This window comes from Sparus aurata, chromosome 9 (assembly GCF_900880675.1).
Source record: "Sparus aurata chromosome 9, fSpaAur1.1, whole genome shotgun sequence".
Taxonomy (NCBI): Eukaryota; Metazoa; Chordata; class Actinopteri; order Spariformes; family Sparidae; genus Sparus; species Sparus aurata.
The window spans coordinates 6,097,915-6,149,847 of NC_044195.1; the positions used below are offsets into that span (position 1 = coordinate 6,097,915).

General features: G+C 41.0%; 2 protein-coding genes and 1 long non-coding RNA gene across 5 annotated transcripts; 2 read left to right on the plus strand and 1 right to left on the minus strand.

Moving 5' to 3' along the window:
* The first annotated feature begins 7,901 nt into the window (after positions 1-7,901).
* tnfaip6 (tumor necrosis factor, alpha-induced protein 6) lies at positions 7,902-20,292 on the plus strand. The gene is made up of 6 exons (XM_030427556.1): positions 7,902-8,093; positions 11,166-11,303; positions 12,155-12,316; positions 18,595-18,823; positions 19,874-19,914; positions 20,052-20,292. The coding sequence occupies exons 1-6, from the start codon at positions 7,994-7,996 to the stop codon at positions 20,171-20,173; spliced, it is 792 nt and encodes a 263-aa protein (XP_030283416.1). The 5' UTR covers positions 7,902-7,993; the 3' UTR covers positions 20,174-20,292.
* Positions 20,293-25,467: 5,175 nt separating this feature from the next.
* On the minus strand, positions 25,468-27,895 carry LOC115587589 (uncharacterized). Its single transcript, XR_003985084.1, has 3 exons — positions 27,809-27,895; positions 25,650-25,760; positions 25,468-25,512 (listed from the first exon to the last, which is right to left on the minus strand). It is a non-coding gene; the product is annotated as an uncharacterized LOC115587589 (long non-coding RNA).
* Positions 27,896-27,961: 66 nt separating this feature from the next.
* On the plus strand, positions 27,962-51,050 carry rif1 (replication timing regulatory factor 1). Of its 3 annotated transcripts, none has more exons than XR_003985287.1 (37): positions 27,962-28,153; positions 28,749-28,797; positions 29,459-29,595; positions 29,677-29,755; positions 29,879-29,975; positions 30,089-30,219; positions 30,332-30,426; positions 30,859-31,048; positions 31,291-31,383; positions 34,208-34,346; positions 34,472-34,623; positions 34,766-34,880; positions 35,022-35,201; positions 35,790-35,900; positions 36,014-36,076; positions 37,027-37,127; positions 37,447-37,533; positions 37,641-37,714; positions 39,155-39,335; positions 39,847-39,954; positions 40,090-40,239; positions 40,594-40,693; positions 40,778-41,067; positions 41,159-41,361; positions 41,609-41,702; positions 41,804-41,935; positions 42,420-42,562; positions 42,655-42,744; positions 42,851-42,905; positions 43,855-47,331; positions 47,457-47,585; positions 47,685-47,771; positions 48,995-49,110; positions 49,206-49,356; positions 49,484-49,610; positions 50,033-50,406; positions 50,440-51,050. XR_003985287.1 is itself a non-coding variant. In XM_030428613.1 (37 exons), the coding sequence occupies exons 3-37, from the start codon at positions 29,480-29,482 to the stop codon at positions 50,314-50,316; spliced, it is 7,644 nt and encodes a 2,547-aa protein (XP_030284473.1). In that variant the 5' UTR covers positions 27,962-28,153; positions 28,749-28,797; positions 29,459-29,479; the 3' UTR covers positions 50,317-51,050. The 3 variants fall into 3 exon arrangements, 2 of the variants coding, with proteins under 2 accessions (XP_030284473.1, XP_030284472.1); XM_030428613.1 differs by having other exon boundaries at positions 43,855-45,477; positions 45,574-47,331; positions 50,033-51,050; XM_030428612.1 differs by having other exon boundaries at positions 50,033-51,050.
* Positions 51,051-51,933: the final 883 nt, after the last annotated feature.

A 51,933-nucleotide genomic window follows, 5' to 3' on the forward strand; every position in this document is an offset into this window, starting at 1 on the left:
AGACAGAAAACAGAAAGATTTCCATTACAGGCTCTTATGAATCAGCTTCTTACTATGAGTGATAATTGTCTTAAATGAGCATGAAATAATCTTTCAAAGTCAGAACAGTTTTTGGCAACATTTGAATCAGAAACTGATGATGGTTGTGTGGTTGTTTACTTGTGTTACCAGCGTTGTCAATCAAATCTCATCAAACCAAACCCACCCAGTTCCAAGGTTATGAGAACATACAGAGAGAAACCTGACCTAAAACAAAGTTTCAAATGGCTTTAACTGGAACTAAGGGACCTCGCCCAAATCATAAAGACCAGCCCTAAAGGGTTGATTCCTAATGACCTCAGTGATCCTTTAACTTTTCATTTCACCATCAGCTGACTAAAGTTTCATTCCAAGCGGATGAACAGAATACATATAACAGGGTTATCTAAAAAGGATCCAAACAAAGGTAAATGTATTCCAGTAAAGTTACAAACCAAAAGATGTAACTAGATTAGACACATTGGTAAAAAAATAAAGTGTGATTACCAACAGGATTACAATTTTAAAGTAAAGAATGATATACTAGTCTGTAACCATGCACATGTGATGAAGTGTCTATTACCTAAGAAGACACACATCTTTTATCAAGATTAAGTAAAAGTCACCTCCTGATATTTCTTTTTTTCTTGTATTTGTTTAAGTTTGGTGTTGAGGTGTCAGCCCTGTGATGAACTGGCAACTTCTCCAGGGTCTACCTCGCCATCATCCAATGTCAGCTGGGATCGGCTTAGCCCCCCGGGACCCTGAAAAGGATAAGTGGATTCAGATAATAGATGAATGGATGGATGGTATCGAGGTTATCCAAAAGTAACGTTCATGAGGAAGTTTTAAAGATTGATATTCACACTATGTTGAGTCGTGTTCCCAGACTCTCCAGCATATTATCTAGTGTTTCCTATGTTTACCCACAACTAAAAGCAACAGGCAACCAAATAAAATGCACCATAACCTTGTGGAAACTTTTGGATTTCTCTGGTTTGAACATTGCTGCCAACATTTGGGTTAATGTGAGCACACAACTCATGGAACTATTGAATGTGGAAATGCTATGTATGACACATATGATATCTTTTAAAAGGTTTCAACAACTATTGGATGGCTGGCCATGAACACTTGACACATTCATGTTAATCACAGGTTGAACTGTGGCTGTGGACTCTTCTTATTCTTATTACTAATCTTAAATTAGAGATTTTCCTCTGCAGTGGTTAAATTTAAATTTAATATTGAGACTTTGAGTAGAAGAGTGATTAGTAGAACCAAAGGCACATGTTCTAACTTTTATGCATATGGATGGATAAAAAAGGTAAATAAGAAACCAATATAAACAAGAGATTATATTCTTCTTCTGAGGAGGAGAGACATTTAAAGAAATTGTAAAGGGGGTGGGTTAGCATGAGTGTGCATGGATGAGAGCGCGTGTGTGTGTGTCATAGACCACCAGAGTGAGGAACACCACCTCCACCAGCTCTGGTTTGACACATCCCAGTGCCAAGATGTTAAGTCATGGAAGTCAGTCAGTTCAGCTGTGAGACCTCAAGGTGGAAAACAGTCCAGAAACAAAGACACTATTCTGCTCTGCATCTCCCTCGTCATCCATCCAGCCTTTCCCCATATGGGCCTGTTGCATTTAGCATGCATGTGGAGGTTCACAGTTAATGGTCAAGTCTGTGAGAGAGTTTGAACAATAAAACAAGCTCTGCCCCAGAAACATGTTTGACATATGTGGAGAGGATGTCACGTCATTTCAGGGCAGTAATTACTCAACATGCCACCCCCAACTCTCAGGGATATTGTGCAGGATTTCCTGCTACTGCTGACAATTTCCAAATAGCTTACATTCATTCTGGACACTGACAATCAAACTAAATGTATTGAAATTGCATACAAAATCAACATGAAATGAATAACTGTCAAGCTGTTATATCAGGGTATTTTGACCACTTGGAAATGCGTAGGCCTCTTTTAATGCCCAGCAGATAGGGACTCTTGCAAATGTGTTAACCCTTTCTCATTGAATTGACACATTTTCCCCACCCTTTTGTAGAACAGTTAACACGGATGTCATTCGAGCAGTCCAAACTCCATTGTTTTAGCTATGGTAACCAAACAGAAACCATTTGTTCCTAACTATTAGAAACTACCTACATCAGTATGAAATCACTAAAGCACCTGTTTGACACTCCTAAACACAAATCTTCAATGAGCAATCAGTCTGCAGGCCTTAAAAAGTGCAGCGGCTGTGTTGTTCTTTGCCAACATGGATTGAAGAGGTCTAAGGCAGATGAGAGTGAGAAATAGGTGCAGAGGAATGTCAAGGTTGGATGGCATGCAAGAAGATTTTTCCCTTGGTTCATTGCAAGAGAGGATAATGAATGTGATGTGGATGAGCCCATGTGGCCCCATCGTCAAGACAGAAGAGACTGAGTATCAATAGTGGCTATTTCTTATACTTTACAGTAATAGATTGTTATACTTTACTGTAATATTTTATATCTTTAACTTCTTTTCTATGTTTTAAAACAGGTCAGTTGTTCAGGAAAATGCTTGCTGTGAAGCTGCAGAAATGTTTTGTGAACTATGAGACTACCAGCTTTCTTATTTTCTTATACTCTAATAGATTTTATTTTGGTTTCCATGTATTTTGTGTAATATTTACAGTATTTCAGTTTTCAGCCACAGTTCGAAAAAAGGAATCAATGGAATCAAAAAATGCATCAAAGCATTTCTGATTCTGGATTCAATTCTTTGCAAGACGGCAAATTTGACAACAAATGGCACTGGCATGAAAGCTACGTAGAGTAATAGGTCACAATGACAAGCAATGGTGCACCGATTCGCACTGAGTGCTGTATTTTGTATTTTGTTGTCCACTGTGTAATGGTTGATTGGAAGAGCTCATACACTTGTTTGCATGTTGTGTTGATTGAAGGCAAAATTAGCTTTTGTTGCATATTTTAAATGTTTTGGCATGGTTAGAGCCTTTTGCAAACAAAATGGGTCATTTTGACCATGAGTGCCACTGTTTCGGCCTGTGTGTTAACTGTTTTGAAAATGTGGAGTTTGAGTTGACTGCTGCATCAAAGCAATCCATAAAAACTGTAATAGTCAATAACAATCTATTCACAGTGGAGCGATGAGACTATGTGAATGAAGCTGCTCTGTACCCTGGTACAGCAGCAGATTCTTCTGTGTCTTCTGCCATATGGCATTACTTCTGCTTCTGCTTGAGTCTGTGGTGACCTTTCACTTCACTGATGCTCTGTAGATGTAGATCACCTACTGTAGAGCATTCCTGTCCTTGGCCCTGATGACCCGTGCCAGTTTAAGATGTATCCTGCAATTGTACTGTTTTGGTTTACTCACCTCTTTCATCAGCCTCATTTCAGCTCAGCAGGCCAATGTTTCCATCAGAAAGGCACAATAAACAATAAACCCATAAATGGAACCATGTTACACTCAACACAATGAGCAACTAGCTGGTGAACATAATGAAGCATTTTGTGGCTAAACAGATATTTCTGACCAAAATTGCAGCAAAAAAAGAAAAAAAAAAAGAGCGAGAACCTACTGTTAGCTCACTCCATGTCTGCTGGATGTGCAACAACAGGTAAGCCCTTACTTCATATGGTAATATAATATGTGTGTGATTCTCTGCTTGTTGTTCTAGCCTAAGGTGCCCTAATAAACTGATTAATGCTGTAAGATTAGATTAGTCTCTTTCCTTTTATTTAAAGATGTTAATACAGTTTGAATTTGCCAGGTGAATTTACAGCTCTGTCTCCTGTCCTGCCTTCGTTTTTTTGTCGTTGTGTCTTGTTGTTTTCTTTGAATTATTATACCATTTCTGTCTAGTCTCATTAGACAAAATTAATTTGCAGCTTTGATGTTATGACTGTTGTGATTGGTCCAGACTTCACTCATAGTCAAATAAATGTAGTCTTTTGCTTTTTCAGAAGTTAATTTTAAATATATATTTTAATATATAATATCATTTTTTTATCCCCTTTATCCCATTCTACACATATCTTTTGTTTTATTTTGACTGAAGGATCACTCAGGCTTCTATTTATTCTTACATGGTTGTAAATGCTCTTTATAAAGACAAGACCGAGCACTGTGAAGAAAGGCTTCACCTATTCTGCAATTAGACCCATGTCTACTACACTATCATAGTAATCAAGAGATTGTTAGCACTGAAGCTATGAATGATTTAACGGCAATGGTCTTTTCTATGGATGGATGAGGGAAACTTTCTCTTTGAGGCCATGTGACAAAGTGAAGGGAATAATCTAATTCAGGTGTATGATAAAAGCCTGACATGTCTTCATGATGTACAACAGCAGACGGTCAACAGGTCAAATCCTGTGCTCAAATATAAATCAAAGCCCACACTAAAGCCATCCTGACAGCACAGAGGCATAAATTCTGCTGGTCAGCATTATACACACTGTGTGAATCATACATACAGAGGAAGTATTCCATAGTTACTACATGTTAAAGGTTTTCCATGACGTAAGAGTATTGCACTCATACAGTCTCCTCTTTCCGTATATGCCAATGTTCTTGCCTTTGCTGCTTTACTAATCTAGATTTTATAAACTTAACGTCAGTTTGTACACATTTCTGTTCAGTCTGTTTATAAAACAGTCACTTAAAATCAGTCAGTTTCTCTTGTATGAGCTCTGTCAGTGCAATGTCTTTTCTCTGATTTATTTCTGAGCATGTATTGGACATGTTTACCCTCATGACAGACATGATGTCAGTACTATAAATAAGTTAGTGTACTTTAATTGTTGTTTTAATCATGATACAGAGTAGTCACTCTGAGCAGTTTGCCCATGTAGGACACATGGAAATGATGATGAATATCCTATTAAAAAAGGCTGCCGTAATATACAGTATTTCTAAATTACTACGTCTGAGTCGGACTTTCCATGTGTGGGTTTGAATGGGAGAGGCGCACTGAGAATTAAGACGGTACAGGTCATTTCCTCCCAGATCTGGAAACAATTCAGGACAATTTTACCCGGCAGCCACTGGTATGTGCGTGTGTTTGTATGTGTGTGTGTGTGCGTGTGTGTGTGTGTGTGTTTGTGTGTGTGTGCATGTGTTTGTGTGCCCTCGCACATTAACCTGTAATTCTAAGAAGAGGAGATACCCCACTGCAAACTGAGGTATCACATTGCTTACCAAGGCACATCATTTTGAAAGGATTGCAAAAAGTCTCAGAGTTGGACACTTGCTTTTGCATTTCCAATTGCTATAATGTAAGTAACTCAGAAGATCACGTCACCTATTTCGTGACTCCACACCCAGAACTTGATTTGACGTCCCTGATAGTTGCTGGTTCCTCATTTGGGCACCAGGATGTGACATTTATGTGACACCGTCAGGACATGATGATTTATGATACCAGAGACACACAAGACCTGAGCAAATGGAGCTAATAGAACCCTCCATTCATACATTCAATCATGATTTTTTGTCCACTTGGTAAACAATGCAACAGACTGTAAACACATCACTGTCATATTCTTACCCCGTGAAGCTCATACGGTGAAAGAGTTAGCAAACCGTTGCCTATTTTCACAGCAGACGTGATGCAACGCTATTATTACATTGCAGTCAGTTTTTACTGACCTGGTAAATGTACGTTCAGTACTGACTTCTCTTTTCAGTCACTGATTCGGTTTTCACCAAGTCCTGAGGGAAATAACTTGCTCTTCAACTCGTAATGCTCCACAATGTTCACCGGTTTGTCGCTGCCTGTATCTGTTTGCTGTTTGGTGTTCGACAAGCAGCGTACAGTGGCTTTAGCTGATATTATGAAAATGACAAGATTTATTTGGAAACCATGTTGCTGAGTACAGTGAAACTGAACAAAAGCAGTAAAGTTGTGGGCCATAAAACCAAAATGATGTGGTGAAAGAAGTTGAAATGCTCTGTAGGTGTTGGGTAAAAACGGGGTCATTCTCCGTGGGCTCGTCACCACAAACAACTTATTTTTACATTTTAGATAACCAATTCATCTTTTATACATAGAAAAAAATAAAGTGGGCATAAAGTATCTAAGTTATAGTGACAGTCAACTTCATTACAACTCACAATGTGTTCCTGGTGGTGTACCCTATTATTGAAGCTGTGCAAGAGACCTAACATCTGGTGAATCTCCACACATGGTGTGTCAGCCCCCCTGCAGACTGTGTTGTGCAACTGTACTGACGGAGCTCTGCAGGAGAGCTGGGCAGAGGAACTCCTTTCCTCTGCTGGAACAGAAACACAGCACAACGCAGGAAAATATTATGTATTTAAAACGTCACCTTAATTAAGCTGCATTATCAATATTATCACAATGACAATGGTTGAAATGATTACATGTGAGGTTAAAAGGGTTCACTTGTGACCCCCACTGAAAGTGATCACCCAGCACTACACCTCTGCACAACACCCCTGCCTCTGTAGCTCATTGCTCTGGTTTTATGACACTTATTTGGCTCACTCGCACTGTTCTTATCGAGCCTATGTCCAGCAGCAGTGGGCAAAATGTGCTTAAGGGGCTTTATAGTCTATACAGTACACCCTCTGTCCTCGAGGCAGATATGGAAAAACTCCCCCCAAAACCTTTTAACATGGAAAAAAGGGAGGAAACTTCAGGGAGAGCCCTTTCCCCAGAATGGAAAAACCAACATTGTAAAATTGTGTATAAATTGAGTGTACGATCATGATGACAAAAATACTGATATGAAGATTGGATCCCGGAAGACACTGAGCAACTATCGAGACCCGGAGAGAAGACAGCAAAAACATACGAGCAAAGGTCAAGCACACCATCCACACACGTAGGAGAATGCAACAAAAACACAGGAGGAAAGAGAGAGACAAGAGAAGAGGCTGAAATTCCCGCATGGAGGACCAAGATCCAGATCCAGAACATCTGGGATGAGGCACCGACAGCCAGGGGAGAAGGAGAGGTCCCAGGTCGACTGATCAAGCTCGAGTGAAAAGGGAAGAGAGTGAGGAAACACTATCCAGTTGCTTTTCATCTTTTTTAATCAATAAATGAAGCTTGAACCTTGAGAGGGGGGAGACACTCTGCTCAAGCGTCCCACAGCTGCACTTGTGTAACACTCACGCAGAGACAGAAACAATGTATCAGCTAAAGCACAGCTCAGCTGTTAGTGGACCACAGCTAGAGGAGCAGTGAATGTTGGGTAAGGGTTACGTTCGTCATGTGTTCTACAACACTACACGTCATCACATTTGTCAGACCTCCCTCCAGAGTAATAACCTGATGATGACTGAACTGACTGGCGATTAAATGCAGCTTCAAGTTACAGAAAAACAAGTGTAAGATTTAAAATGATCTAGTGTAACAGCATGTTCTGTGAAGAACAGATGTTTTCACAAAGGTAAATGATGCTTTTGAATCGTTGAGCAGGTGTAGCTGGTGAGTTGTGGCTGCGCTCTGTCCGCTGTGGACAACTTTATACAATCTTAAGAGATTTTAGCCTTTTGGGGACCTTGAAGAATGACACGACCCTCATCTGCTTGATGAAACCTCTTCTTCTCTCTCTTTCTAAGGGTTGACATTTTATTTTTTTTAACAGGACTTTGTTCAAGTATGAGCATATTATATGAGAAAAATATGAATCTGACGACCTTTACTGAAAAATAAAATAAATATATATATTTTTTCATCTTTCAAATATACATGTAAAGAAAAACAAAACTAGACATAAATACAGTAATGAGTGACCAGTAGTGCTACTGAGTGAACCTACAGTGAGTCACTGAGTAAAAGCCAGGAGGTCCATGTGTGCTGGTTGGCAGTGCGGATATAAAGGCAGCAGCAGCAGCAGCAGCAGCAGCAGCTCAGACCTCCTCACACCTCCTCACACCTCCTCAGTACCACAGCAGCAGCAGCGGTAGCAGCAGCAGCAGCAGCAGCAGGATGCGCGTCTTCACCCTCCTGCTGTCTCTCGGGTTCCTGCTGAAGGAGGCGCGGGCATGGGGCTTCAAAAACGGAATATTTCATAACTCCATCTGGCTGGGTAAACAACTTATTTTCTTCTCGCTCGTGCTTACTTCTTGTCGTTGTAGCTATAAAAGATGTCTCCGCTCAGATGTAAGCACTTTGTTAGCAGGTTCAGTGGAGGCTACTGAGTGTGAACGGTGGAAACCTGATCGGGACACAAATGATCGAGTAACATCCACTTCAGGTTAAATTCAGAAGTTCAAGTTGTCTCCTGACTTTAAACGCTTCTTTCATATTGATCAAACCCAGCAGGCTGCGATCTGAAGTTCAATCCAAATAGCAGACTGTCTCAGTGTCACCTGTAAGAACATGTTCCACTTCACATGTTATCAGTTACTATTACAGAGAGTTTGAACGCATATTGAAATCTGCCAATTAGAAAGAAAGAAGTCAGAAGTTGTAGGACAGCAACGTTTCACTAGGGAGAAGTCTAGCTTGGTTAATTAGAGCCACTTAGAAAAACTCATTTAAATATAAGTCAATTTCAGATGGTTACAAATTATAACTCAATATGATACCAAAAAGTCGCATACCAGCAAAAAAAAGTTTATTGTAAAACGTTCAAACTTATTAAGACTCCACTATAGTCATGAGAAAGTGCAAGTGATGTCATCTTAAGTCCAGTAGAGAATCAATAGTAATAGGCATGGAAGTAAAAAAAATAATTTCTTTCCTTTTATGGCTCCAAATGTTTTTTTTTATTATTATTTCTGCAGTTAGCTGGACAGAACATGGCAGAACATGATTTAAAGCACAATCAGACAACCTTTCAACTGCTAACAGCCGGGCGGCTGTTCAAAGCAAATGTCCACTGTAAGGATCTCAATTTGACCCAGAACAAACCATCTCAGTGCTATGAAGAGTAAAACACCTGGTTGTAATAATAAGCAGGTGGGTTTTGTTACTTACTGATCTAGTAGAAAGGAGGTAGGAAGAGCAGGGCATCAGCAGGGCAACAGTATCTGACACAACACGGGTGCTCTCAATCGAGTGAATGCCCGCCTGTTTGCTCCTGGTGTACCTCAGTTTCTGTCACTCTCCCTGTTCACCTTCTTTACCTCCTCCATCAGCAAAGTTCTTTTTTCTTTTAGCAATGTAGACTTTCCATAGTTATTCCAGCTGCTCCACAGTTACCTGAGGATAGCAACCAGGGAAAACAATGCCTCTTCCTGTTTAGGTTGTACCTTTTTTGTGCCATAAATGGGCTTTATTTTGGGGGGGAAAATCGATAGCGTAATGAAAGCAACATTTATAGGTAACAAACTATATGTGGATCAAGTCATTTTTCTACAGCCAGCACACGGTGCAATCAGTGTTTACTTTAGAATGGTAAATCATGGTAAAAAAAGTTATTTAAAGCCAGATTAACTACTTGAAACATTATGCACTAGTTCACTAATCTTCAGCACTGCTTTTACCTGGGATAGTTTTGTGTTGGTTTTTGCAAAACAGAGCAAAAAATATCCCAACATAAAGGCATATTGTAAGGATTAACAGGGATTAACAGGCAACACACCAGCAGCTTTCCCCTGTGCCAAACTGCATGTTTATGACCAGGCTGAGTGCTGCCTAAGGCCAGTAAACATGGGGAAATGACTTCATCTCAGGGCCTTCCCAGATGCAAACAGATCAGAGTCATAAGAAAAGATAGTTCAAATATTTTCTCTATCTATTCCTTTGAGGATAGAATGCCTTTTACGTTGTGTAATCTTGCAGAAAGGATATAATACTCATATGTAATGAAATATTAATCAGACAAGCTGCTTCCCATACATACACACCTCTGACTCACACTAATGAACCCCGTTCTGTATATTTTTATGAGGCGGGAGGGAAAGTAACAGAAGAGTGTTTCATAGTGCTAATGAGTTTGCCTTCCCTGAATCACAAGCACAGCATGTTCTGTTATCGGTTCATGTAACTTCTGTCCTCTGTTTGATATGTTTTTTTTAAACCTTGGGAAATGTTTGGCACATCAGGTCGCATTGATTCTCAGTCTGATCTCTCTTCATTTGAAAAGTTGGTCAGTGTTACAGAAAGTAATTAGAGTGAACATTATTTAGACTAAATGTGTGCCATTCAAGGACTATAAGGTAGAAAGGTTAGTGTAGCAGTGAGAGTGAACAATTAAATAGCGTAAAACATGAATCCAACAGGTGAAAAAAGATCAGAATATCAACAGGAGGCTAATTATTGTGGGCTTTCTGCCTCGTTTTGCAGTCATGCATGCGTAAAGCCAAAACAGGCTCAGCAGTGGACTCCCTATTGAGGAGGCCAGGGAGCAAGTGACCCAATTGTTGGTGAACATCCAAAATGGTGAAAAATGTCACACAGTTAGCCTTTTCCTTCATGTTTTGTTAGATCAATTTAACGTTATCGCTCACACTAAAAACATTGTCACCCGCTTGTCTATAGACCATATTCACACAGCGGCCATTTTCCTCTGACGTCATGCTCAGATTGGGAAGCTCAAATGGTTTTATCTTTCAATTATCATTCATTTTTCAATATCATATCACTGCTTTCTGACCGATCGGCAGCTGAAAAGACTTTGGAGAGTGAAAATCTGTGGGACATCAAGACGTATTTCGGGGGAAAACAACAAATTTGATTACCCGTTAGCTAACATTAGACTAAAGCTTACCTTAGCATTCAGCCACTTCCTAGCTAACGTTATTAGTTTGTGTTACACGGTATGATGGGAAAGGTGCAAATTAATTCTAAAATATCAACGTATATCTTGAACACATTTATAAAAGCCTGGAAGTGAAATGCACAAGATGTAATCGAACAGTAATGTCAGCTCAGAAGTGGATGAATGCTAACATTTGCTAATGGGATATAAAGTATGTTGTTACCTTGAAATATGTCCATCCAGGATTTAACCATCCATCCTCTTATCAGTTGCCAATCAAGCAGGAAGAGGTGAAATGAAAACAATTTGTCATATTTTCAACTTTTATATGACGTAAAAACAGAAATACACAGTGAGCTGAACGCAAATCACAGTGGGCGCTACAGACAATGTCACCACCATAGCATAGTCAACCATGCCTCACTAGCCTTATTTGTTGTCTCTCTCTGACAGAACAAGCAGCTGGAGTTTACCACCGGGAATCGCGCAAAGGGAGATACCAGCTGACATATAAAGAGGCCAAGGCTGTCTGCAAGTACGAGGGAGGGGCGCTGGCAACTTATGAACAACTGGAGGCAGCTCGTCAAATAGGTCTGCAGCAGCTCACCCACAAACTCATCACCATCAATACACATGCAGAGCTCCTGCCAGTCAGATTTTCTCCAGGGAAAGTGTGTGGATCATAACTCATCATGACTCGCTCAAGGCACACTCTTTTCTTCATTGAACTAGTTCCCATGAGGCACTGAGTGCTGTTTGACCCATTAACTTGATACTTTTTCTTAAGCGGTTTCCATTATCAGTCCATTTCACCAGCTGGAGGCGGGGAGAGCAGTGTTTACCCTTCCTTTCTCCCATGACACATCAACTCAGAGGACCGGTCTCCAATGTAACTGTAGTGATACATCTGTCAACCCGCAGGAATGCTTTTAACATGTAGGAGAAGGGGTTCAAGAGTCTGTGAAACATACGTTTCCACGAGTGCTCTGCAGTTGTATGACTGTGGCAAATGTTAAACAGCCCCAAGAGTATTGTAAAAGCTTGTTAACACCTTCTTGGGTGGGTAATACCGGCCAATGCCTTGCCACAGAGATTGAATCCAGCCCATCGCTCTGGCAGTGCGTTCCACCTCCCTGTTAGTCTTTACAGCTGAGTTCCCCCACAACAGTCTACCCAGGAGGTCCCGCTTTTATCTGGACTGTTCTGGCCGTGGTCTGCTGATTGTATTTCTAAACTAAACTCTGCCCCAGTCTCCACAGATTAGAAAAAAACAAACCAACAAACAAATACTCTTTTAATGGTCACTAGAAGGCTCGGACCCAGGTTTTTTATTTTGAGGTTGCCCTGTTGGCAGTGTTGAAAGACTTTCTGCATTTGGAAGAACACAGTAGTTATTATCAGTGTATTGTTGCATTAAACCCATGTTGTCCTGCTCTTTTTAGGTTTCCATGTGTGTGCAGCTGGATGGTTTGACAAAGGACGTGTTGGCTACCCCATCGTTAAAGCTGGCAAAAACTGTGGTTTTGGGAAGGTGGGCATCATCGACTATGGATACAGGCTGAACAAAAGTGAGAAATGGGATGTGTACTGCTACAACCCAAACTGTGAGTACAAGTTTCTTCTTCTAAGTAACAGTGGCTTAAGCACAGACTGAAATACTTATCAATAGTTTGATGAATTCATTAAATGGTTATGTGTGAAAGGTGTTGCTTGCACTGACAAACACACAATCAGGTATCACCCTCTTTGGAGCTTTCTTCTCATTGTTGTGATTCTCTGACCTAAAAATGACAAATGAGGTCACTCCCAACAACAGACAGCAGAAAGAAAGACACAGTCAGTGCTGGGGAAGAATGTGGAGCATTTAGCACATCTTTATGATTATGTCAAATGGTTGCAAGTTAAAATCATTAGCACAGGAAAACACAAACCATTTGTTTTATGACATGACATGCGGAGGATGAATTGCGGGGTCTCAAGGCCTGAGGAATGAAGCTGCTCCTAAGGCTGGTGGTGTGGCAGTGGATACATCTCTATCTTTTGCCAGATGGCAGCGGGGTGAACAGACTGCAGCTGTTCACCAGAATCCAGCTCCAGAATTGAGCCTTTCTCAGTTTCCTTAGGAAGTAGAGCCTTTTCTGTGCTGTTTCAACCAGGTTGGTTCAAAGGAACCTTAAACTGTTCACATTCTCCACCTCTTCTCCTCTGATGTAGACAGGGGTGTGTGTGTGTGTGTGTGTGTGTGTGTGTGTGTGTGTGTGTGTTTGCCTCCTTCTTTCTAAAATCAACAATTAGCTCCTTGGTTTTGCTGACGTTGAGCAACAGATGCTCTCTGTGCACCACTCTGCAAGACTGTTGATTTCCTTTGTTGATTTCCTTTGAGTGAATAAGCAATTGTGACTTTATGGTGGGAAAATATATAATTATCTTATCTCTACTGCTCTTTTTTGCTAAAATTAAGTGGTCAAAAGAATCTGCACAGCTACAAGGTACTTTTATTATTTTCAGCCTGGTCCATGACCCAGTTCTTCTAAGTCTAACACTTCAGTTACTCCTCTAATGTCACTCTACGGCCCTCTACTGCAGTAGCATAAAGAGCAAGAAGAGTTTGAGTCTGGGGAAGGTTGATGTGGTTGGATGGGTCGCACACCAAACTTTGCCCTGGAAGAGTTAGGCTTGAGTCCTGCATGTGACCGAATGTTAGTGCTGATTTGTTTTTAAGTTGTATGTAAGTAAGTTAGGTAGCCTAACCAAGTAGATTGTTTAGCCTCAATCTAACCAAAACCGTTGCAGTCTAATCACCAAATGTCACATTTTTGTCAGCAAGCTTATATTGGAGGTTAACAATTGTTGGTTAAAAAATACACTAACAGACATATTGCCCTGAAATTGCTTGACAAACGTGTTCTGGCTGACGTGTTAACTAAACAGAACTTATTTACACATCTAGAAGTCAGTGAGTTTGTCCGAATATTAGACTGGAAATCGAGTTCAATTAATTTGCCATTAAACCAAAACATTCAGCTAAAAGAGGACAATAGGCTGTCACTGAGTTCATGAGCTATTGCTTTATCATCATACCGAGTTAATCAATTCAAACTATTGATTCATGGAGCACATGTTAATGTCTGAATGCAGGGCTTTTCCCTGTAGTAGTTTTTTGGGTTCCGATACTTCAAAGGATCTGTGTGGTTTAAAGAGTAAGTGATGACTCTACCGCTGTGGTTAAGTGTCAGAGCCATGAGTCCCAGATGGGCAGACACAGCCTCACAGGTTGAGATTAGTCATCAAGTCTGAGGCTCTACAGAGTCACTCAGGATGCTGTCATCACCACTGTGACCAGTGCAGGGTGGGATCACAGTGGCAGAGAGGGCTCTTTGTTGCCTTGACTCAAAGCCACAATCTCAGTTCCTCCCTGTGAGTTATCATGGTCGGACCAAGAATAAACCTGGAGGAAGCAAGAACATATCAGTCTGGATAAGACGTCAGTGGAGTACGTGATAACTCACACACAGGCTGGTCTATGAGTGAGAGGTTTTAACAACCACGTCGCTGGTATAAGTCATTATTTTCACTATCTGCCTAATTCATTATGAGCTAAAAAAAACAGTCACACTTTACTCCATTTTACTTTATCTAAAAACACTGAACATGCAACCAGACTGTCTGTGATAAACTGGTGACGTCCTGAAAACTGTCCTAAATGTTGCCACTGTGCCTCCATTCAGTAAAGTTCAGTAGTTTAAGCTTAGTATCATAAAAACTTAAAACAGCTATCCATAATAAGGTGATGGAAAGGTGACTTTTATGTTTTTACTTGTAGATCAATATTTGAGAGTTTGATGATATATTATATATATATTTATACATTCTGATATTTGCCTTTTATGTACGGATCAATAAAATAATTACGGCAATAACAGTAACTATTTACAGGAAACGGACACAAACTGTAAACGCTACACGGAAATATATTCATCTTTAATAGTTGGTAAGTGTACTTGTCAGTAAACAGTTGCTCATATACACTTCCAGCTGACACAGAGCAACATCAGTATTTATTTGGAAGTCAAATATTCACCATCCTTTTAGCTCTGTTTTGGTCTCCACTAAATCCTATTAAATATTTAGCTCTTCTGTATCAATAGTTCTTATATAATCATGGATATCTCTTTGTCCTCTTTTGTCCTGTCATTGTTTTGGCCCCCAGATTTGTTCTCACCAACTCCATTTTCAGTGAGAAAAGTACTGACTGTTAGATGTGTACACAGACTATTGTTTGCTAACACTGTCCCTCTCAAAGTGTTATAAGTGTGTCATATATTTTGCCTTCCTAATGTGTTTGGCATCTAAAACTCTTCATCTACACATTTCAAGCTGTCAAGTAAATGTTGTGAAGTAGAAATATAAAAGTTAAAGGTTAGTATCATTCTACAACTCTTTTTCAACTTTTTTTTGTTTTTGGTGTAGTGTTGATGATGAATCGAGGAGTGTCACAGCCTGGAGAATGAATCTGCTCTGTAGTCTGGTGGTACAGCAGCAGATACTTGTGTATCTGTTGTCAGATGGCAGCAGGGTGAACAGACTATGGCTGGGTGGGTGTTGTCTTTTAGTATCTTGGGGCTCTGTGCAGACATCTCACTTCACTGATGTCATTGATGCTCTGTAGATGGTACCAGTGATGTTCTGGGGGTTTTAATCAGCTGCTGTAGAGCCTTCCTGTCCTGGGCCATGATGAAACATGCTAGCTTGTGAGACTGAGACTAAACAGTGAAGCTGTGGGCTGTAAGAATCAAAACAGTGAGCTGAAAGATGTAAAGCTTTGTCGAGCTGAGGGGAGTTACTGAGTTGGTGGATGATTCTGTGTTGGTTCGTCACTTCTTACAGTCATTTGATCCACTGTTAATATTTTTTAGACTTTCCAGGGGAAATTCCTTTTCACAGCACCACACACCATGTACAGTATACAGAAACAGTACATACAATGACACACAGTAATAACACACAATACCAAACAGCAATTGCAACCCACACTCCAGTCTGCGGGCCTCACTAAACTTTTATATAAAATTGCTGATTTTAAAAGTTTTAATCTTTAAGAATTGTAAGTATATACTGAGAGGGACATTCTACCGTAGACAACAGACATGTTGGCTAAACTTTGTCCCAGTGATGGATGTTGGCCTACTTTTTTAATGAACTATAAATGAGAAATGATGTTAAACCACATTGGATTCCTTGTCCCTTCAGGACGTCTAGTGGAAAAGCTTTTGATGCCATTGTCACCAGTCTCAACATGTGTGTTTGATTTCATTTACTCAAAAAGGTTCTTTTTCCTGTTCTGAGTTCATTTGGAGCTCACACGCAAGAGACAGACCCCCAAACCAAAATTCCTCACATGAACAGATGCACGATCCCACCCGCTGATTGAAGGAATATATTGTAGCTGATTTAAAGTGGCCATACACAGACACAACATTTATTCAAATGTCCTCAGTTTACAGCGGTCCAGACCTTTTTACTCTAGTGATATACAATGTATTACTGATTTGTGCACATTTGGGGTAGTTGACTAACCTGTGTATGTGCGGGGTTATGCTCTGTCCCCTGTAATCCTACAGAGAAAAGAAAGATGTGTGCCTTTATTACTTTTTGTTTTCAATTTTGTAGACCACTATGTATTAATCTACTGAGATCCTACTGCTTATTTCTCCCTTGTGCTTCCAGGATATTCATTACTTTAAAAGAATTCATTAGTCTCATACAACAACAACACAAAGAAGAAGCTGTATACTCAGTTGTGTTTATTATTCTTTCAGAAATCCATTTTGCGTCCACGGCAACTGTCAGACAACACCACAACATTACAACAATTACACTGAAAGACAGGCATTTAAAGTGTTTCACATCATCACCGACAATAGAGAATTTAAATATACCAAAATGCAACAATAGCCAATGCTTGTGTTGCTGATGGAGGTCATAGACAGTGACACACAGCTCATATCACTAGGTTTTGTCTAAGTGCCAAGGGGCCAGACTTTCAAATTCCTCCTCTGTAAAGCAAGTGCTTTAAGTGTGTTCAAAAATGTTGCTGCTCTCTTTATTAGTTTTCATAATTGAAAAAGGAAAAATATTCACACAAAAGTACAGGAAAAAAAAACAATGCACCTTTTTCAATTTAAATCTTGCTGTCAGTTTGATTCTCACACATTCTCACACTTTTAACTGAAATAAATGTACTTCAGTGCCTAGAAAAAGACATAAGTGATAAACTGGCTGATTAGTGTTATGCCTACTAACAAAATGATCAAAGGGCTGGAAACAGGGTTGTTTAAGGGCCACATTTTGAAAAAAGTAGTTGTAAAGATACATCCTTTCTTTACTTGACTTGACTTATTAGATTAAGTAGTGAACTGGCTGCTTTACATCTCTCTGCTGAAGCTGAGGGGGCTGTCAGACTATCACCTGTTGAGGTAAAAGTGATAGATAACACCTGTTTTACATCACATGGCTGCATATATATGTACATATATATATATATATATATATATATATATATATATATACATACAACTTCAATACAGTCACCCTGATAAATGGCAGTTGATAAGTCACCTTTTTTGTTGGCGAGAACTTGCATGATACCAATGAACACGCTCCACAAACGCAAAGGTTTCACCACCAGTGATCAATCCAATAATCACTGTCATCAGTAATTAACACTTATCTCCTTTGTGCCTCATAGGTCCTATGTCATTGTGCTAAATGTGAATGTTTCCAATTTTTGTGAGACTCTTATTTAAACCCACCATTTTGGTTCAGTTTCTCTTACTAAAACAACCATGTATCATAAGACACCTGGTTAAATAAAGGTTGAATACATGGAATAAATTGCTGCAATGTGACATGGACCATTATCCAAACGTCTGTCACTTACCAATGTCTGCATTGGGCTGCTATAGTCCTGATGGCAACATACAAACTCGAATGGTGTTGTTTGCAGTTGATGGAAGCAGTTAAATAATTTTTATCACCACAATCGAAGAAATTTGCTGATGTATCTTTCCCAAATGGGTAGCTAACTTGATCTCCACCATTAAATGTAGCGGTTTGTGTTTTTTTTCCAATCCGTTGCCTCGTTGGGTTCTGGTGCAGAAAAATTACATTCCCAATATTTCCAACAACGGAAATAGATGTAATTTAACACATCAAAAGACTTATATGAATCAGAGATGTGGGCATTGGCAAGTTGTCATGCAGTTCGAGCATCACATTATTTATATTGTGTGGTGCTTTGAGGTGCTAAGGTTGGTCTTAGCAGGACAACAGGAGCCAGAGCTGGTGCAGGAACGCAAAGTTTACAGGACCAGGAGGGCAGCAGGCGGGTTCAGGTAACAACCATGAATATGAAAGTAAAGACCAACTACAATGAATATGAGTGTGAATGGGCTGGTTTAATATCTGTAGGGCTGATGGGGGTGAGGGGAAACAGGTGAAAGAGTGGGTATAGCAGACCAGGTAACTGCAGAGCAGATGAGGGAAGAGAGAACAGAGGTGTGATTGGGTGAGGCAGTCAGGCAATAGAGAAAAAGAGGTGATATCTGAGGGCATCTGGTGGATCAGTGGAGAACAGCAAAGAAGAGGTGGGACTGTGGCTGGATGGAGGGGCAGATTGTGTCAGTGCAGCCCAAATACAGGAACTATATATGTAGCCTGATTAACTGTTTGCTAGAAATGTAAAATGTCTTGTAATTCTTGCATGGCTCTTTCATTACATAATGGAACCTAACATGGGTTCCTGAACCCATGCTAAAGACACGCAGCATTGAAACTGTACTTGAGAAGACTAATCAGTCCATGTCATCCATGTGTGTTACAGCTAAGGAGTGTGGTGGGGTGCTGACAGAGCTGCAGAAGGTCATTCAGTCTCCTGGCTTCCCTGAGGAGTATCAGGACCAACAGATCTGCTACTGGCACATCCGTGTACGCCTGGGCCAGAGGATCCGCCTCCACTTCCGGGAATTTGATGTGGAGGATGACACAGGGTGTCTAGCAGATTACCTGGAGGTGTATGACAGCTACGATGATATCTCCGGCTTTGCTGGGAGGTGAGGATCATTAAGGGAAAAAGTAGGAAGTGTGTAAACTCACAAAACTCTGTGGAACTGAAACAGGCATATGTAAAGAGTCAATTCATTACATTATGCTGATACATAATGAGTGCAACTGTTTATATATCTCCATCAGTTACTACCACATTACATTCTCACATCCAGAAAAGTTTACAGAAACTGTTCTGAGGTCACAGGACCAAAAAATAAACATTACGAGCTAGGTCACTGTATATAAAAGTGTGGGTAGCCATAGCAACAGTGCATGTGCTGACTAATCCCTGGTGAAAATAACTCACTCAAACAAATGTTTCTTTTATGACAGATGAAACAGTAATAATTAATGACATTTTTTTCAATTGTGACTGTATGAACACTGTGACCTGTGGTTGAACATCAGCTCACATCCGGTTATTTTCCTTCAACTAGATAGTCATGCATATTTAGCACTTCTCACTGTCAATTATTATTATTATTTTTTTAATCTAATTCATTTACCAGGGCTGTAACTAATGATTATTATTAGTGATGAATCTGTTAATTTTGTTGAATTATTCAAGTTAATAATGTAGTCTTTAGACTAAAAAAGTCTTAAAATGAAAATAATTTACTCTATTAAAAAGCAGTATTTGATAAAAGAATTTAGTCCAAGCTTAAATTTAGAATTTGGACTTAATTTTAGGACCTACAGTCCAAACAACACATACATTCAGGTTTACATTGACATAAAGCAGAGAGAAACAGCAAATCCTCTCATTTGAGGAGCTGAAAAAGACAAAATATTAGGTATTTTTGTCCTATACACCACAAACATGATTAACTGATTATCAAATGTGTTTGTGAATTATTTGTTTTGATTGGCTAAATGATTAATCAACTATTTGTTTCAGCGCTATAGTGACAAATTCCTTACCAACTGTAGACTGTGCCAGAGAACAAAGAGGTAGAAGTGTAGTGAGAATAGAGATGAATTGTCCTGCCCTCTGCATTTGTTTGAGTGGAGGAGAATGTGTTGTGAAAGTCTAATGTGAATCTGTTTGTTTACAGATTCTGTGGTGATTATCTACCTGAAGATATCATCAGTACAGGTGAGACGTCCTCATAGTAATAAACATGTCCTGTAATAAACATAAAATGTTTCTGTGTTGTCACAATGAGGAAACATGATGTGGCTGCACCAGAATAAAAAAAAAGTAAAAATTGTCTCTGGTTCTTTGTTTGACAGGAAACGTGATGACACTGAAGTTCCTCACTGATGCTTCAGTCACAGCCGGCGGCTTCCAGCTACAATATACTGCCTTCAATGCATCTCTGTATTCAAACAATTACACCCACTATTTTCACTGACACTTCACTTTAATACACTTGTGTAATCCTGTTGCTGTATTTATGATGTTTATTAGTTAGCTCATGTACTATAATTAATTCTTTATAACTGATTAAATAAATAATTCAATTCAAATGAACAAGTTCATTAAATTGTGTTGCAGTTTCATTCTTCTTACTTTCTATAAATAAAAATATGATAATTCATATATTCAACGTAGCTGCTTCTTCTAGTGTCTAATTTCTGTGTCTTTCAAGTCAGACTCTTGTGTAAGTTCAGGAGGACTGAATCAGGTCTAAAGCCTTATTCACACAGGACTAGTAACACCTGGGTACCTCCAGTAATTTGATTACATTTTATCTGTGATTTTTATCATGTGCAAATCGGCCATGGCAGTAGTTTAAGTTAAATTTTCATGTGATAATGAATCCTGTGCAAATAGGTCTAGGTCTGTGTTCCCTACCCATTTTCTTTTTGTTTTTATTACAGAAAGTACAGACAGAACACACACTACTTTTACTACAATACAAGACCTGTTTACTTCTTCCACCCCTGCCCTTGGCTTATTCCTTCATAGATTTGTGTTGATAGGCAGGAGTGCACTGAACAGCATAAACTACATCACTGTTTATGGCTGGGTGTTCTGTCCTTAGGGTGGGCAAATGTCTGCCTCAGTGTGTTGGTAGGTTTAAAGTGAACAGGGATCCCATGTTTATTATAGATGTTCCTGCGACATAGGGAATGACAATGTTGTTACGTTGTCTCGTCTCCTCCTCCCTCTCTGTCTTCTGGATCTTTAAGAGGTTTTGAACAAGGTCCAGTTTGCGTAGCCACAGTTTTAAAGTGCTCTCCTGAAGGGCTTCTGTTCCTTCTCCTTCCCTTCTGACTTCGTGGGCACGGTGTCAGCCTGACGGTTTAAGGTTCTGATGACCCCCAGCTTGTGCTCCAGGCGGAGATGAGAGTCAAACAGCAAGTAACACACAACACTTATTAAATCAACAAAGGTTTTACTAAACTGTTACCCACTTTATCTGCCAGTAAGCAACTTGAGCCAGTTAATGTTAATGCAAGTGTTAGCTAGCTGCTATTCACTAGGCAAGCTAACATTAGCCCATAATTTAAGACCTTATCTGTGTTTCATTAAATGTGTGTAAAAGATGTGCTGTTGGACTTGATGTAACAGTCTTACACTACTTGTTCTCTCTTCATTTGATTTATGACTACATTTAAAAGCAGTTGATAATTACTTAAAGCTCTTTTTGACCCAGACCTATAACAATCTATCTGTTTCTACAATAGTATACATATACTGCATATATAATACATACACATAATACTGTATTATATGATACATAATAACATATAAAGCAACTACATATACACAATATTTCCTCCATTTCTCTAAAGTAAAGGCCTGGACTACCTGCCAAGACAGGTATTATTGGTTAAGACTATTTTGAAACTTTTATCTTTAAGGTTTTTTTCTAATTGAGGACAGTGGGAGGCAACAACACATCCCGAGTGTGTCTGGCTGCCCGGAAATACAAATGAGTGTAGACGAAGCACTAACACCTCAAAAACAGCTTTTTGTAGAGTTGTTGCTACCACACCCTATTCATGTTTGCTAGAAGTAGCACCCTGACGTATTGTTTGCTTGTGTTGTTGCTTTGTTTGTTTACTATGTATAAGGAACATTTCCCACTGATGAACCACTGCAGTTACTGGCTTAAAAGCCTGCTGTTGTTTCTGACACTAAACGTGCATTGAGCTTTGGCTCTTGTGTCTGTCTCATATATTAAGTTATTAATTACAGCAATCATGTTAAACACAGCTTTATGTATCCTGTAGTTACCAATTAATTGAACTCTACTGTGAAAAAATAAGAATTTTGAAAAAACTATCAAATAAGTCAGTGTGATGCTCAAAGGTTTAGGTGTATTTAGCATCTAACTGCACACATTGAATCATATTGAGCTGGATAATATAGTTTAAAAAGTTTGACTGTAAAACAATCTTATCTATACATATATCTCTACATCTATCTCTACATATATCTAAACATCAATTCATACATAAATCTAAACATCAACCTATATCTATACATCAATATGTACATATATCTGTACATCGCTCTTGACATCAATCTAGACATATTTCTTAATCAATCTAAACATATATCTCTAAATCTATCGATGTATCTATCTATACATATATCTTAAAATCTATCTATACATCTATCTGTACATCAATCTATATATTTATCTAAACATCAATCTATATATTTATCTAAACATCTATCTGTACATCAATCTATATATTTATCTAAACATCTATCTGTACATCTATCTACACATCCATTGATCCATCTTCATGACATCACAGAAGTCCACCGTGAGGAGAGGAGGGCAGCTGATTCTCTGAGCTGGGTGGACTTGGTGGAGGATCAAGCTGCTCCATCACCAGGTGATGCTCCACATCCTCTGATTGGCTGGACTCTGTGAGTCCTGCAGAGGAGGACAGAGATGTGACTGCTGTTTCAAGAACATGCAGCCAGGAGGCGGGCGGGGCTTACAATGTACTCCTGTGGCAGGTGATTCATGTCACTCACGTGCACGGTCACTGGAGTTTGTGTGTGCGGCAGCTGCACCACGGCTGTCCGCCGATGTGTGCTGTGACAGGACCAGGACTGTCTGCGGGGACGAGGTTCCTCTACAGCCCTCTGTGAGGTCAGGCCTCCATCACAGCTGCCCGTGAGGTGGAAGCCACCACTGACACTGCTACACCAACAAACAAAAACACAGATCAATCTTCCAAAACTGTGTTTGTTTATTTAGTTTGTAAGCATAGAATAAAATCAGTCAGTGAAGATCTTTCTCTTCTGATTAAAAATAGTGTCCTTTTAAAGATCTTGTACCAGGAACCATTGTACCTCAGTGTTATTGTTCACAGTGGGGAAGTTGTTTTGTGCCATTAAAGTTAAATCTAATAAAATGTACCATTGGTCATCTGTAATGGTCCTGAACTTTGTATTCATGTACATGTTACTGCTTGACCTAAATACCTTGAACTACATTTCCTTGTTTGAAAAACTGATGTAATTTAACAATCAAACGTTTTGTAGTTTTCGTGGCATTTCACATGACAGTCCTCACCTTTAGGAGCTTTTGCTCAACACAAAAACAAACACTTCTCTACTCTTCTCCAGTGATGTATGTGGTGACGTTAACATGTACGAGTTGTGTGTGAGCAGTGTGTACTTACATAGCTTTGGCTGACAGAGCAGTCGGGGTGTCTCTGGGAGTGGAGCTCTCTCTCAATTTCAGTTCAATTCAAAAGGCTTTATTGGCATGACATTTAACATGTGTTGCCAAAGCACAATCACAACAATAATAACAATAACAAACAACAATAATACTATTCAACAAAACAAAAGACATAAATCAATATATGTACATGTAATATAGGTAATATATATATATATATATATACGTATATAACATTGATTGAAAATAAAATGAAATAAAATGAAAATATGTTAATAGTTGGTACAATACAACTAGTGATAATATAGATAAGTAAAATTATAATAAATAAATATATTAAAAAAAGAAAAGAAAGAAAATAAAAAATCATAAAAATAAATAAATACATAGAATAAAATCAATCAATCAATAAATAAATGAATAAAAGGAGATGGTGGCGGTGGCGGTATAAATGTCTAATTGACTATATATCTATGCCCCACTGGTAGTCTCGTTTGTTGCCAAGCACACAAGCACACAGACACACTGACTACAGACACAAATATGCACGCAGGTTGTCATTAATGGTATCAATTACTGTAAACATTTTATTTCCAAGCACTGATCAAGTTGGTAACACTGACTGTCAGACTTACTCTCTGTCCCAGGACCTTCCAGCAGTGGCATGCTCTCAGCCGCCGCAGGCCGACACAGGATCAGGCTCACAGTCACAGTCCTTATTCGGTGAAGTGAAGCCTGAACTTCCTGAGGTCTTGTTAATGTAAGTCCTGCCAATGAACATGAAAACACACACACACACACACACACACACACACACAATTGTCCTGTTATTGTCATGAATCATGTATCCGTTATTAGTTTTGGTGAGCTGAAGTATTTTTTCGTCTGAGAAATAGGTGTCGTGACCAGAGGAAGACATCTCACCTGACTTTGCACCCCCCCACCTTCCAGCAGCACTGACGCCTCGTAGCAGCCAGACTGAAAGCTGAAAACACAACAAAAATGTTAGACCATCATTCCTGTTATTGTCATCACATTGTAATGCTGCAACGAGGGACTTTTCATTTCTGTTGTTTCTGAGGCTCCTGATGACCAAACCTCCTGAAGTAAAGATCTAGATCTAGCTTTCGTGTGGATTTGATGTGGAAGTGAGTGAAAAACAAAGGCAAAAGGTTCTGATACTATTTTTTATCATCTCACCTGACTGCACTCTCCTGATCTCCCAGCACCGTGCGCTGGGCTGTAGCAGGCCAAACCAGAATCACACCTGATGGTAGATATGTGGGAGATGGAGTGCAGTCCTCAACCGAGAACGTGCATGTGAAGGCTGAACATCCTGAGGTCTTGTCACTGTAAGACCTGTCACTGATCACGCACAATTATCCTGTTATTGTCATGACATCTTCAGGAATCATGTCTCTGCTATTATTTTTGGCGCTCTGAACCATTTGCTCATCTGAGAAATGAGTGTCGTGACTAGAGAAAGACATCTCACCTGACTTTGCTCCCCTGACCTTCCAGCAGCAGTGTGTTCTCAGCTGTCGCAGGCCGAACCAGGATCACACTTGCTGGTGGAATGTGAGAAGTAAGAGTGGAAGGTGGCACTGTCGCAGGACAAGCGGGGCGTCTTTCACTCATGACATCCACCTTTGGTCTCATCATCTTACGATGGCTCGTCTCAGACTTCTCTGCCCCATTGCTACAAAAAGACATATTCGCTGTTACACTGATGTCCCGGAAACACGACAGGACACAGATCAAATGACAAATCATCACCAACTAACAAAGCACCACCTACAGGACTCGAAAGCACACTTACTTTGGGTAGTCTTTGGTAATTAATGGATGAGTGAGGACTTCACGGGGAATCTCATCCTCACCCGTCTTCAGCATGGCCTTCAGGAGCTCCATGCTCTGCTCTCGCTCTGCAGACTCGACTTCATTATTTTCCTCGAGACGCATCTAGTTGAGGAAACAAGGGTCATTTCCACCATCGTTGAAGACAATCAGTTATAGTGACAAAGAAAATGACTTCACACTTGGAGCTTGTGGTCCTTGACACTGCTGAGGTGACATCTGAAATACTCAAAAGATGTCTGAAAGAAGGTTCAAAGTGTTTGTATCAATGATCCTCAGAATCACTCTGAATGATCGACTGTTAAATGTTGGGAAATGTTAACAAGAAATAAAAGATGATAAAAGATTAAAGGTCAGAGAAGGTTCACTGTGGTACCTTGAGCTCCCAGCTGCTGGACTCAGTCCAGTTAAAGTACTTCTTTGTCTGTAGACCAGTACTGAGAACAAGGTCTTCTGGCTGACCCAAGAGATCAATGATGCTCCGCAGCTAGAGATTAAACACAGCATTACATCAAAACATGTAAGAGGAAGTATTGTTCTCAGGAGGGCAAAGTAATGAATCGCCATATCTGAATGGCCAGTTCTCGTCGGTGGGTTCGGTTCCAGCACGAGGAATGAGATTGGCCAATCAGAGGCAAAGCAGGGCAGGTCATCCTATATCTAACATGTACATGCTCAAATATGGCCGTGGTTGGGCTGGTGTGTTCTGGGCACATCGGTGGTAGCGGGAGGGTCCATGATGTGCTTGTGCCATATGAGCTCTGCCTTCCTTGGCACAAAGACCCACCCACTCTGTGAAGTATTTGAGTGCTGCCAGGACAAGCCAATCAGAGGCAGCGTTGGCTAAGCATGTCATGACATGTTTATGCCTTTTTTCAAAGAAAAATAAAATAAAATTTATATTATATAGGTTTTTTTTTTAATAAAAAATATTATTATAAATATTTCATGTTATTGGCCAAAATTGTAGTTTGTAAATTGAGTAGTTGAAATACAAAATATGACCCAATTAGTTGACACTAATACTTGACACAACACAAAATACGAATTTAGTTTAACTACCAGCAAGTTACAGCAAACTGTAGTTAAGCTATGTAGTTCAACTACACTGCTGTTACACCAGGCATTGTACAGATACAAATGCACATACAATCTTGATTATTGTGTTGGACAGGTAGCTACCTAAGTTAGCATGCTTACAACCTCTTTCTGTCTGCTGTCCAAAGCTCCTGTGCTACTTGTAGTCCAGCTAGCTGCATGGCTAACTGAGCTAAAGGTAGACACAGTCATTGATGTATAAAAAGAAGGCAGTTAGCCTTTAAGGAATAATGCATAGTATTTAAAACATTAGGTGTATTTAGGTGGCTGGTCTCTATGAGTGAGTACAATTTGATGCAGATCTGGTGAGCTTAAATTTTTCTTATGCAAATGCATGTGGTTTAGAACTGAGACTACACAGCCCTAGAGTTTGATCCTGGATCAGGCTTGACTTAATTAAAGCGTTATGCACTCTACTGAGTGCCATTCCAGCTGAGAAACAAGTCCTGCATGTTGACATGTACTGATGAAGACATGATAGTGTAAAGTTTCTCCAAATGCACAGAACCTTTGTACCATCCATGAGTGAAAGACACCAGTCCGTCCAGAACGCTAATATCTTACATAGAATCATTAAGATTTTCACCTTGTTTTGATGATTAATTAACATGGTCTATCGTTAATTTACATTCCATCAAAGAAGAACTGAATTCAAGTAGGGCTGCAGGACTTAGTCAATTAAAGGGTAACACCGCCAATATTCAGCATCAAACTTTGTTTTCAGGTCCTAGGGAGGATTACGGCATCCTTGAAAAAAGTCTAATAAAGCCTTTTGTGGCTCCAGAGGAAGCCAGAGGCTATGACATCTGCCTCATGTGGTATCACTGTGGTTGAGTTGCATTGTGGTTAACGTAGGCACCAGGTTCTAAAAAAGGAATGAGATTGTGAAATAGAAAAGGCGATATCTATGGTTCTGCTGTATCGATTTTGATCATTTGTTTTTCAGCTGTCCATCATGAGTCCAACAGTACTATAGGAGTGCAATGCTTGACCAGTGGATCACTTCTTCAAAATCTGGCACCTACATTACCCACGATGCAACTTAGCCACTGAATGACATCATTGGCAATAAGTTAATTATTCAGAAGATTATTTAAATTTAAAAAACACAACTTATTTCCCTGGTTGCAATTTCCCAAAGGTAAGGATTTGCCTCTCTCCTCTCTATTGTAAACTGAATATCTCTGGGTTTTGCTGCTGACTGCTGATTGGACATAAGACTGTCACGCACACATTGCATTATATTTCCACGGTAATTATTGAAAAGTTTAAATGATCTAGTCACAGACCTAATCACAAGCACAAGATAAAGAGAGACTGACAATGCATCAGATTTCTTAATATAGTCATCTTTCACACCTTCTCTGTACTGGTAGGCCAACTGTATGCCATATTACTTTTATTCTATTTTATGTAATTATTTTTTAGACTATTTACCTGTCTATTGGTTTGGATGTTTCCTTACTGCCTTACTGTCTTGTGGAGACACTTTCAATTGTTGTTGCTGTTACTTTCAGTGTCCATGTGATCTTTTCCTTATTAGGTAAAATGGGCGGACCTGGATGTGACGTACGCGGGTCAAAGGTAATTTTGTACGTCGGCGTGGTGGTTTGGCGCCAGCAATTTCGCGGGGTAACAGCACAAGGAAGAGCGCAGCAGGACAAGGAAGCCCAAATATTGAACATAAAGCTGTGCTGTAGAGTTACAAACATCATAAGGTGTCGTGGGCGGCCGGTGTGTGTGTGTCATTACTGCTTCTCGCTTCTCTTCCTGAACTCCGAGGTGAGCAGTCAGTGTGGTCAGCGGTGGGTGCTGTGTGTGTTGTGTCTAACAAGCAAGTAAATACTTGTTCGTTAGCCCTTTTAATTAGCTTGTCGGTGGGGCTAAGTGAGCCCCTTGCCGCGGACAGGTGAGCCGGGGGCCGAGGCAGTGTTACCGCGGTGTTAGAAACCGTGGGGTACACTATGACTGTGAGCATGAAACTTTGCTAGTTACAGGCTCTGCATGCAGGCTGCTAGCGCTGCTAACTAGTTAAAGCTAGTTCCAATTAGCAGGCTGCTTGCTACATCAGCGCTGTCCAACAAGCTGTATGCAAGTGCTAAGTCCATGAGTTGTTACACTTCTGAAGCTCTGACCTGACGAGCCTATTGATTAAGTTCACTGGTTATTTACAGCAGGACACTGACGGACATGTTTTGGTTCCTCCGGGTGTTGAGAGGAAGTTGCTAAATAGGACTGCTGGCCTCTGGTAGCATCCAGCACACTGTGATCCCATCAAATGATCATATAGAGACGATTAGCAGCTAATCCTTACGTGTTCACACACATTTTGTATGGTCTTTATAACCTTTTGTCTTAATTCGTCCTATGTCTACAGATCAAGATACAGTGGAGGGTGAACGCAGCTCGACATAAAGCTCACCAAGGTATGTCCATTCATCTGTTCCCTGTCCCTGCCAATATATTAATTATGCCAGATGTGGCTATGGTGTATATCTCTGTCAGCTGAGGAAAACGGGTCGAAACAAAATTATACTTAATCATCAAATATAGTATACACACATCAGTGTTTACATCAGGCCTGTGCCAATTCATACCTACACTAAATGTGGGATGGCAGTGAGTTTATGTCCCTGTAATCCCCTCTGTGAAACTGTACAAGGTAGTATGAGTATAACTTGAAGGTGAACACAATTATACATTCATCTTTTTAAGCTTGATCAAGTTGCTTAATGTTTGTTGTCAGTAGGTTGTAATGTCAAGCCTTATGTTCAGAGGTGCTCTTCTTTTTATCCGGCTCTGTTTAACATGTGAGGGGTTAATGTTCTGTATTTGTCCATGCAAGTGATCTAAATCTGAACTTTATTGACTGAATCATTGCTAATGTTAGCTGACCTGGGATGACACTGTCAACACTTAGTTTCACAGTTAAGGCCTTCAACTGTCTTCACATTTAAGGGGCTCTATGTAATGATTTGTGGTCGTCTATTTACGCCTTTCGATCATTTTTTTTCCTTTTTTTCCCCAACATGGCTCCTGTGCTTCCTTCTTTTTTCTAACTGCTTTCTGTGTCTCTTTTGTTAAAAGGCCTTGAGGAGGTGAGTTATAATGATGGCGACGGCGGAGCCTCCGAGCAGCTCCAGCTTTCTCCCCCTGCTGGAGTCTCTGGAGGACAGCGCTGCTGGACAGTCGGAACAGACAGATGCCTACCTCACCATCGCCAAGTATGTTACTACTTATGATCGGTGATGGTGTTGCCCCTCTAGAATATCAGTTGGGAAATAATTTTCTTTTTCCTTATGCAGCCGCCTCAGCGGAGAGGAAAGCCGACAGTTCCTCCCCGCAGTAGAAAAGAACTTTTCTCGTTTGGGTAAAGCCACCTTGGTGAGTCGTTTGCACATCTTTGATACACATAAAGCTGGAGGAACCTCTGACTCTCCCATAATTATATTGAGGCGCTTGATTTATATGATCCTTAATTCTGTCCTTGTCCCATGTTGTTTCCAGGCTCACGTAACCAGTCCGAATACAGAGCTGAGCCAAGCTGCCTTGCAGGCTTTAGGGTTTTGTGTGTACCATTCTCGCGTCGTCTCTGGACTGCCTGGTACATTACTTTACATATTCTATACATCAGATTGTGAGATGTGAGCTGCTGTCATTAAATTCTGTGAAAATGTTACTGTTGGTAAAGGTGATTGTCTCTTGTTATTTATCCAGAAACTTTTGTAGCAGAAATACTATCAGCACTTTGCTCCCTGGCGGTGAAGTCGACGGACAAGAACACATGCACCAGAGCATTATGGGTCATCTCCAAACAGAGCTTCCCTCAAGATATGGTTGCCAAAAAAGTGAGTATTAGCTGAGATTTAAAGCACACCTAGCACAACTGAATAAGGGGCGGTGGTAGTGCTTTTTTTGTTTTTGTTTTTAAAGTTGATCCATGCTACTTGACTCACTCAGGTGTCGTCTATACTGGACACACTTGAGAGCGTGTGGAGCAGAGAGGACATCCAGTCTGTGGTGATGGAACACGAGGCCTTAAATGTTGTCATCAGGTAAGGGAACAGTAGGTTATTTTCCTTGGTGTGTCATGATATTGTATGTCTCTTGTTAAAGGTTTAGGTCATTTTGAAACTCTCTTTGGTAATAACCTGTAGCAGTGTCATGTCTTCCACAAGCTGGAAAGTTTATTTAGTTTTTCTTATCTGAAGATCATACAGTCTGAAATAGTAGTTGGAAAGCAGTTGTCTTTTTCCCTGAATGATGTTTTATCTCATAGATGTATACTGACTAACTGCAAATGGAGGTAGCCTTTATTTCCACCAAGGCCACTTTCTGCTTTAGAATACTGCAGTTAACCCTGTGTTGGCACACAATTTCTTAATGGTAAATGGTTAGAGTTAAGTATTTTTTTTCTCAGTGTAATGTATCTTTCTACTATGATTTTGATTACAAGAGCTGTTTCATATTCTTCCTGGGACTTATAGAATGCTGGAGCAAGTGCCGACCCAGATGGGTGATGGAGTAGTACGGTGGGCGAAGCTCATCATCCCGCTAGTGGTCCACTCTGCCTCCAAGGTGCGTCTACGGGCCGCAGCAGCCATGGAGTTGGGTATGCCTCTTCTCCTGGAGAAACAGGCGGCGGTTGCTGCCATTATTGAACCGATGATGTCCACTGTGAGTATCTGTGTGTCATAGCCTATGTCCGTAATGGTGACTCGTTTTGTTCCAATGTTTAAGCATCATCATATCTTGACTGGTTACATTTTTGATAATCAAAAGGATCTATGAATATTCAAGATGCAGGATTTAAGTGCAGCAATAATTGCCAACCTTTGCTATATTGAACACCTGCTAAAATGAAAATGAGTTGAACAGTGTAAGTAACTCTGCTGACATGCCTTTATTTGTCTTCCCAGAAACTGATCCCAGAGCTCCAGAAGCTTTTCATGTCCAAGAATGAAACCAATGTCCTCAAGCTCTGGCCCTTATTTGTGAAACTACTCGGGAAGGTAATTGTGTCTGCATGTTCTGTCTCTGAAATATTGGTGGGTAACTGATGACTGAACGTCTCCCATGTAGAAGCACGGGCCATTGCTTCACAATATCAATAATGTCTTTTGAGAAATAGGAATGCTAGTAAGGTACAGATCAGATCAGGCAGAAGAGCATCTGGAATATCTTAGCTCAGATTTAGTAGTTCACAGATTTTATACACAAGCTGTTTAACTGTTAAACATGTATAAACTGTTCCTAATTGTAATGTAGTTTCACCTGAAGGGAAATTCTTGTATTTTTATCCCTTGCCCTGTATTTACATTATGATGTGTAAATGATTCATAATTGCCAAACGTTTTAGAATCTGTACATGCCAATCACTTACACACCAGACCATCTTAATATATTATAAAATAGGTGCATAAGTATTCACCCCCTTCAAGCCAGGAGCCCCATTCACACGGCCCCTTTTGAATGCAAATCATTATATCGTCATATCGACGTCCGTGTGAAAGTTACAGATGTGGAGAGGGGGAACAGTTTCGCTCAAGTTCTGATCTGCCTCTGGAGGAAGTATCAGCGACAGCATAGATGAGATGGTGTCTGTGTGAATGGAAAAGCCGGGCCACGTGGAACATGTGTGTGTCGGTCTGATGGTGTTCACAGTCTGACAGTTAAACAGATCCTCCACTCAAATAAAAGAGAAATGTCCCATACTTCTTAAAACGCAATGTTACAGTACCAAACATCATTAATGAGGTAACTTGTAATATCTTTGGCAACTTGTATGAAGAAAAAAAACACGCATCTATACATAGAAAGTGTCAGGAAGAGTCGGTAGGACAGAAAAGGATGTCTCACATTTTTTTGTCTGGAAAAAAACAGCGTCTGTCCGCGGCAGCAAAGCCAGGCAGCTCCCACAGTTGAATGGTGGTGATTATGTGACGTGTTTAAGAACAAAAAACTTTAACTCACCATGTCTCTGACTTCCGCTATTGTGTTGTTGTAGTAACTGTCTGGAGACCATTTCAACGGTCAGCCCTACCGACTGAGACTTCAGTGAACGTTCCCCCAGAAAACATCATCCCTCCCCCACTAGTGAGAGTCAGAAAGGGTCCGTTGTTAACTGATGGCAGTTGTGTAATTTAGAGGGAAAAACATTTTTCACTTTCCACGATGCATGGTGGGTCAGGATCTCAATCCCAACACATTATAACCGCATACATATGATTTACAAACAGTCGGCCGATGCATTTCTAGATTAACAGGTGGAACCTGAGGGAAACGCACAGATGTCAACATTAGGATGTGTACCATGGCACCTCTTTAGGTTCCACAGTGCCGTCATGCTGTATGAAATGACACACTGGAGCAGCCAGTGCTTCTTGGTTCAGTGTAAACAAACAAATGAGGCATAAAGGCGAGCCTTCATTGTGGCGATTATGTACAGTCTCTGTGAAAAGGGCTAGTATTTAGTAGCTGCACCTTTTGGCCTCAGTCTTTGTGGATAGGTCTGAAGCATGCACATCTGGACACTGCAATTTTACTCCATTCTCTTTGCAAAACGGCTCAAGCTCTGTCAGATTGCACGGCGACTGGCTGTGAACTGTCCAGTCACAAATTCCCTATTGGGTCAAAGTCTGGGCTTTGACTCAGCCACTCCAGATCATTCATCTCATTGTCTTTTAACCGTAGCTTTCACTGTATGGTTTGGGCCATTGTCTTGCTGGAAAATAAATCCTCTCCTAAGTTGTAGTTCTCTTGCACACTGAATCTGGTTGATACCTAGATTTTGCTTCATCGACTTTACCCTCTACCTTAACAAGCCTTCCAGGGCCTGCTGGTCAGAATCATCACCACAGCATGATGCTGCCACCACCATGCTTTATGATGGAGATGGTGTTTGTGGTGATATGCAGTGTTTGGTGTTCACCATACATGGTATCTAGAAAAAGCTACATTTTGGTCTCACTAGATGAAAGAATCTTCTTCTAGTTGACGTTGGAGTCTCCAGCATGCCTTTGCGTGAACTTCAGGTGAGATTTAATGAGATTTCTTCAACAGTGTATTTCTCTTTGCCACTCTCTCATAAAGCTTTGACTGGCGAAGAACATTGGTGCATGCAGCGTCACTCCCATCTCAGCTGCCGAAGCTTTTAACTCCTTCAGCTTGGTCATAGGTGTCTTTGTGGCCCCCCCTGACTAGTCCCCTTGCACGGTCACTCTGTTTGTGAGGACGGCCTGGTCTAGTCAGATTTACACATGTGCCATATTCTCTCCATTTCTTGATGATGGATTAAACTGAACTCTGGGGGATGTCCAGTGACTTGGAAATGTTTTTGTATCCATCCCCTGACTTATACTTTTCGGTTACCTTTTCACAGAGTTGCTTGGAGTGTCTATTGTCTTCATGGTGTAGCCAGGACTACTGATTAACTAGTGATTGGACCTTCAGACACAGATGTCTTTATACTACAGTCACTTGAGCACATTCAGTGCACTCAGGTGATCTCCATTTCACTAATTGTGAGACTTCCAGCACCAATTGGATGGTCCTCTGTTGAATTAGGGGGTGAATCTCTTATTTAATATGATAGATTTTTAATTCATTCACATCACTAAGTAGACAGCAAAAGTTTGTGTATATGTATGTTGACCATGATTCAATTCATAAAAGTGATTACATGGGAAATCAATTAAGGAGGTGAACACTTGATTATAAGTGCTGTATATGCATACCTTTTTACATCAGCGAACCATTATCTTGCCTGAAAGTTCTCAACAGTCTGTATTTGCAAAGGACATCTTTTTCAGACGGATATGAATGTTTGTCCTACAGTTGCTGCACAGAGGAGGCCCCTTCATCAACTCTCTCCTGCATCTGGAGGAACTTGGTTTCCGCAGCTCGTCTCCCACCATCAAGAAAATTGCCTTCATTGCCTGGAAGAGCCTCATAGACAACTTTGCCCTCAATCCAGGTAAGCCACAGACTCTCATCGCCATTTTTAATTTTCCCCTTGGACTAATCCAGATATTAAACTCTAAACCTTAGCTAAGCACAGGGACCATGGGTGACTTTTGTTTTCTTCTGTCTTTCCTGAAGACATCCTATGCAGCAGCAAGCGTATGAAGCTCCTCATGCAGCCCCTCTCATCCATCAACGTCAGGACAGAAGCCCTGCTGCTCACAAAGGTGGAGGTCTGGTGGTACCTGGTGGTCCAACTCGGGCCCAACCTGTTCCCTAACTTTGATCAGGTTAGACATGACTCTTTTTCTCTCAACCACCATAACATTTCACTCAACTGTCCCAGCCAGTACGTAGCAGTAAAAACAAGATGCAGATGCCTTTTAAGGAAAAACATTGTTGGGTGAGTGAACAGCGTTTGTCTCTCTCCAGGTGTCCGTCCCTCTGCTCCAGTGCACCATTGGATCTGACTCCTCCTCAGTGCCAGGCACCCCTTCTAGGGCTGTCAGTCAAAATGGTGCTGTTGCACCTGCCACACCCAAGACTGGTATGTTTATACACCCACCTCCCTCCACACAGGCCTGTCAGTGTCCTACAGAGTGTGATGCAGCTAACACAGAGACTGAAGTTGCAACAGAGTGAGAAAGTACATGGAGTGTGTAATATGTAGTGTCTTTCCCTCCTTTAGCAGGCACTGCAGGATTCAACAGCCCAGCCAATACATCTCGGATGAGCCTGAACTCCAGTGTCCAGATGCCCACCACCTTCCCCTCCATCCAGCTGCTGGGCCTGGAGATGTTACTTCACTATTTTCTGGGACCAGAGGTTATCACCACAGCAGCAAAGAACAAACTTATCCTGAGTCTTGGTGAGAGTCAGGGCTACGCATTGAATACTTGTAGACCCAACAGGCATTTATACATTTACACTGACACTAACACTCTGGATATTAAACATCTTGCTTTTATTTAAGTTGAGTTAAAACTTCAACTAAAGCTACTAAGGAAATCATACTGGGTATGATTACTGGTAATTCTGTGAAGTTGGCTGTGGGTCCCAATTTCTGTTTGTAAGATAAAAATATAAAAAACGATAATTAAATATTAATGCAATTTAATGAAGGAAAATCTTGTCATTTTGGCAAATGTTTTATGAGTAAATAAAAGAAGACTATTGCTGTTGTAGTCATGCTTATAAAACAGGGTTGCAAGAAACAATGTTTATTCTGCCTGTCCCACATTATTTATTAACAAGCAGTAAATGGGTGGGAAACATGATGAGCCTCTTTCTAGATGTCTGAATCACTGTCCATATCTTAGCTTTTTTATTGCTAAGTAATTGAAAAAAAAAAAGACAGAAAAAAATCCCCAACATGATGTGAACTTAATTTTCACTATTTACTGCATTTTAATTACAACATGTTTCTTATATGAACAAAATTGTCTTTTCTCTCCAGAGCCCTTGAACCATCCACTCCTCTCCAGTGCCTCCTCTTTCACCAAACATGCTGCTGTGCTCACCTCCAACATCAGAGATGGATTCACCAACATTGGCAAAGATGCTCCAGGTAAACAACAGCTTGACATGACTGAGCTGATTATTTCCGGCATTTGCAGCTCTAACCTGCTGTCTTGAGTTCATGTCACAGTTACGGTTCCACCTGTTCTGCTCCTCCTGCAGGATCTCTGTTGGCTGTCCTATGGACCAGCCTTGTCCGTTGTGTCAACTCAACTATAGAGTCCGGTAGGTACCTGGATGTTAAGCTGTCTTGGTGGCAGTAAGTTTGGATTGTTTACACATGACGGGAAGAGCACTACTGAATAATTGCAAATTAATGTGGGGCTAATTTATTCCATATTTTTATCAAATAGAATCTTCTCTATTCATCTCTCCAGTCCAGTTAGTAATTGGGTATTTTATACCTTTTTTTTATAAACAGTTCATCAGAACAACAAAGGTTGATTTTAGAATCAGACTCCTCCATTAATGCTCACGCTGTTTACTCATTTTATAACTCAGCATTTTGTTTGTAGAGCAGTAAACACAACAGGTGCGTTCTGTTTTGATTGACTCGCAATGTTATTAAATTTGACTACTGTAATATTTGACAAAAAGATGGCAATGCCTTTTTCATTTTATTTTTTTAAATAAGAAAGACATTTGCATGGGTTTTTGTCTAATTGGAGTGCCGTTAATGTCCGCTATCACTACTTACTTGTAGATAACAGCAATGAAATGACTGGCCAAATAAAATTGGTCTTGCATAATGATATTCCTGCTGCTTTTTGTTAATAACCATTTCAGTTGTCATTGTGGCTGCTGCTTAACATGATGGGCTCTTAAAGTTGTGGGTCCCACCTCGTAGCTCCACATAGAGCACATTGATGGGGCTGGGCTCTGTCTTTTGAGAGGAGGATTAGTGAGACCTCATCCTCTCCTTCTGCCCGCCTCACTCACTGTCATCAGTTTAAGTCTGAGCGTTCAGAGCCTTGTGCTCTGGACTGCTGTGAAGAGAAAGAAACACTGAGGGGTCTGTCCCCAATGATGAATCTTTTCTCTTAAATTAGACACACTTCCTACTCTCAAGCAAAGCCTAAACAGAATTTAAGAAGTTGTTCCTTTTTTCCCCCCCATGTCCCTATTTGCATTTGACATTCTGTTTTGAGCTGAATCTCGTCCCTCACTGTCAACAGGCAGTAAGAAGGACCGTCAGGGCTGTGAGGTTCTGACTCTGATGCTTCAGGCTCTGCAGAGCATCGTCACCTCTGAAGCTCTGCCTGCAGACAAAGTCCTGGTAAGAGATCCAAAACATTCTGCTGTGCTCCACCTCATTTTTCATGTACCCCGACACAACTGGTTACACATAGAATAATGAGACTTTGAAAAAGAAAGTAGAAAAGTTTGTGAAAATTCCTTTTTGTTTCACCAATTTTTGATCCATCTTTGTTTCTTTTATATTGTATTTTTCAGTGATTCTTAAGTGTCCTTGAAGTGCAACTTTAAACTGACTGTGATTTGAATATCTTTGAAACGTATTGCTCAGCTGCTTGTGGCTAAAGTGGCTGAAATCCAAATATGTCTGCTCCGTTTAACTGTTGAATCTTTGACCTCAGATTCTCTTTGAGGCCACAGTGAAAGGTATTCCCCAGAGAGTTCTTGGCTCTGCCTCCTATCAAGTGGGCAAGATGGATGTGCTTAATGTGAGTATGACTTGGCCCACGTTTTTTCTTGTATTATTTTAAACACTAAGTATTCATGGAAAGTGCTCATAAAGAGGATTGGTTCAACTCTGAATTTCATTCCTCAGGGAACACCAGCGCTGTTCCTCATTCTTCTCCTCTACAACAGCAGCATGCTCGCAGCGTACATGGAGGATGAGAGGTTGGTCTAATGTTCATTATTCATTTATTTACATAAGATCATCTTAATTTATGCTCACACCTGTAGTTTACTTTGGTCTTAGTCTAGACCAAAGCAAAACATTATCCCTTGTTGCCTTTTTTAGTTTCAGTCAAAATGACAATTGTGATGTAAAATGATTAAAGCTGTCCCAAACGATTATTTTTCAAACGATTAATCTAGCGATTATTTTTTCGATTAGTCGACTAATCTAACGATTAATTTAACGTTACATGATCAAACAAAAGTAACGAAGTAACTGTTGTTGGTAACTTATATGAGGGGAAAACAATACCGCAGTTGTAGGCGGAGCAGCGTCTGTCCTCCCGCCTGTCCTACCAACTCTTCGTCACATTTCTGCCCGAAAAACAGCGTCTGTCACCGGCAAAATTCTTTAACTCACTCAAGTGGTTGTGTTGATAGAAATCACCGTGATGGTCAGCCCTCCCAACCGAGACTTCAGTGAACTTTCCCCCAGAAAACAGCCTGCGTCCCCGCAAGTGAGAGTCACGCAGCGACCTGTTTACTGATGGCGATTATGTAATAATGTAATTAACCACAAACTCTTTTACCTTCCAGGATGTTTAGGGGGCCGGGTTCTCAATCACTACACATTATGAGCGGTCCGCGGGTTTAGATCGACAGGGGGGACACCTGGGAAACACCCCTACGTCATCATCATGACGTGTACCATCACGTCTCTTTAGGAGCGGCAGCACAGCTTTCTGTGTGAATTACACAGCGGTTCATCTTTATTCCAGCGGTGCTTCGCTCTGTCCAACGACCAACGGCGGAGAATTGACGAACCGCCGCTGCGGCGTTAATGCAGCGTCTCTGTGTGAGAGGGGCTATTCTCAGCCTCCGCCGGTACTACCACTTCCTGTTTGGGAAGATGCGTCAACGCAAGTTGTTCATGTTGACAAATTTGTCGTTGGTTACGTCGACTACGCCGACGCGTTGTCCCAGCCCTAAAAATGATTATACCTGCTAAAGATGAAAAGTATCACAAGCGTTTACTGTTAAGTTATATTATTTTTTACAATATTTTACAGCCTCAGTTCAATTATGTATCCACTAATACCACCTGGTATGACACATGATATGTAATTATGATTCCTAGACCTTTTTTTAATCAGTTTTCTACAGTATAATTAAATGATGTTTAAAGTACCAGTTAATATACAGTGCCGCTGCAGTATTTAACCTGAGGAGAGTGTTGTTCCCATGGATGATGGTTTGCTGCCCCCTAGTAGTGCAAATGTAAGCTGCAGCTGGAATGAATCTTCCAGTGTGCCCTTTTTCTGGTTAAAAGGTTAGTTAATAGTCTTGTGCATTAGAGCTTCTTGATATATGAATATAGGACATACTCTTAATGTTTTTTGTATGTCTTATACATGTGTTGCTGCATTTTTCTATCTACAGATTTTATCAGTGCCTTCAAACGCTGGTGGGCTGCGGTTTGTCGGGCCCCACTTCCCCTCTGGCATTTGGCGAGGCGGTGCTGGGGGCCATCGGGCGCAGTGCTCCTTCTCTGCAGAACAAGGAGCAACTGTTGAGGATGTGGAGTGTGGTGGTCAGCCCACTTACAGACACCATCACACAGGTAGGCAGCAGGAAATCAGTGGCATCACTCATAGGAGTGAGATAGATGACGGAAGTTGTCTTTAGTGGCCATGTGTATGTCAGCATATAGTAGAGGTTGACCGATTCATCGGCACCTGTTTAAATGACCTGCAGTTTAAGTTAATGTAGCAACAGTGACACAGGGAACAGACTGTCTGTTTGCTGTTTTAAGCTGATTTCTGGTACCTTATTTTCATAACATTAATGTATCTTTGTGCTGACCAATATAGGAGGAAGTGATAGATAATCTATTACTAGATAATACACCTTCCATGAGGAAAAGGAGAAATGAGATGTAAAGAAGAAATTCTACATTTTTAAGGCAGAAATGACAGAATAAACACAAGATCACTGAACATTAGGCTTTGATAATAGAGGAAGTGATCACAGGAGCCCACTGCAGAGGACTGTTGTTGGGTGAGCGTGCCAGAATAGCACTCAGTGAATTCAGTCTCACACGAGTAACACTTTCAATCACATCTTTTTTACAGTCTAATGAAGTCAACCAAGGTGACGCTCTGGAGCACAACTTCAGTGCCATGCACTCTGCCTTGTTGTTCCCAATTACACAGCTGCTACCTGGCACACCACTACAGCAGGTCTGTTGATCTTAAGATTGTATTTCACCTACAAAATCATTGTATCTTATACATGAAGCAAGCAGACCGGTTTGAAATCCTGTTTTCACTTTGTCCAAAGGGAATGGCCTGATTGTGATCCTTGTTTTTATTCAGGCGACCCAGAAGTCAATGTTGTCCACATGGTCCAAGTTGTACAAAGTGTTTGCTCGCTGCTCCTCCCTGGTGGTAACAGCCGAGGAGAACATCTGCTGCGAGGAGTTCTGTGCAAAGATGACAGCGGCAATAGACAGAGACGCCCTAATGGTGAGTAGAGGAGAGGAAAACTGCCATCATGAGGAAGCACTGAAGACGATGTGTAAAATCTAAACAAAAATGTATTTTCCACTATGGGTAAAACATATCCTGAAAAACTCAAATAATTGTTGTAGAGAAACAGATTTGTCTTACAATTTTTATCTTCATTGTGTTGAGAATTTAAAGGATTCATCCTCATATTAAGGTTGTTTTTTATATATTGGTTTGAATAGTAAAAGTTATAATTGTTGCTGATGTAGGAAATCTACACACCAACAGGCCCTTTTTTTTGACTGAAATAAAAAAAAAAAGACAACATTCAAAATCCCTGGTTTGACATATTGGTGCCATCTGATCCTCCAGGTTCCCTCGACATTAAATGCTGTTGCCAGTATTCTCCAAGTCGTGGTGGAGTGTGTGGACTTCTCTCCGTACACTCCTCAGTTTCAGCAAAAGCTAAAGTGTAAGAGAACTTAAGCTAGCATTATGTCAGTCTCCACACTAAGATTAAATGGAGAATTCACTTTTCAACTGTTGTCTCTCCTAGCTCCTCACACTCCAGTAAACTGGATGAAAAAGAGAAGCAAGGTCATGGGAAATCTGTCCACCTTCCAGTCCCTGCTGGTGCAGTGTCTAGAGGTTTATCTGGAGGGCCCCGAGGCTTCGTCTGATGCCACAGGATTGGCCTTGGTCTCCACCCTGTCTGCTCTCTTCACCAACCTCGCTCTTCCCAACACTATCAGAGAAGCCCTGACTTCTCTGATTCAACCTCTCACCCTCCTCTGCAAACAAGCGAGCAGTGAACCACCCATATTCCCCCAACATCTTCTGGGAAAGGTGGATTCTTTGTCAGACACACAGTTCATTATTTTCTCTCTTTTTTGCAATTTAAGCACTAACACGCTGCCTTTTCCCTTTGTGCCTTCAGTTGGAGAAGCTTTACAGTGATGTTCTCGGCTGCCTGCAGACCCGCTCTGCTTTGGCGTACGATGGTGAACTCCTGGTTCTGCTTTCTCCTCTGCTTTGTGTGTTGTTTCCTCACAAGAACAAACAGCTCCGCAACTCAGTCACCCAGTTCTGGAACTCCACCTTTGCCAACTCAACCAGCCTCACTTACCCTGATGAGATCAGGTGAAAATCTCCAGATCATTTAATCTAGCAGACATATTTTGGGCAAGAACGTTGCTCCAGTTATGATTTCAGGGTGAAATGGACAAAATGTTATTTACATTTAGTTGTCAATTTTTTTCTCCATGTGGTGGATAAGTGTATCAATAAATTCATGATCATAACACAAGGTCGCTACAATGGGAAATGTTTTCATTCCAGTCAGGTGGGCTTACAGCATCTGATCGATGTTGTCATTATTTTTCCTCAGACCAATTCTGAGCCAAGTGAAGCAGAAGACCCCAATCATTCTTCCTTGCTTTGAGGTTGTCAGTGTTCCTGATGAGCTCAGTGGACAGTATTCAGTGAGTTGTGACAAAAACTAGATTTAACTCCAGTGCTTCGATTTTAGCTACATACACCGCTCTCTCTGTTATTATTTGTGACTGGTCTTTGTCTTTTTCAGAGTGAGAGTTCCCAGTTGGAGACCAAGCTTAGTGGGATGCCAGTTTCATCTGTAGGGAAGAGGGACTCACTGCTGGGAAAGTCTGCTGAGTTGAAGGACAAGAGCGCCACAAAGACCTCTAAGCCCGTTTCTGTAAGTTTAGACTCAGACCAGACATGTTTGATGAAGGATGTGCTATGTGCTGGATAGCGTCAGGAAAGATGGTGTTTGGAAACCTAAACTCCAGCATATGACTATATCTGACATTCATTTTTCTATTACTAAGATAAAATGATCAGCCACATAATAAAGGAAGATATATATTTTACACGTACACTGAAGTGCAGAATCCAAGATTTTGATTTATGGTAACTAATGCTGCTTTACCAGCTGTTTCATGGCAGTGTGAAATATTTTATTTTCCTTTTTTAAAACGGACTGTTTCAGAAGATGATTATATTGTTTATGTAATGTTTATGTAAGGTGGGAAACCTACCATTTTGCAACAAGAGAACACATTGTGTGACCATTCTAGGATGAGGTTAAGGCTCCTGTATGTTTTAGTTGCTTATCCTTTGGGTTTGGTTTGCTCAAGCCATCATTGCTCAACTGATTTCCTTTGTGTTCCCTTCACCAGACAAAGCTGGACTTTGGCTCTCCCAAACCTCCTCGCAGAGAGGTTTTGGAGGAAGAGGCCTCCATTGACTTTGTCTTCATTCCTCCTGAGACAAAGGAGCGAGTCCTGACTGAGCACCAGAAGGAGGTTAAAAGGACTAAAAGGTCAGATTTGTCTGTCCATCTGTTTGCAAAAATACATTTTATTAAAAAATCCATGTTGTTAGTCTAAAGAGCAAATGTTTTCTTTGACACAGGGTTGACATCCCGGCCATGTACAACAACCTTGATGCCTCTCTGGATACAACGGTTTTCAGCCAGTACACACAGAGCCAAGAAGAGTCTTTGTAAGTTTTGGGCATCTGCTACAAGAATTGGGATACATCTCAGTGCTCTCATAGAAAAACAGCATTCACATAATAAACCTTTTTTTTTTTTTTGTCTTTTCAACAGGGACAAACTGCAGACTGAACAAGCTGACAGCGTTGGTAAAGAGGCTCCCGGCAAGGTAATGAAATACACATTCCCATCAGGGGGCCAAAAAGAAAAATCCACCCTGCCAGGAAAGACACCACTGGGGACTTGTTTGTCCTTTTTTCATTCAGACAAAACACGTATAAATGAAACAAAAGCTCCTTGTACATTGTTACTTGCAGAGCTTTAAAGCCAACATAGCCCACATGTACTTTCAGACTCACAGTAACGGTGTCAACCTAGAGATTTTACAGTTTAATCGGTTAAAAAGTGTTACTACAGACATAATTAAAAGCATTGGCAGAATTCTGACATTTTCAGTACAATTGGACTACTTAAGCTGTGACTATACACACCAGTCTGCACACGTTAAAAGACTTTTCCAGGTAAAGGTGTGCCTTCGTTGATTTAGTCAAAAAATAAGCTTAATTGTAGACTTGCTTCATCTTATTGTCAAACACGGTCATATACATGAAACTTATCAAAAGCCATAAAAGATGCTCCCTGAAAAACCAAAAACCTTTCGGGGAAAGCAGAAATCGGATCATCCATCTATCAACTTCAAGTGCTTGTTATGGTATGGGTTGCGGTGGCAGCAGGCAAACCAGGGTAGCCAAGATGTCTTCCCTTCCCAACACTGCACTCCTGCTCTTCCTTGGGAGTACTAGCATCAGCACATTAAAGTTAAACTGTAAGAGAGGCCACACCTAATCTTTGTTGGTGCGCCAAAACACTTAAAGCAATATCCACTAGTTCTCTGCTCAAGAAAATGCAAATCAACGCTCTGTCACTATAGCTAAAAATGTCTGGAGAAGAATTCACCAACACACTCAAGTTTCTAGATTTACTTGTATAGTTTAGGCACCAAACTTGCATTTTCTACATATTCATACTCGCAAAACATCTGTTAGTCTGGATTTAATATTTCTAAATTTTCTATGTATCTCTGCAACAGGTAATTACTCTAATTTGCTTTCCTTCAGGTTCCTCAGGAGACTGTGGACAAAGAGGAAGATACTGAAATTCTAACAAAAGAAACCCAAGACTATGCCAGCCCCAAAGCAGTAGAGAACATGGCAGAAAACTGTGAGCAGGAGGAGATGATCCCTGAATCAGCAGATGTTTCTATGGAGGATGATGTCAAAAGCGATGATAGAGCAGAAGACTTTGATATGGAGTCCAAAGAAGGCACAAGTCCTAATGTCTCTGGCACCTCAGACTTGGTCTCAGGGACTCCCCAGAAACCCAACAGTCGCCGTCAGTCCTTTATAACTCTGGAAAAGTATGCTGAGGGAAAGCCTGCCAGCCCCAGCAGTACGTCCACATTCACAGGTCCCCTCATAAAGACCTCCAACAGCCAAGAACGCACTAAAACCAACAAGACATCGACCTCTTCGGCTTCTCAGACATCCACTGGTCCAAACTCTCAGGATTCTCTGTCTACGCCGACAAGAAATGTGAACTCGCCCTGTCCTGTGAAAGACGCCCCCGAGTCCCCTCAAAGACCCAAAGACTCGGTGACAAAATGTGAGCCAGTAAGGTTGACTGAGAGAATGCCTAGTGACACAACGGAGGATGAAGATGTTATTCCGGACACCCAGACTGAACTGGAGCAAAAGGAAAGTAAAAAGATGCCTTCCACCCTAGATAATCTGGAACCATCAAGCCAGGAGGAGGAATCTGAGCAAACTTTGGATGACTCTCAATCCAGTGTGACTCAGACTTCTCCAAGTGAACCCAGACGTTCTGGACGCTGCAGAGTCAGACCTCTGCTGCCTGGAGAGGACCCCAAGGAACGGGAAGAGAAAAACACGCAGGTTAAAAGGAGACGTTCTGGAGAGGAGCCTAAAAGTGATTCTGCAAGCTCGATCCCAGTGCAAAGTAGACGAAGCACAAGAAGTCAGCAGGCTGCTGAGGAGGACGGTGGCAAGGACAGATTACGAACCAGGGCTCAGAGGGACAAGAGTGAGTCGAGCCAAACCGACTCTCAAGGTAGAGCTCACAAGAGGATCAAATTGTACAACAATTCACAGGAGTTTCTTGATAAACCTGAACCCAAAAGGAGAAGCACCAGAGGCCACGAGTCCAGCCAAACTGACTTGCTGTCAGGCTCACAGGCTGATTCTGAAAGCCAGTCACAGGGTAGGCACAAACAGGGTAGGCGGAGTAAATCCTCAGTGGATTCCAAGGAGGAGGTTGGAATTAAGAAAAGGGTTTTGCCTGACAAGAGAGAGTCGAGCCAAATCACCACAAATGAGCTCGAGGTTGTAGAACAGAACAAAAAGGACGATAAACAAAATGGAGATCCTCAAGTGGGCACTCTTTCACCTCAAAGTAGTGGCAAATCCCAAGAGTTTGAGCTCCTAGAACAGAAAGAAAAGGATAAGCAAGAGAAACATTCACAAATGATCACTCAATCTAGTGGAGAATCCCAAGAGTTTGAGGTTGTAGAACAGACTGACAAGAAGGATAGTAATCCAGAGGAACATTCACAAATGATCACTCAATCCTCTCAATCAAGTGTCAAATCCCAAGAGATTGATTTTATAGAACAGAACGAAAAGGAAGATAATAAGCCAGGAAAAGACTCTCAAATGATAACGGAGTTTGAGCTTGTAGAAGAGACCAAAAAGGACGATGAGATGCAGAAAGATTCTCAAACGGTTGCTTCTTCTCTTCAAAGTAGTGGCCAGTCCCAAGAGTTTGAGCTTATAGAACAGAACGAAAAGGAAGATAATAAGCCAGGAAAAGACTCTCCAATGATAACGGAGTTTGAGCTTATAGAAAAGACAGACAAGGAGGACGATTCTCAGAAAATCCCTTCTTCTCCAAGTAATGACGAGTCCCAACATCAAACAAGCCCAACAAACAAGTTTGTGACAGAATCGGAGCTAAAAAATGATCACAAGATCAGTGAAGGTACAAATGACAACCTTAGCCAAGAGGGCCCTCAAGTGAGTACACCATCTGATAGCCAGTCAATTCGTAGATCCAGAAGGAGCAAGGCATCGTCTGAGGCAGCAGAGTCTGAAGACAAAAATGAAAGTAAGGGCTCCTTAGGCAGGGAGACCAGGTCCAATTCCCAGGCAGCATTGTCAGCTGTCAGTCATGCAGAGACATCAGTTGGAGGTAGGACCAGAAGGAGCAAGGTCCACGAGGATCAGTCAAAATCAAGTCCATGCTCAACCCCAGAGAGTTCTCAGTCACTAGATGGTGTAGGATCAACTGAGTCCTCCAAAGGCAGGGGCAGATACGCGAGACGGAAATCTTCTCAAGTATTAGTAGCCAATGCAGGATCCTCAGAGTCTGAATCCTCAGAGGCCAGAGAAAATTCCCCTATGCCGAAAAAGAGAGGGAGGAAACCTCGGGCGTCTCTTCAAAGTCCTCTCACCCTTGAATTTAAAGACAAAATGAATAGTGATATGGTAAAGAATGACAGTGACACTTCTCCCAAAGCAGATACACAAAGCAAAGAAGCTAAAAATGCAACTGATTTAGAGGAACCAGATTTACAGAGTTCTGAATCACTCGAGAAGACTCCTCAAATTAAGGAGCAAATTAACAACGAATCCCTTGTAGAGGTAGAGGCTGATGCTGTTGTAGAAGAACCTGACACTGAAAACACAGTCGAGAGCAAATCACTCAGTGTTTCGCCTTGCAAGGAGAGGCAAAGACAAAAGGACCTTAAACACATTGATGATGCCTCTTTGCAAGAAAGTGACTCTGGGGACTTAAAATCTGCTGAAATCCTTGAATCAGTTGAGATCAGTACTGAACAGAGTCAGGAGAAGTTGCCCTCTGACACATGTGTGTCGCCTGCTATGGACACACTGTCGGTACCTGAGACAACAGGGAAGCTTCTGGCCTCAGTCTCGTCCGAGGAGATAACTGAAAAAGTATCGGAGCCTTCTGCCAGTGTTACTGAAAAACAGACTGATGATTCAGAATCAAACCAACCAGTTGTTCCAGAGGTGGAGCTGGCTGAAGACAGTCATATTTCCTCTTTTGGACAAAACCAGATGGAGTGTCCAAATGTCACAGATGAGGAACAGGCTGCCTCTGTCAAAGAAGACAATTCACCAAACCAGCCAACAGAGGCAAGTGCTGGTGATGACATCACACCGCTACTAGATAGCAGTGAAGATGGCCAAACCCAGGCGATGGAATGTCAGGATGAAGAGGAAACTCAGACCACCAACACTGAGAACGATGTTGCAAATTTGGATTCTGCTCTGCCTGATGTTTGTAATACTTCAGAGCCAACATGCAAAGATGCTTTCCAGGGGTCTCCAGTGAAGCAGAAGGACCTGGAGGCTGTGATGGGGTCAGATGTTGGCCAAAGCCCCAGCAGTGGCAGGACCAGAGGAACCTGGTCTCCTTCTGCCTCCCCGTCAACCAGTATTCTTAAAAAGGGCCAGAAGAGACCACTAGAGGATGAGACTCCTTCACCTCTTGTCAAAGTAGGTGACAAGCTTGTGATATATTATGCAAAACGAAATGCAAATCTACACACAACAAAAATCCAAACTTGTATTTGTTTGTACTGTTGGTAAAAGTCAGTGTATTTTCTCCTTTAACCTTGCAGTCCAGGCGTGTATCTTTTGCTGATCCAATCCAACGGCAGGAAATGGCAGATGACATTGATCGTCGCAGCCCTGCTATCAGAACCAGCTCACCTAGAAGATCCAAAATTAGCAATATCCCACAGCCTAAGGTAAGAATGTGACCAGCACTGTTCTGATCCAAACAAACCAATGTTTCTTCAAGTTATCTGGTTTGATCTAAAGTGACGCCCTTCTTCTACCGATTCTAGTATGTCACCACTCCAACAAAGGGCTTGCTGATCCTGAGTCCCAGAAATCTACATAGTCCAGGTTACAAGAGCTCCAAGAAATGCCTGGTAAGCACACAAATGAGAAATTACTTTCACCGCTGGCTTCGGGGGTTTTCATGTTACATGTTAGCAGGGAACACATGAAGCAGACACAGGGCAACATTCATTCGTGTATCCGTCCACAAGTCAAATATTTACCTCATCTGATTTGCCTTCCAACTTCTGAGGGGTACAGGGGTGTCACGATTTTGAGTCAAATGCGATATAGGCGAAGATGTTTCAGAGATGGTTTTTTTTAAATTGATATCTTTATGAAGAGGGTTTACCTGGGACAGACTTTAGGAACCTAAATTCGTTACTTTTCATTGTTAAATTTCAATCTTTTGTTGGTTAGGGTTGTGTTATTTTTTTGGGGACTGGAATCATAATTTTTGGTGAATATTATTTGTGCTTGTTTAACCTGCAAAAAGCCACCAGGATATAGTCAAGCTGTTGTCTTAAATTCCCTGTTTTTTCAAAGTAAAACAATGTAAATCTATCTTGACAGTTATCAGGGCTTAAAACCAAAGATTTTTTTTTATGTCCACCACTTTAGTCAAGACTTGAAATCTTGTATAGACATTCATGTTCCCTTGAAAGAATTTTCCTTTAACAGGTCAAAATGTGTTTGTCCAAGACTGTGGTTTGTGACTAAATACATGACACTCCCACCAGCCAACGAACATTACAACTGCTAATCATCGACGTGCGAGCATCATCATTCTTAACAAGCTGAGCATTTACCTCAAATGACTGTTGTGGTTTAGTTCAGTTTCACAGAGCGAAGAGTATGGATGCAAGTGTTTAATCTTGTTCAGAGCTTCACTGTTGAAAGCAAGGTTGATCAATTGAACAGTGATAAGTACTCTACTGATTTTGCATTGCTCTCCTGTAACATGGTCAGACTCTTGATGGTCCCCAAATAAATCCTTATAATTGCAGCAGAACCAGAGAGTCTAACACTCAGATACGTGCATGTCCCACTAGAGCCACAACAAGCTTTATTCACCTCTTTCACATATACACTTGTGCTCCTCAAGTCAGACTTTGACATGTAAAGTTGGGGCATTTCCCCTTGTTGGCATAATATTGAGTGTGTGGCTGAAAAATCCTCATAGAGCTGCAGAGTTGGAGGATAATTCTCTGCAGTGTGGGAAGCCTGCAATGACACACACAACCCAAACTAAAACAAGTAAAAGCTGCACTAAAAGACTGTTTATTCTAATGGTAATGGCAATCCTTAATTCCAGATTTCTGAAATGAGCCAAGAGCCGCGGCCGGTCTCCAGAGACTGTATCTACCCTGCCCTGGTTGGCTGCTCTACACCTGTAGAAGCTGTGCTGCCTCAGATATCCTCCAACATGTGGTGAGTACAGAGTACGCTTAATGAAAGGACATGTGTTTTACAGTTGATCATATATTTTTCATTTTTAAGTATGTTCATTTTGAAACTCACCACAGGTCTCGTGGTTTTGGGCAGCTTGTTCGAGCCAGAAACATCAAAACAGTCGGTGACCTCAGTGCTCTCACTCCCAGTGAAATCAAGACTCTGCCAATTCGCTCCCCAAAGATCTCCAATGTCAAAAAGGCACTTAAAATCTATGAACAGCAGGTATGCCAGGGGAGAGAGGGCTGAAGTGGATTGAGATCACACAGCACAAACAAATAATGTCAATTTAACACAAATGTATAATGATGGATTTTTTTTTTTATTTGACATCTTAATAATTCTCCTCTAGCGTAAAGGACGAGGTGGAGATGAGCTGAAGAGTTTTGATGAAACGGAGATGTTGACCTCTGAACTGGAGGAGACCAGTGCTCCTGAGAACCAGGATGAGGAGGATAAGACCTCAGCCGAGACTCTAGGTGTGTAAAAACTCTGTGTAACGAAGCTCTCTCAGCCAGGTTCCTACAAGTTACCAAGTTACTACAGCAAGCCTTGGGATAAAGGCTGGAAACGCAGGGAAAAATGGTTTTGCCCAGTTCAAAGGTTACATAGAAAGAAAGAAATAGCTTGACACATGATGTTTTTGTACGGACTAAATGAATCAGATGTGTTAATGACTGGGCTTTAGAGTTGCTTGTATGTTGATTTTGTGACCTTTGGATGGAGACAAGCTAGCTGCTAATCCCTTTTTTTTGGTAGTGGAGCGAACCATCACTTGTTTCATATTTACTACATCACAACAAAAGAGATAAAAATCCTGTTATCGAGCTCTCCATTGATTAACTGTTCTCAAAACACAACCTATTCCTTAAGTATCTACATTTCATCTTTCTGTTTGCAGCAACCGAGCTGGTTGATGAGCCTGTTCCTGCAGATAGGAGGCCAGAGCAAGACTGCCTGGAGAATCAGGCCGCTGACACAATGGCCAAAGAGCGCGGACCTGAAGGGCTGCTGTCAGAGGTGGAGGCCCTCACCAGCAGGATGACGCCATTAGAACTCAGTTACTGTGCACCGGAGCAGCTCGGGCAGATGCACGATCAGTTAGGAGGCATGATGAGGCGTGTGGTGGTCGAGCTGCAGACACGCCTGTGCCAGAGAGATGACAAACCCTGCAGAGACTTCTGATGGATCAGACAGCTGGACGGGTGCTGAAAGGCACATAGAGACACAGATCTATTCAGGTGGCATCTGGATCAGAGGATACTTACATTTTCTTTTACCCACCCAAGCTTTGTGTAGATACAAGTGTTAATTGAACTGACTTTTACAAAGGAGGATTTTACCGTTTTAACTGAGAAAGCTTTGTCCGTGTCCAACCTTTGATCCTAGTTAAATCGATGTCTTTTATGAAACTGTTAGCAGCACTTTTATTTTTCCATTTCTAGCTGGAGCTGTCAGGTAGTTTATACAATTTTAACACTCAAAGGGAAGCACAGTTAACACTTTCTAAGCTGTGCCAAAAGAAGACGCATATTTTTAATAGTTGCAACCTTGACGTGGATGATTATTTTCCTACCATCCTCTGTAGACTTTGTTACCAAGGACAAACGTAAGACTGCAAATGTATGTTGAAGAAAAACGTTTTTTTCTCGACATGCGCTTGACAACCATCAGTTTTGTAAATATGCTTTCTCTCATGTCACTACTTCCTTCCATGTGCCTGTTTTTAGGCTGTTTACAATTCAACTCATCAGTCCTTTTGTACATTTTATAGGATTTCCTGCTGTAAACTTCCTCATTTCATTTTAATGTCTTATTGTGTTTTTAAAGTCATGAAGCGTATTGTAGTTGATAGTAGACATTCTGCACTTCTTATTCTCATTTAAAATACTTCAATAAAAGATGGAACTGATCACCTATGTGCAGTTACATTTGTAAGTTTTTGTTTGTACCTATGTGTGTATCTAACTTGCATCACATAAGGAGGCAACAGTGAGAGAATTGACTCTGATTGGCTGACCTAATCGCTGCACTAGATGAGAAACAAAAAGAAAGGGAAAGTACCCTGAGCCTAAGGCTGTAGTATCCATAAGTTTATCCTTCTTTCCTGAGACTTGTTTAAAGGCTGTTCTAGTAGCTGGTTGTATAGACTGACTTGACAATGCTGAAAGGTATATAGCAGTTACTGTGAGCAAATTAAGGATGGCTTCCACAAGAAATTACCAAGTGTGGATGTAGTGAAATTAATATACCTTCTGTCCACAAACGGACACATCGCAAGTTTGCAACGTTCCAATATCTGACGATTGTCATTTTCCATCGGGAAGTCTTTTTCTGGAATTGTGAAAACATTAGAATAGATTATCTTCCAAACACACATTCTAGAATAGAATTTGAAACGAGTTTGAAACTCCAAAGAAATTCGCATTCACATTCTATTCTAGAATATAGAAAAATAATGTCTTGGCGGTCTTCCTTGGTACAACGTTCTAGAGTATTTTACAACTGATTTTTCGTATTCAGAGTGGAATGTTCCTAAAAAAGATCAAATGACTTTTTAAGAGAATATTCTATTCCAGAACATAGAAATGGAGTGAAATGTCAAGATTCAAGAATAGAACATCCTGCACTGGAATGTTCTGGTCTTGAGTGACTTATTTTCCCAGAAGGTTCTTTTCTAGAACACAGGTGTCTATGTGCCATTCCAAAATACAACATTCACTAACAGAAAGTTCTCCAGTAGAATGTTCTATTCCAGAACAGAATTTTCTAACATAGATTGTTGTCTTATTAAAGATTTTA

Bases quoted from the DNA above. Each gene is read 5' to 3' on its own strand.
- tnfaip6 (XM_030427556.1), top strand. From the start codon at position 7,994: ATGCGCGTCTTCACCCTCCTGCTGTCTCTCGGGTTCCTGCTGAAGGAG. The intron at 8,094-11,165 runs GTAAACAACTTA...TCTCTCTGACAG, and splicing joins TCATAACTCCATCTGGCTGG to AACAAGCAGCTGGAGTTTAC. The intron at 12,317-18,594 runs GTGAGTACAAGT...TGTGTGTTACAG, and splicing joins GTACTGCTACAACCCAAACT to CTAAGGAGTGTGGTGGGGTG.
- rif1 (XM_030428612.1), top strand. From the start codon at position 29,480: ATGATGGCGACGGCGGAGCCTCCGAGCAGCTCCAGCTTTCTCCCCCTG. The intron at 35,202-35,789 runs GTGAGAGTCAGG...TTTTCTCTCCAG, and splicing joins CAAACTTATCCTGAGTCTTG to AGCCCTTGAACCATCCACTC. The intron at 36,077-37,026 runs GTAGGTACCTGG...CACTGTCAACAG, and splicing joins CAACTCAACTATAGAGTCCG to GCAGTAAGAAGGACCGTCAG.